Below are 67,672 nucleotides of genomic sequence, written 5' to 3'. Positions count from 1 at the left end.
AGAGAGACAGAGACAGAGAGACAGAGACAGAGAAACAGAGAGAGAGAGACAGAACAGAATCCACCACCTCTTTTAAGGGCACATCCCCCATGAGGCCAACTTCTTTGTGCTGGGCCTGACTTCCTGTAGTTTTTATTACCTCCTTTTGATGCTGTCTGATGGGGGCCAAGTTTCTAACACATAGTTCTTGGGAAAATTTTAAATCCAAAGTATTAACACAAGGTGAGTACACTGCTTAGCAGACTACACTGAAGATATTCCCCAAAGCCCAGACTTTTCTATGTCTGAGATTTCAATTGAATAGAAGTCCTCAAGATCCCAGAGGTGGCTGTGAAAAGAGAAGAAAAGAAGAGAAAGGAAAATTCTTTATTGGCATGATTAATAATTGAAAAAGCACTTGAAATTAAAAGAAATAAAAGGAGATCAAATAAATGAATAGAAGCTGATATTTGGTCCTTTTCATTCCTCATACAGAAATTTCTTTAAAAAGACAGAATCATACTGTATTTCTATCACCATATATATTGATTTCAGGGACCTGAAATATAGCATTTTCAGATTTTTGGTTATATGAGAAGCAAATATCATCCTGAGGAGGAAAATGCTGAACTTCACATAAGCTGCATGTCGTTAATAGCATCTGATGGTTATATAGACAGGTTAGTTTGTAGTGTTGCATCCACGAGCTATGCAGTGGGTTTGGAATCTCAGCATTGCATTTGTCACTGTCTGGATGAATTTGGGTGGGTTGCTTTATCTCAGTAATGTACGTGGCATCGTTGCAGCCTCTTTTCATGACTGATGGGCCCTAAGCTGGCAAAATAAAAGCCAAGTACATGAGTTTGACACCATAAAATAGTGAGCATGTGGATGTGCACTGTGTGTAGGTCTTACTGCACTGTAAGAGTATTAGTTAAGATCTATGGAAAAAGTGACTAGGAAATCAAACGTGGGTACATGCCAGGTTGTTACAAAAAATGGGAGATAATCAGAAACCAGAGAAGTAGCCCAAGAATAGTCTCCTCATCCCAGGAGCAGAATCCCTGGCTACTGGAAGATTTGACTGGTGGGTCTTTCCCTCTAACATCTTTAACCACCTTTAAAGCTCATGGAGAAGATCTATAGTAGTCAGCTTCACATTACTATAGTAACATAGCCTGAAGTCATTAACATGTAATGAAAAGACTATTTATTTTGTTTCATAGTTCTAGTGTTTCAGTTCAACATGGGGCCTCTGGCAAATATAGAACAACATGGTGGCAAGATTTGGGAAGTTAACTGCATACATCTTGATTCAAGAAGAAAAGAGAGGCTGGGAGGAAAGTAGGGCCCCATAATTCCTTTTAAGGGCATAGCTCCAGTGACCTAAAGACCTCCTACTAAGCCCTACCTCCTAAGAAAGCCACCACCTCGCAATAGTGTTACATTAGGGACAGTGGACCTTTGGGGTACATGCCACTCCTCCAAACCATACCAGGTTATTGTTCCACCACCTGCAACACTGCCCATGCCTCAGGGGTTTTCTGAGAACCAAATAAGTTTGACTCTTAAGTTTTTCAGAGATGTGAGTAGGGTTATCCTGGAGGAAACATAAATTGTGTTACTTGAAATAGATTTTTCAAAAGTCATTTTTTGTTTCAGGCACTCTTTCTCAAGTCAGATCAAGGCAGTACATTGCTTTAAAAATATCATGGGCTTTGGAGTTAAAAAAACTCTCTAACTGGAATCATGATTCTGCTACCCCTGATTTTGCCTGATGTGAGGTACTTATTTAGCTCCTATGAGATTCCTTTTCTCATCTTCCTGTAAAACTGAGATAATTTTCTCTAAATAATGCTGCAGAGTAGTAACAATTACCAGCTAAATATGAATAATGCCATTGCGCCTTTCTGTTGGCAAACATGGGTCAATGTGACCTTCACAGACTCTTGGGAGGGTAGTGAGACATCTACCATTTCAAACAGCTATATAATTTGTACCGTCCTGAAAGCCAGCTCATGGAAAGATGGTACAAAAGAAGAGAGGGAGTATTCAGTGTCCTGTGTTTGGAGTCAGCATCTGAGAGGCCTCTGAGAGCTCTGGGGACTGTTTCATCCTGGGGTTTTCAAACACAACTTCAAAGAACTTGGGGAATGGAAGTTGGACAAAGAGCTGGGGCCTCATCTCCTCTTCAGTGTCAATCACAGTAGCCACATTTTTTTTCTGTGTTGTTGATTGGGTTTCCACATTGAGATTTCATTTAAAGAAGGGTCTCTGTGAACACTTTTAGTTTACAAAGAACAAAATAGGGCCATCTATCCCCAAATTGTATGTTCGTAAACCTCTACAGATAAGGAAAAATAGAGAGGGGAATTAAAAACGCAAAAAAACAAATTTGACTCCTGCATTCATTAGTTCACAGATATAGTAGCTAATTGCCCCACCTGCCCATGCCTGCCTGATTAAAAAAATTAATATTTTAGTTCTGAACTTACCCTAGCAATGTAAGCTATTTAATACTGTCTTCATTACATGATCATTTCTTCAGGTTTACTATGCACAAGTCGCTATCCAAGCCTAGACATACCATGAAGATATAAAACACTGTACACTCAATATTCGTAAAATTTAGATTGATAAAGGGCTCAGTTTATAAAAAGACAGTATATAATGCCAAATAAGTATGGCTACCTTACAAGGGGAAACTATTTTTTATTTTTTTTTATTTTTTGCGGAACTGGGGATTGAACTCAGGTCCTTGCGCTTGCCAGGGAAGCGCTTATTCCACTGAGCCATCTCCCCAGCCCTTAAAGGGTTTTTTTTTATTTTTTTTATTTTTTGCGGAAAGGGGGAAACTATTTAAAAGTTCCTAGGGAAGTTTTGTGCAACTGATGGAATTTTACCTGGTCTTCAAGAATGAATAATATTGTAATAGGGGACAAAGAGATGTGGAATCTCCTCAGTAAACTGATAGACTGAGGAAATCCAAGTCTCCTACACAAAGAAAAATAGCAAAATCAGTTTGTCCAGAGCCAATCATTTACAAAAAAAGTTGATAGAGTTTTGAATCACTAACGATTGACTAGCATATTGGGTGATGGGAAAGGTCATTCTTTACATTGTGAAAGATGGGTGGGTGTCCAGTAGCCAATGCTACAGTTTACCCTTGTGGAATAAGGGCCATCATTCTCTGTTGTCCTGCTTGTGATCTCAATCATATCTTCCCCTACCATATCAAAATTACAGATAACTAATTTCTAAAGCCTATTCCTTGCCACAAATATCTACCCAATTCCCAATGAATTGCGAAGTAAACAAACAGGAGGTAGGATATAACAGAAAGTGTTTGAGCAGGAGGATGATATATTTGGAAGTCTGATGTAATGGTGGGTGTATTAGAACTGGGAAAAAGTCCATAGCCAAGTCCAGGAAGGGAATCTGTTGCAATCCAATTAAAAGTTTTATGGACAGTGCTTGCATTACTGCATGACATGTATTCAATACATATTTCCTAACATAATTTTATGACAACCCTATGAGGTTGATATTACTATCTCAATTTTATAAACTAAATGAAACTAAAATAAAATAAGACTTAAATTTCCAAGGATCGATTCACTAACAAGTAAAAGCTAGGGTATGAATCTAATGTTTGTAATTTTAAAGCCCATTTTGTCTTTATTTTTTTACTTTTAAGTCAAAAATTAATGGTTGAGTTAATAATTATCTTTAGTTCAAAACACATTGTCCTCTTTAATCTGTGCAAAAACCCCTTTCTTATTCTTTTTATTTATTTTTATTCTTTAAAAAATACCAGGCTGGGATATAGCTCAGTGGCATAAGTGCCTGACTGGCAAGCATCAGGCACAGAGTGCAATACCTGGAACAAACAAACAAACAAACAACAAATGCCCACCTGTAACCCTGACTTCTTCAGAGCTATACCCGGAGGACTGAAAGTTTAAGGCAATTGGGGGCTCCTGAGTGAGACCCAGCTTCAAAATAAAGTGAAACAGAATAACAGCAACAACAGGAAGGGGAGCAGCTCCTCATCTTCTGGGTTCAGTCTCCAGGGCCAGAAGGAACATCTAGATGCCAAACAGGTTTAGTGTGTTTGATGTACAGTTGGGTCTTTTTGCATGTATTTTTGAAAAATTGGCATTATTACTTTATGTGCTTGTATTTTTAATTTATTGAGAAGATACTAGATTCTTTTTTCCACTAAGGACCACTGTATATTTTATTTTATTTTTATTAATTTTATTGAGAAACAAATAGCAATGAGACAGTTTCAAAACCAATTAGTAGGACAGTTTCAATAATTAATACATTGCATATTTTTGTCTTTGTAGTGGTTATTCATAGTACAAGATGCAGACATGATATCCTGTCTAAACACTATTAGTACAAACCTTTCTTCTCATTGAATTAAGAGAAAGTAGCTGTATATCTATCCTAACCATTTTGCATATACACATACAAAATGGTCCTTCATTTATATCTCCTTTTTTTGTTCAGTTTTGTCAGAGATGGGTATTCCATTGCCATTTAAATATTGTAGGTTCATGAATTCAGCAAAAATAATCCATATAGTCCAGTAGTCCATAATAGTAGTGGGTTGTCTGTTGGACTGGCAATGTCAGAATTTGTTGACTTGAGACCTTTACAGCTCAGCATATTAATATGGCTTTACTGTTTATACCTCATTTTTATATTTTTTTGCTGGATAGTTAAGACCAAGATCAAGCAAGACCTATATAACAAGAAATGTAACTTTTGTATCTGACAAGGTCAGTCAAATTCCCTTAGGATTTATCCTGAAACCCTGTACCGCAGCTTGTAGATTCTTTGTCAGTGTCAGCCATGTGGATGAGTCACGACCACTATTTGACCAATTTGCTCTCTGTGAAAGCCTGAGAGAATATTTTCTCTCCATGTGACTCTCCTTAAGCACACTGTATATCATCAATCACTTTCCTCTGCTGCCCCACAATCTCCTTGATCAGAAAATTTGGGGCATCACTGAGTTATAGGATATTACAGTACAGGTTTTTTATGTCCTGAGTCCTCACTGACCTTAAAGCCCTAGGGCTAAGATGTTGGCTGTCCTTGTAGCCTTTCTTTTTCTCTAATTTTTGGTGTGCAAACTTAAGTTGTTAACCCTTCAGAAGAGAAGCTTAATGATGTTATTACCCTATAATAATATAGGCAGTTGAGCTTAACCTCACTATCTGTATATTTCAAAGGTGTATCCACATTTTTATGGATGCTTCTAATTCATTGCTTCTAACTCCAACTTCTGCCCTTTCAATTACATACAATTAATTTTCTAAAGCAAGGATCAGACTTGGAGAGACATTGTTCATAAATATTAATTAATCAATTAGCATAGTAAAAGAAATTCAGTCAACAAGACATTTGTTGAGCACTTACTCTTATTACTAGACACTGTGATCAATGTTGGAAATAATGAAATAAATAGAGTTCAAAACCTAACCTTAAGCTGGGGAGATAGCTCAGTGGCATAAGTGCTTGTCTGGCAAGAACAGGGTCCTGAGTTCAATCCCTGGTACTGCAAAACAAAAAAGCCCATAAGATAAAAACCTAACCTTAAGAGATTCCAGGTTCCATAGAGGACCTAATCATGCAAATAAGTAATTACGCCTCAGTGATTTCTGTGCAGTCATGAATTTGAGCTCAAGAAAGCATAAGAGCACACGGTATGGGTTGACTTTTTCTGCTGGAGGTGCTGAGTAAAATTAGTGAAACATGGAACAAATGATGCACCATTTTGGGTTTCATAGAATGAATCGTATTAGTATTGTGATGGGTTGGTGGGAAAAGGACATTCCAGGAGACAGTACTTTTCCAAGACTTGTTGTGCTGCTTGGCCTCTCTCAATGACAACAGAGAGAACTCATGCGAAAAGCTATGTCCATGCATAGTTTCATGTAACAATAGCAGTTCCTGTCTTATACCCTCCTTCTTTTGGGGCCATAGCTGATCACCTAAGGGTTTAGTACATATTACCTCACCCAAAGGTAACCTTGGTCAATGGCCCAGCAACCTATACCCATGTGAAACATATGAGGTTAAACACAGGGTTAAACACTTGAGTTGGGCCAATCTCTTGTTCCTTGGAGAGCTATGGATAAGACCCACATAATGGGTCAGTAACAGAAAGAAGAAAGTGGGGCAGGTGGGGATACATGCTGGGGAGTCATTTGCACTGTGATGGACATACACAGAGAGTGAATAGAGCTTCATTCACAGTGAGCCAACGAATCCTCTTCTGGCCACCTGGGTGACACTTTCCTGTCCTTAGCTCTAGTCCTGTGAGCTGGACTTTCCTTCCCACCTTAAGGTGTGTGAAGTTTTTTAGAATCTTGACAAGCAATATCTCTTTATAGTGAACTCCTCTAATCCTCCACAGCTTATTGCCTGATGATGTTTGAATAAGTCCAGACCTGAGAGCCTGTGGTCTGTTTACAGAGCTGTAATCATTTGTTGGGGCTGGGGAAATGGCTCAGTGGAATAAGTGCTTCCCTGGCAAGCCCAATGGTCTGAGTTCAATCCCCGGTTTCTCCAAAACAAAACAAAACAAAAACATGTAATTCATTTGTTATTGACAAGTGTGAAACGTGTGGACAGGATGGAGGGAAAAATTTGAAGAACAAACCAGCAAGAGCTGGTGATTGATGAGGATATGAGACAAAGAAATAATGAATTTGAAGTTCCCAGTTTGAAAGTAGTGGAACAATGGTGGAAGCTGTGATAGAATGCTGCAGAAGGGAAGGAAAGGATAGAAGAACTCAGTTTCAGATACCCGAACGACTTCAGGATATGTGAATGGCAAATGGCGTATAGGAGGAAGGTGAGCTCAAGTGCCTGAAATAACATGAGAAAGAAAGACAAGAATTATTGGTGAAGTGGAGCCACAAATGAAATTATCAATGGTCAAAGATGGGTGCCTGTTACTCTTCTCTCCTTGCTAGGGCAAAATGAAGGAAGGAAAGGTTTATTTAGCTCACAGTTACTGGAGGTTTCAGTCAATACGCAGCTGGCTCCAAAGCAGAGTGGTACCTGGCAGAGGGCAGCAGTTCTTGGCAGCAAAAAAAAGCAAAACAGCAAGAGCAAATGGGAGGAGTAGCAGCAACAATGGCAACAGAGAGGAAGACTGCCTCCCTTATGTTGTGTTCAGGCTGTAAGTCCCAGGCTGGCTGTAGCACTCATACCCATAATCCCAGTAGATCATGAGTCAATCACAAACTCTAGAAGTCTGCTCCATGACTTACATGAGGCTTTGAGGGGACAACTAGACACAAACTATAACAATGGGGATTATGAAAAAATTTTACTCCTTTTTTTTTTTTTGGTGGTGCTAGGGCTGACAACTAAGGCCTTGTGCATGCTGGATGAGCTCTCTACTACTGTTCTACACCCCACCATGAAAACAATGTTAAAGACTGTTATGGCTTGTGTGTAGATGCCCCCCACCCCAAGCCTCATGTAGTCATAGCTGAGGCTCCTTCAGAGGTGGCTGGATCTAGAGTGTGTGTGCTGAGATTGAGTCATGTTGCAATTCTAGGCTCAAGGACACTAAGATGAAAGGTTTGAGCTACCTGCCCTAAGTAAGTAGTTGGATCAGATACAAGCAATGGAAAGACACTGTGAAGATTCCTTATTGCTTTGCTATCTTCTTCCATGAACTGCTTTTCCTCCACTATGACTGTCTGTTATGCCACCCTGCCTTGGAGCCAGCTGATTATAGACTGACACCTCTACTGACTAGGAGCCAAATATGGCTTTACCCCTTTAACTTTGGATGTTGGGGATTTTGTCTCAGCGGTGAGAGAAAAGTAACTTAGACAAAAACGGTATTAGCCATAGTCTAAAATAGAGCCAAGGCACTAAGGACACGAAGGCAAGATGCACAGGGAGCAGCCCTACAAATCCTTCCACCGTGGAGAAGTCTTCCGCACCCTTAAGATGCCCATGCAGATCTGTCGTTGATAACACACATGCTATCATCATAGATGGTAAAACCCCAGTCCACAAGAATCTGCTCTGTTGAGGGTTTCTTTATTTGATACGTAATAAAATGCCATATGTGCTTACCAAATATATTTTGATTAATAGATCGAGGAAGGTTTCTGTGCTAAAGTTATCTTAATAGACTGCTAAAATTAGAAGGTGCTAATCTTAGCATCTGTGGCAATGTGGAGAAGTGTTTGAAGTATCAGTGTTTGGAAATGACATGCAATGGAGCCTGTGAGCCACACATCCTTCAAGTAGTCACGGCTAATTTGGACATGGAATTTTGAGGGAATTTAAATTTGGGGATTTCCCGTGTGCAGCATCATTTTGCAGTCATGCACTTAGCTAAAAATTCTCCTTTTCTAGGAATGCTCAGGCTAGTGATGCGTTGTTAGTTTGGAAAGAGAATAAAGGACAAATGTTGCCATCCTTTCTTGAAGCAGACTTAACCAACTAATTAAATCCACTTTGCTTTCTGGGCTTATGGTGACTTTGTGTAATTCAGCCTGGAATCTTGTCACATCCAGATCTGTCGTTGTCCAGGTTACCATGGCAGCTAAATTTTTTCCTCTTTGTGAAATTATCCCCAGCCCTTGGCTTCAGTAAATCACATAAGCCTGTGTATTATTAGCTTAATGAAGGGACCCTTTCTGCAGGCGTCTTCCAGTGCTGTCAGGTAGCTGTCCAACTAGCATGTTGTTGCTGTGTTTAGTGTCTTATTTTCAGCATCCATCTGGAACTCCCTTACAAAGCTGGGAGATCACATGCCAGGGAACATCTTGCTGTCTCCCAAGAAAATGCATCTCCTTCTTCCTCGAATGTGACCTGTGACATCATGCTGCCCTCACCAGCCCATCTCAAGCCCCTCTCTACGAAAAGTGGCTTTGTTGCCATCTAAGCGTGCATGGTTATTGTCTGTACAATGATTCATTTTCCATGTCTGTAGCTATAGTGCTACATACACTGGGACCAGTTTCAAACTCTAATGATTAACACATGTTTATTCATTCCAAATGGAGCAGCGGTTGCAGTCCTTGCTGCACACATGTTATTGGGGTGGTTTGTTGTCGTTGTTATGTTTCCTCTCTAGATTGGTTCTGCCCATGAAACAGAAGAAGCTACTAGTGATTAACCACTGAAAGCTTTGTCTTTGCCTGCGAGGCACCGCTCTGCACTGTCCACTTACCAGTGAAGTGTGGCCCAAGACCACTCTCTGGATGCCAGGCAATTGCTGCTAGAATTTCCTCTTTGTGCCCTGTATTAAACTCCCTTCTGGATATGTGTTCCCACCACACAGTGATAGTCAGCGAATGGCAGATTTACTCTTAGAAACTCGAGGCAATAATGCAAGCCAGGAAAATACTGATGAGGAGGAGATGATCTCTGACAGAATCTCAAATATGTCAGGTAAACATTTAATTACACAAAAGCAGGTAGCCACAAAGAGGAAATTTGGGAATATATTTTTTGCTAAATGAGGTTAAACATGGGGTTGTCACCATCAGGAATTGCGGCTGCTGTTCACACTTGCTGGGTGTGCCCGGAATGGCCTGGTCAGGTTCTAGGGCAGAGATGAAAGCCACTTACCTGTCACCTTCAGAATGACCTCTAAGCCCTCAATGCAGTGACCCAGGGAGAGGGCTACATTAAGCAATGCGCAAAAAACCCACAGATGTTGGAGCACATTGTGATTTACAGAGGGACTCCTTTTGGTTAAATGATTTTTTCTCCCCTCTAAAACCCACCCTGAGGAGAAATTTCTGAGCTAAGTTGAGACATCTACAAAAGCATGGAGGGTTAAAGAGCCACTGTGAAATTTATTTCATCTCTGAATTTATAGCTTTGTTAAACAAAATGGTATAAGAACCATAAAACAAAAGAGGCTAAAAATAAAAAGGGAAAAAGGCATAACAAACAAGCAATTCCAGCCAGCTCTTTTCCCCTGCTCAGGATGAAATGAACGGAAGTAAGCAGGACACAAGATAACTGATTGTATTTTCTCAGCCAGAACAGTCTACAAATGATCATAGATAAGGAACATGTGGACATCCTAACCCCATCCTCGGACCTAAGCGCTCCTCTCCTGTCATTCACCTCTTCCCAACCTGTAGGACTTGCTCCGAGGGAGACCAGTGTTAAGTCTTACAGGAGAGGTTACCAGTGGTTGTAATTTTTTATTCACAGGGCAGTATCTAACTCACTAAGAATGCAGAGCGAATGCCAAGCCATAATCACTTAAATGCTTTATTTATTCCCTTTCTCATGTTCCATTTTTGAATGAAGACTCATAGTCTCCCTCATTTTTACCCTGAATCGTGGCTCCAGGTGGTGCTGGCCCCAGGCTCACACTCAGATGTGAGCAAGATTTCTGCTAGGGTGGATTCTTCTTCTCCATACTCTCCTGATGGTCTATAAATAGCATCACTTGTGAGGATTGTTGAAATAATTTGTTGCTATAATTATAGTGACATTTCTAGCATGTTATAATCATATAAAATGGCAAAAATAGAAGGATGCTATTTTGGATTTTTTTTTTTCCAAATCAGTTTGTATTTCAGAAAAGAGTAGGAATGCCACTTGTTTAGAGAAAGATCCATGCTATAATAGCAGAGGATAACGACCTGTGAAAAGCCAGAGTACCACCTTAGGAAGAAAATCAACTGGATACTTTGAAATTGAAATGGCTTTAGAAATAAGAAGAAAAGAAAAAAAGTCCCAGAAGTGCAATTCCATACATGCAAGAGAAGTGAAGACATGTGATGATATTATTCCAACTGAGGGTCGCAGCCAAACCAAAGTCATCCTAATTTTTCATAGACTTTTACATTTTTGATGACAGCATCTTAGCTGAGGAGTCACACATGTCTGAAAAATATCTGGGATGGTTGTATATGAGGATCTTTGAAGAAGAGAGTGTATTCTGAGTTGACAAAGTAGTCCCACTGCTTCCAAGCATGCAGCTAATGCTAACAAAATCAAGATCTAGGATAAAATAGTGTTAGCTGGTATACAATTGCCCAGTCTGGGGACTCTGTCAGAGCCATAGAGACTTTGAGAACACTTCTCAGGATTCTAAAAGGGTGTCCTGTGTCTCTATAAGCTATGTTAATTGATAGAATTGAAAGTGTCAAAGTTTATCTTGGGTGCAGGCTTTCTTTGCAGTGCTTGGTTCTCGTGCTGATCTTCTGATTGGCTAACGCCCCTGGACAGTGAAAGGGTGATGATACCTTATAATTTTTTTCACACTCTGATCAGAGTTAAACTTTTGTACTTCTTTGTGTGCTCTTTCCTTCACATAGACCATACTTCAAAAGGGCTAAGATCTTATCTGGGTTGGAAACCGCCCCATTCCTATCTCCGGCCAAGAGATTTTTAAGTAGGAAGTTGGTAGATGGTAGTGAACAGAACTCAGATGACTGAGTGATGGGACAGGGGGACTTGAGATCAATTCTGGCTTTGCAGTCTGTAAGTTTTATGAGCTTGGGCAAGCGTTCCACTTCTTGGAGCCTCCTGTTCTTTATTTACAAAATGGTTGGTTTGTCCTGAAGCCACCCAAGGGCCCCAGCCCTAAATTCCACCAAAGAACAGAAAGCAGATGCCCCAGGCTCTCCTTCCACCTTGCTCCTGAGGCCACCTGCTCAGCCCCACCTCTGTCTGCCTCTGCAGCACAGCTGGCCCTGGACACCACCCTTTCAGCCCAAGGCAGGCTCGACAGTCTAACTGGAAGGAGCGCCTCACTCCTTCATTGCACTGCACCCCACTGGACTCAAGGACTGAAGAGTGAAATTTGCCATGGCTGCTCCGTGACTGTGGACTCGGAAACCAAGGGGTGGGTGGTTGCCTTCTGTGCAGTGTGGAGAGCTGGACAAGAGACAGTCACTCTGTGTGTGTGTGTGTGTGTGTGTGTGTGTGTGTGTATGCGTGCACTGTTTATCTACAGAGATCAGGCATAGCAAACAGAGAATCCGGGCAATTCCCAGTCCTCACTGAGGGTTTCCTGATCTTGAGTTCTGTCAGGTGGCATGTATACTGACCTTAGGTTTCTTTGTTCCTCTTTTTTTAAAATAGATTTTCATGGCTCTATTGCTTATATCCAGATCCCCAGTTACTATGCACGTACATTCTTCTCAATAATTGAATATAGTTGGATTGATTTTTCAGGTGAAGTCTGTGAGAATGTTCAAGTCCTTGTCCACTGAAGCCAGGCTCAGGAGTTGTTGGGAGCATCTATCAGCACCTGTGAGATATGGCTTCTCCCTGGACAAAATGGGAGAAGGTCATCAGGCCAATCTTCTGTGCTTCTATGCAGCAGAAGCCCCATGGGACTGAGGATGAAGAGCCTTTGACCTAGGACAAGTAAATAGTCTACTCCTGAGACTCACTCCTGCACAGATGGGCCCCACCTGTTGCTTTTGGCCTGGGTAGCTGGCCCCTGCACATCTGCTGTTGTGCACAGTCCTTTCTACAAACCTCCCAGATGTCCCAGACCCTGACAGAAGTCGCCACCTTAATGAGTATTTTCTAAACCCCTGTCTATACTTGGGCTCCTCGGAGCTGCCCTATCTTCTTGTCACGCACATCCTGACTTCATATTTCCTTTCCTGATCTTATTGAGAAATGAGAAATTGGGTTACAAGTTACCTAATTCCATTAGCTTCATTATTCCTCAGAAATCGGAGTCCTGGAGAGGTAGTGCTATATAATGGAAGGAGCCAGGAGACGTGGAGGCCAAGGGTGACCATGCCATTTTGGATACATCTCCTTTCTTCCTTGTTTGTAGAATTAGAAATGCATCATAGGGGTTTTTTGGGTACTCTTACTTTCATGGAAGGGAATCCACAATTTCTAGGATCTCCGTTGTCTTGGCAGGAAGGAGTAGGGTCATATTTATTTGTGGAGCTTTTTTTTTTTTTTTTCCTATGGATCCTCAGTCTTACTCCAAGTAGCTTAAAGTTTTCACTAAATGCACCTTAAGCACAAGCTTCTGATAGATGTAGGAGGGCAGGAATGGGAGGAATGCTACCCACTGCCCTGGAAGGATGTGGCAGCCCTGGCTCTTTCACTCCAGGCTGGCACCATCCCTGTGTGCTTCTTTCATGTCTGTTCCTTTGGCAGGACTGTCAGTACTGGTCAATTTTTACATTAACTTTGTTAGGTTTTCTATGTTCCTCCTCCCTCAGGATGCTTTTGTCTCACAGACGGGCAGCCTTTTCTTTCTGCCTGCTCTGCAACTATCATCTAATCTTATGAGGAATTAGAATCCTTGAATTGTGTTTTTATTTTAATCAATGTTCTCCTTTTGCTCCATCAGGAGCCCCCACCTCATCCCGGGCAGGATGTCTCTTGAGCAATAGGCAGTGAGGCAAGACTGAGTGGCTGGACCTGGAATGCCAAGGACATGTGAGTATAATCCAGGGTTTGCTGACTAATCAATGTTGCCATGTTTGCAGATGGAATCTGGGCCTCGCTCTGCAAGGCAAGTGCTCTACCACTGCACTACACCCTTAGTCTGACATTGCTCTATTAGTGTAAACCCATGGATCCATTTTGAGCAGAACCCTTCTCTCCAGAAGACACATAGATAGTTTATTATGCAGCCTATTGGGCTCCTCGATGTGGCTGCTCTGCAAGGCCAGTGAGCAGAGGAAAGGGGATGCCTACCCCCTAGCCCAACCTTCTGAATCCCTTCATCAATTACATGTACATTGGGACCAACCGTGAATGATAATGGTGCTTCTGAAATTTAAACAAATGCTGAATACAGATTTAGGGGACTTTATTATTCCTCTTGGCTGATGACTACTGCATGTCCTTGTCAATCACCTATGAGGCTCAACTCCTCCTCCCTGGAAGTTGAAATCATACCAAAAGGAAGACTGAAAATAAAATAATTCACTGAGTAGAAAGAAGAGACTTCTTAGGACTATCAGTCATGCAGAAAGAAAATTAAAGATAATATAGGTTCATGCAATGTTATGATAATAAGAATCTTGATAATGGCCAGGAAGAGGCAATATTATTGCCTTCTTGCAAACAAGCCAAAAAAAAATAGTTCATCAAGTTTCCGTTCTATTCATAATGGAGTATTTTATGACTTAAGAAGTCCACTGAAATGCAAGACTAGGATTTTGGATAAAGAAGCCAATTTCTGTTAAATCTTTAAACTGATTTGTCATACTTTCTTTTGAATTTCCAAACTAATTTTTCTGGATCTAGGGCCTCTACTAATTTGCCAATTTTTTTTGTAATATAAGAACCATGACACACTCAAAATGACCATGTCATGTGCACAGGGTGATTTTGGCCAGCTCTTTCCTTCATCATTTTTACTATAGTTTTGGGGGACAGATTTTTGTATTCTAGGCTGTTATGGAATTTTTTTTGTCTTTAGCATCTTTGGAAATGCCTGAGGTTTGCAGGAAGAAAAGGGAAATCTGAACTCCTGAATACCAAATTTAGCTTCTATTGTAAAGTCAGAGTGGCCTGAGTGTGGCACCAGGGTAGGGACTTGCCTGGTGGGCAGTGCAAGGGGCCCTGGGTGCCACCCCTAAGACAGTAACAAACTAACAAACAAACAAAAAAAGCACAACTTACTGTGCTGAAAGAATGCTCTTTGGAACGACATTGCAAACAGTCAAAGGCCATGCTCAAGGTCTTCTGGTACTGAGGACAAGGGCTCCTGGGTGGCTCTCCTCTGACCCCAAATGAGTAACCATTTCATTTATGGGATTCAGTTTAAGGAACATGTTTTAGAAGATAACCAAAGTGAAAAGAAAAGCCTAAATATTTGCCTCTTAATTTAACTGGCTTTCATTCTCTCTCTCTCTCTCTCTCTCTCTCTCTCTCTCTCTCTCTCTCTCTCTCTCTCTCTCTCTCTCTCTCTGTTAAATAACATGCATCACATATGTTGTCATTTATAATCTCAGTTATTATTAGCAATTCTGGTGATTTTCACTGAAGGTTCTTATTAATTATTATAAGTGGTACACTTCTACCTACATAACATAGCACCAAATATAAACAAGAATTTCTGAAAGGAGAGAAACTAAGAATTGGTGTTTCATAGTATCTACATCTTAGATATTAAAATCTTCCCATACTTTTCTTCTTTACACAAAAGGTGCTAAACAAGTACATTTCAATGTCCTCATATTTCTTGCTTTGATGTTTATAAAACCTGTGTTATCTAAATTTTTAGGTTTATATAGTTAAAGTTAAAAATATATACTTTTATGGATGTCAGCTAGTTAATATAAGTTCACACAATCATTCGAACTGCTTGCCTGCACACTGGGCAGGGCTTATTTCTTCTCCTCAGCTTCTTTGCGCATGTGAAACATGCCATAAGATGTCCTGTTTTGCCATGAAAAATGCAACCATTTTTAGGTCTACCTTAGCAAATCGCACAAGGTTCAGTGGCATGGAAGGGAAAACTGGATTCCACGCTTTCTTCGTCTTGTGTTTCTTCCTTTTCAAATTCTTTAACTTCTTGATTGCTACTAATAATGCTATGGAAAGTAGATGGCTGTGAGTTGTCTACAATCTTTTAACCTCACCTTCTTGTGACTGGGTTGCTTGTGTGACTTTATCATTATTTTCTTTAACAAATGACTCTCTGGAATCATTTGCCAAAGCCTTTCTACCACCAGGTACATCCAAGCCCTCATCTGCTTGTTGGGTTTTTTAATTTGGGTCTTTCAGAGATCCCCCCCTTATCCTTCCCTTTGTCTTCAGGAAGCCAGTTGTCATGAAGGGCCCAACACCTGCTGCGGTATGATGGAAGGGGAGGATTCACTTTATGCATGAAGCACACTTCCAACAGTCAGCTAAGGAAATCTCAGGATCTTCTTCAAATGAATCTGTATCACTTTCACCTGTCTAAAACACAGTAACTCAATATACCTCATCATCTTCATCTGAGAGTCCTTATCCTTCTATACTAAGACTATAATCCTCTGAGTCGAGAGACTCAACTTCAAATTCTACACTGAACTGATCAGAAACTGAATCCTGATTTAACCAATTACCTGAATGTTCACTTACACCATCATCCACATCCGGATTTGATAGAGTCTCTGTCGAGTTCCTGCTATTACTTTTTCACAACATATCTCCCTTAGTACACATAGAGCCAAGCTTCCATCAAAAGAAAGAGAAATACTATCTGATTTGTGATGTTTTCTTTGTTGTTCATAGACTATTCATCTGAGCTTTCTTCTGTCTCACTAATTGCTCTTCTTCTAGATGAAGTAGATGGTCTAGAATTCAAATCTGAAGATAAGGATTCTCTGCTTGTAGGTTTTGCTCGGGGGCTTCGCATTTGCTGCCATCTTCAAGGAGACATGTGATTTCGCTCACAGATGTGCCAGAGTCTGATGGTTCCTGCTGATTGATTACTATTGAGTTTCTGTAGGTCATGGTATATATTTTCCTGTGCTCTTTCACAGAGAAGCTTGGCACTCCAAACAAATCTAGAAGTTCATTCGGACAATACACAATATGTTGTTGTTTCTCATTCTACAATCTTTTAGCCATAATATACTGTCCAAGATAGAAGATGACTTCTATCATAGTATAAGTGTCTTTTTTGGGCACCAACAGACTTTAATAACTTCAAAAACAATGGCTTTGGTCTAACCAAGATCTCTTATTCTGAAGCAGGAATCTGTGAGGTGCTTACGGCACCATCAGTAGACACAGATATGTTGTACATTGGCCTGGATCAAGATAGAAAACTTTCTATACGCCAGTGACCACAGCGGTCTGTCCCCAATGGCCAGTGGACACAGCTGCTCCTCACCGCATGGGCTTTTTCACCCCAGGAGTGGGGCCTGAGGTCCCCCCAGATTGCCCCAGTTCACGTCACCCAATGCATGGAAGCCTGACACCCTTGGCCTCGGTGACTACCATGGGGCGCACAAGGAAGGTGGCTCCCAGTAGCTGGAGCGGCTGGACCTCCGCCAGGAAGGGGGTGGGGGTCAGGACTACCCTGCAGACTAGACTTCTTGTCCCCTCTTCCAGTCACGGCCACGCAGGGCTTTACACAACCAAGCCCTGTGACGTGTGCACCCATCCCTTATGGAGAGTGGGCCGGCCTGCTGCTGGCTGGCTGGCTTGCTTTCCTTCTTCTTCTTTTTTTTTTTTTTCTTTCTTTCTTTCTTTCTTTCTTTCTTTCTTTCTTTCTTTCTTTCTTTCTTCTTTCTTTCTTTTTCTACTTTCTTTCTTTAGATAGGATCTCACTGGAACTATCTATCAGGCTGACCTTGAACTTTCTAATTAGCCCAGATTGACTTAAACTTCCTTAGAACCTGGCTCAGCCTCCCATGTGCTAAGTTGATAGGACTTCATTACCATGCCTCGTGGGGAAAGATGATTAGACTTGAAGTGATCCGTGGTCTCCGGGTAGGTACTTGGTCTTCATGGCCCTTTGTAGGAAGCATATCTAAGAAACAGCAATATTAGCCCGGTAGGAGGACGCATTTTCCAGCTTGGATAGTGGTCACCCAGGAGACATCTCTGTGGGCCCAAGTAGAAAGAAGGTGCTTTCAATTCCAAAGACCTTCAGGTCTGAGACAGCCACTATCAGCTTGACCCAAAGTGTCACCGGCAGCAAAACTGGTCAGTCGAGTTTGGGAGCAGCTGTGTGACCTCACAGAATCATGGACCTTTGAAGTGAACTGAAAGCAAGCAAAGCTGGAGGGTTCATTCAGCTTGTCCCTCACTTTCACTAGAGTTGGGCAGAGGAAGCATCTACGTGGTCAGACAGCACAGTCAGATAACCCCACCACCTGTCCCCATTAGCATGCAGCTTGCCACCACTGCTGCCACTGCTGAGTCAACTTTGATACCCTGGACAGACAGGAGCTTCTTCAGGAGTAGCCAGTACAGTCCCTGCACTGCATACCAGCTCTTGAGGAGATGCTAACATGACTGTGTCTCCAAAATGCCTACTCTACTTCTGGGAAGGAAGGGAGAGAAATTCTTGAGGCAGTAGGTGGGACAGACGGCAGGTAAAGGAGTACATGAATCAGAAAGGCTACAGAACATAGGAGGGCTGTCCCCAGTGGGTCAGTGTGCAGGAGTGCTAGCCGGGAGCAGACAGGAGGAGCAGTGTGGGTCAGTAATCTTTCTGGGGTCCCATGAGTCCTCCTGTATGTGGCTCCACTCCCTGGTCTGAGCCAATCCTCAGAGCTTCCACCAGGCTATGTGCCACTTACTTGGGCTTGGCCGTGACCTGGCCCAGGCAGGGTAATTGGGAGAGAGGAGAGGGAGGGTGCAGAACCAGGCAACAGGGCTACTGTTTGCTTTCTTTTGCTGGAGGGGCACAGAGCCAACTGGTAACTCTTAACTTCCAGACTTTCATTGTTTGAGAGCTGCTTTACTGCTGCAAAAACCAATGTGTGTTTTCAGCTTTTGCAGCATAAACAGCTGCAAAAACTTAAAAAGGGCATGAGACCAGGGAACAGTAACACTGCCTGTGTTGTATGTGTGTGCATGCCTTTCCTCACACATGTGTGTAAGGGTTGTATATTAAGCACCCTTGCGGTCACTGCTTTTCAGTCTTGCTTGTTGTCTTCCCAACTAGACCTGTGGAAGTACATGGGCAAGACATGAAAAAGAGAGGCCCAGGGATCATTGGTCCTGCCTCCTCTTACTCTCTTCCAAGGATGACAGCAGAGGAGAGAGGAGTCTCTGTAGCAAAAAGTCTGAGGACAGCGGCCCTGTGGTAGGTGCGGGTCAACCAGGAGTCTGGTATGATTTCAGTCTCAGGGATTGAGGAAATTTAGTAAGGAACCAAAATGCTGAACTTCTCTTCTGGCATGTTAAATAATGATAATATATGCCTTAAAAACTCATTATAACTATTAGCATGAATAACTAGTGATTTAGAATTTGAGTTAAATAGTCAGGCTGCTACATTTGTGCTCTTTGGATGTTTGAATATAATTATTTGAGGATTAAACTGAGAGACATCGATCAGTCCCAGAAATAAATACCAGGCTTGCTTGCAAAGCCCAAATTGGAATGGAGAAATGAGAATTTGTAGAGAGAATGTCTGTGGTATGAATGAATGAATAAGAAGTAGATATTGCACACCTTAATTACAAGAGATTTCAGGGAAAGAACTGATGAAGGATTTTAAGAAAAAGATGGATAGATTAATAGATAATTTTAGGAAATAGTTTTGCTTTTTTATGGTCTCTAAGGTAGGAGAAGGGATTTATTAAAGGGGTAAAAATAATTATATTATTAGTAATCTTGATTTAGTTTGCAATTGATAATAAGGCATCTTTCTTGGAGTTCAAGAAATATCTAGGACTCACGTAAACATCATTTCAAAGAGCAGTCACATATTAAACTAAGACAAAAGCACTGCTGCATCCTTATTTCCTAATAGGCATATCTTCAGTGGCTCATATGTAGGAATTTATATTTGGAATTTATAATAAAATCTAAAGGAATTGGTAGTTATTTGCTTCTTCACAAAGATACTTTGTATTTGACAGTGTTCAATAAGCCTCAGAATTACTTGATGGCATGTATCTTTATAAAGAAAATGTCTTTCATTCTTCTTTTACCGTATAAATGTGTCTCCATTGATTTAAATTAGATTTAAAATTAGCCTTACAGTGTATTTTAATGTACTTTTGTTAAGGATGCCATTGACTTATGAGTTCAGAATCCTTCAACAGTTCTGTTGAGATAATAGTGAAATATCAAGGAAAGTGAGCAAAATGGTCAACTCAAAGAAAAGTATCTGAAGGGCTCACCAAAATAAAATTGCCCAAAGCAACTCTGGAATGCCCTGTGGAAGTGAGCACAGGAGGCACTTTCAAAGGGCCTTCTGCCTTTGGACTCACGACCACCTGAGAAGGGTGAGATTCTGATGTCTGGGAACGTTAGGAAGTTTCTGGGTTCATTCATCCCTCAGAGATTGAAAAGACACAGAAAACTCAAACTATGAAGCCATTTGTTAGTATAAAAAAAGAGTGTGATCCATACATCCTTGTGATGTCCCTGAATGAGCTTCTCGGTGTCTGGGCGTGTGGTAACCTCGTGGAGTGATACATCACACAAATTAGACAAAGGCTCTGGCCAAGCGCAGGTACAAAGAACATCACAATTCCTCTTCCTGTGCACACTGAACTCAGCTCATCACTACCTGACTGGAATTACAGAGAGGAAGCTCAACACTTACCCCCAATATGATTATAAGCCAGTGGCACAAAAGCCCTTTGTAAGGGATGAGTCTTGGGACGAAGTCAGCCAGGTGGGGGAGGCGGCTCCTCCTGTTTGCTGGTGTTTTCTGCGTAGCAGGCTGTCATGGGGACTTGGGCATGGCAGCCACAGCACATTTGGAAATCACATTTTCCACTGGGCAGGGAGATACAATTAGGAAGATGAATGCGTGAAAGCAGCACCTGAGGCTGCTGGCGTGGGAAGGCGAAATCCTGCTCAGGATTTCAAGAGCATTCCAGCGTGATTGTTTAGACAAAGTGAAGCATGTCTTTTGACATGCTGTCACTTCATCCCCAGCTCTTGTCAGGAATCCACCCCGTGGACTTCCACTCCCTCCTGCACTCATGCCCAGCTCTGTATCTTGCACAGACTATTTGCCCACCCTGACTTGCCTCTGAACAGGGCCTAATCTTCAACAGCCATTCACTGTATGCAGATGCTAAAGAGACACTCAGAATGTAGAGATTGAAGAGCTCTAAGACCCAAGAACTATCCTCAAGGAGTTTAAAAACCTCCTTAAAATGATTTGTTTGGTTTTCTTTCGAAGCAGAGTCTCACTCTCAGTTTGGGCTGCCCTTGCACTCACTATGTGGCCCAGGCTGGCCTTGAGCTTATGGTGATCATCCTTCCGCAGTCTCCTGCGTGCTGAGGTCACATACCACCATACCTGGACCTTAAAATAATTTTTAAAAACCGTAATAGAACCCTAAAGTCAGAATCAATGAATCAACAAATGTGTGGCTGTGACACAGGAGTTTGGACAGAAGAGAACACCCGTAACCTTCAGGGAGGTGAGCTTCAGCAGGGCCTGAAGGAAAATCAGGGCCCACGGAGGTGGGGAGGTTGAGATGGGTTCATGGACGGGCATTTCCAAAGGAGCCTGCAGGGGCAAAGCTCAGGCACATAGAACCCAGGAACAGGGGTAGGAAAAGGGGGCAGTGATGGACAGATTCTGTTGGGGTATTTTGGCTTTTTTAAATTTCTCAGTACTGGAAATCAAACTCGACCATGTGCTTGCCAGGCGTGCACTTGAACCATTGAGCTATATCCCTGGCTCTTAAGATTTATTTATTTGTTTATTTATTTATTTACTTATTTACCAGGAATTGATTCCAGGATGTTGTGCTTGCCAGGCAGGCACTTGTGTCACTGAGCTATATCCTTAAAGGACAGATTCTGATGGCCAGGGCAAAGTGCTGAGAAAAGCTCTCCTATGGTCAGATTTTGCTAGTTTCCTTGGGCAGCTCTTGCAAAGGGGGCTGCTAGAATGTAGAGATGCTTTGGGGATAACTCACGGGGCCCAGTGCAGAGTGGAAAGTGGGAGCCTATTTTAAAATTCAAGAAAACAAATTCCACTAAGCTGTTATCTTTTTTCTCTGTGGTTCATCTCCATGTATCATGAGTTTGTTGTGACTGTTCCTGTTGTTGTTTCTTTGCTGCTATTTAGGATCAATTTTCTTGAACAAGGGGTGCTAGTAAGGAAAGTACTAGTTCACAACTCACAGAAAGTCTCCCTCCTGCCAGCAACCAGGCCAAGGTATATGTTCCAGCCAAACCAGGCTTCCTGGTGTGTGTGTGTGTGTGTGTGTGTGTGTGTGTGTGTGTGTGTCCCTTTCAGCTGTAGATGATTGACAATGTATGACAACTGCATGTGCTAGGCTCTTGGCTTGGGATGCATCTTCAGGATATTTCCCCAGAGGAGATTCAAAGAGGGTATATGTGATCTTTAAGCAAGAAGGATCCAGAGAAGGACCCCAGACCAGAATGAGCTTGCCTGATACTTGATTTTTTTGTTTGTTTGGTTTTTAGACAGAATCTTGCTGTGCAGCTCAGGCTGGCCTGAATCTCACTTTGTAGTCCAGGCTGGTCTCAAACTCGCAATAATCTCCCTGCCTCAGCCTTCTGAGTACTGGAATTATAGGCATGCATCATCACACCTGGCATGACACTTGATGTGTTAGTGTAAGAGAAGGCGACTCCCAGCAGAGAGGAGGTGACAGCTGCCTAAGACAGGAACAGATGGTAGGAGAGGAGGCCAACATATTACCAGGTAGGGTCTGAAGAGTTTCCTGAAGCAGACACAAGACCTAACCTACATCCTTGCAGAATATGTTTGCAGATTTGGTGATTCCTGTCAAGGAAAAATAATTTTCAGTATGTGTCATTAAAAGGCATGTTGGGATTGATTAGGCAGAAATTTAAACTACACAAAGAAATACAATGTGGCCCTCAAGAGCAGAGAAGCACATTGTTTCCCAGAATTTTATTTATTTATACTTCACTTGAGGTGGGGCACTGCAGAACAAGTGGCCCACTCCCCAGGAGAAAAGAGAACCATATTGTAGATATGTGCATCAGTTTTAAAAATTAAGATGGATAATTGAAGCATTCTTTGAGTTCAGTCTGTTCCTTTGTCTTGGGATCAGGTTCCTGCTGTTTACTTTCACTGTAGAGCCAATTTATTGACTGATACTATTCCTGGGAAATTTTTGGTGTCATGAGTGTGGAGGGAAAGGAGCCTAAAGTATTGAAAAGAATGCTGACAAGAATCACTTTGGATAATTTTGATTGGGTCCCAGATTTTACATTCTTCTTAAAAGTAAATTTTTTTAGTTATGATTGACCTTGGCTTTTTTTTTTTTACCTATTTTATTTTTCTATCCTACATCATCTCTTCCTTATCAATTTCTTATTCATAAGGGGTAGAGAAGGGTGGATGGGCTACATTCCTATAGTTGCTCCCAGCTGAGGAGTGGTTTGATCTTGCCTGTCTAGGCATCAAAAGCCGCATCCTGCTAATCTAAAGGAAGATGGGTTTTCATGTTTGATGCACCACTGTGTTTTGATAATCTGGAAAAGAAGAGGACATTAATGAGCCACTGAAGCTTTATTTTTTACCATGTTGAAAAAGGAGGGACCATAAATTAAAAGTAGAATATTGATGAATAGTGGTTCCAAAAATGGTAGAAGTTAATAACATCTGGTAGAAACCATTTATCATCAATATTAACTTCTATTTATTTTGAGGTATTTGCCTAGCTACAATAGGTGGAATTTAACAGAATGCAGACACTTATCTGTTTGATAAAGAATCTATTTTTTAAAAACTTCAATTATAATAACAGGAAAGGAATATATTAAATAAAGATGCCCATGCTGTGTGACCACTGGGCCACTGAAGTTTTTACTACAGGGTTCTGTTTTGTAGACTTGAGGACTTTTTGCAATGAGTGGCTCCGGATAATATAAACGTACAAAGTCTGGAGTAGATAACAAAAAGTTTATACCACAAAAGTAACAAGTAGTAGAATATTTATATTATACTCGAAAACACACTAAGATAACATAATGGGAATATATTAAGAGAGTCTGAGGGACACATTTTTGTCCCTATGAGATTAACCCTTATGAGTGTAAGTGAAAATCTTGTAAGTACAATAGGTGTTGGTACAATGCTTGGATTCCCTTTTCATATCTAGTCTAGCTTTTTCTTTACTGTCATTATTATTCTTTTTTGGTTATACTTTTTTATTGGGTATTTAAGACCAAATCAAAGACCTGTGTTAATCAAATTAATCCATGTGTATATATTTGTCAAAGTTAGTTAGGGCTCCCTAGGGGTTACTTTGGAACCATGTACAGAGCCTCCTAGCACCCTTAGTTTCTTTTTCTACTAATTTGTCATGTTGGGACGTGATCTTCCTGGACCATTTAGCTTAGAAGCATGGGGACATTTCTCACTAGCAATCTTCCTTTTAGTAAAGTGCAGAGTGGTTGTCCTATGAGGTCAAGAGTTGTAGGATCTTGGTTGGCTCTGACGAGCACATGGTGAAAATATTGGCTATCATTTTAGCCTAGTTGCCCTACTTTGGCTTTGGTTTCCACGCTTTGGATGTCGACTACTTGGAAGGTCAGTTACACCAGTGTTAAAGTGGTAGCAGTATGTTTAATCTCAACTATCGTAGTTTCACCTGGATATTAGGCTTTTGGGAATGTGCAGTATGACCAGAGAATAGCTACTTCTTTAATTAATCATGCTCAACATAAATGTTAGTGTTGTCAGATAGTCCTTTAGAGATGGCCTACCAATTAAAAGCATTACTGGTCCTTCTTGCCTTGGACAAAAAATTGGATGGGAAAGGCCAAACACAATGCAAAATCTTTATTTTAAAAATGAGGGGCAGAGGTCCCCAATATAGTTCAGTAGTACAGTGCTTGCCTAGTAAGCACAAGGTCCTGAGTTCGATTTTGCCCCATCTCCCAAAAAATGAGTGGTAAAAGGGTATGAGAAGGCCAAAGAAAAGAAAGGATAAAAGGAAAAAATTAAAAGTGCCATTTGGGTCCACAAGACACAGAGTGGAGTCAAGATAGCGGCTCTTTGCGTCATCTGGTTTGCTTTGTGCCATCTGTGCCTCTAGGGGACCTGGGAGAAGGTCTACAGGCTGTGTTCTGAGAGTCACTGCCGCCCTAGGACCTTGTAACTGACCAGTCCCTCCCATTCCTCCAGCCAGCTTTGCCTCCCTGCCTCATATATCATTAGGCATCAGTGGGGCTATAATTTAAGAAAATAGTTGTTCATTTAGTCAGATATAAATTGATTATTATTTTACAGCAAGCCAGCATTTCACTAAACTTTAAAGCTGGAAACTGTTTCCTAAGTCATCAAAAACCTAAAAATAAAAACCACAAGAAATTATGTTGATAAAACACAAGAAAGCGTTGTTTTTTAAGATAGGTTTTGTAAGTTTAACCAAGAGCGTTTACTATCTTAAGAAAATCCTTAGATATAGAAAACTCTTCGTAATTATAGCTAACTTAATTATATATAATAATAATTTTTAGTAATATTTGTTGGAGTGTGACCCAGTAAGACTATGGGGAAACCTGGAGAGGCCACCCAGCAGTGGGGAAAACTGAAGCAAATTGCCTCAGGCAGCTGCTTCCTTCAGCACAGAGCAGAGTTCTTTCTGGAAGCTTCTCAGGTCCAAGGGTCTCCACTTAGGGGAAAAATTTTTAAATATTATTTTAATATGGGATTACATTAGAAATTAAACTCAGTAAACTTTTAAAAATCAGTCTTAAATCTTTATATACACTATTTATGAAAACATATTTGATAGACTAAGATACATAAACTTTTTTTTAAGATACATAAACTTTTCATAAATTTTAAGAAGCTAAGAACATTTGAATTTATTTCTAGCGAGTGATTGCTCAGATGCTGTCGTAAACATTTATAAGTATAAATCCATTTGTGCACACTTACTTACTCATTTTACAACTACTTTAGATTATTTATGAGAACCACAGCATGGCTCGGTTAACATTTGAACATCTTTAACCAAAGAGTAACTCTTAGACTACAGTACATGAAAAACAATGGTCACGATTTTTAAAAACAATTTTTAATTCTTGGTTCTCTTCCTCTTTGCAAAAGATTGATCTCCCTATTTCCTTTGTCTATTTATTTTGGTCTTTATTTATTTTTTGAATTTTCTGCATAAGAGAAACCATGAAATATTTCAGCTTGTGTGTCACTTCACATTATAGTCTCAATATGCATCCTTTTTGTCCCCACATAGCTCAAGGTTATCCTTGTTTATGACAGAATAGTATACCACTATATATAAATGCCACATTTTCCGTATCCACTCACCTGCTGATGGACCTCCAAGATTTAGCTAACATGAATTTTGCTACCATAAGTGTGGCTATGCGTGTGTCACTGTGATGTGATGCTTCTAACTCTATTGGCAGGGTATTTACAAGGGGAATGTCTGGGTCAAATGCATTTCTTTCTCTCTCTCTTTTTTTTTTTTTGCATTTCTAATTTTAGTGTTTTGAGTAATTACTGCACTAATTCCTATGATTTGATCATTATGTATCACAAACATGAACTAATAAAACATTGAAAAAACATCAGGATACGTATTGATTGGCTAACAATTTGGACAAAAATATGTTGCCAACAAGAAAGATATCTTTACTTCTATCTTACCAACCAATTTAAGTTAGCTCACTATTAGATATTTGGTCTAATATGAAAGTTAAGACACAAGAACATAAATAGTAGACTAAATCATATGACCTTTATGTTATCAAATTTTATGATTCTTATGTGAAAGATTTTTGTAAGCCTTGAGCTCAACAAGTTTTACCCTCTAATTTCTTGAATGAGCTGGTAACCCTTGACTATCTGTATGGTCATTTTTTTGATGGCCCTAACAGGAGCAGAAGTCTGTAAGGGTAAAAATAAGAATTAAAAATGAAATTTTATGACCTCCAAAAATGTTTTGGAATTTATAGCTGCAGATATTTTAACCAATTATTAAAAACAGATCAACCAGCAGATGAATGGACAAGAAAACATATAGAACACATACAACAATTGCATGAAGTCAACATATTTTCAGAGGTATTTGCAATTCTAAGTTATTATAATCTTTTCTTTCCTAGCTTTATAGTTATACGTCCAAATTCTCCCTGGGTGTAATAATTAGAGCCTTTAATAAAGTAGAACACAACCATATTTTCTTCAGTTCTGCAAGTACTCTGCATGCTTTTTTCCCCTCAGTTTACGTGATGAACTTAGAACCACAAAGGTCACAATGGGGAAAGAGAAAAAGGGCTGTAGCTTGTTAGGTGGGATGTTTGCTCATTTTCTCTTTTTATTATGAAACTAACTTAGAGGCCTTCTCTTCTTACTTTTTAACCCACATTTAGGGAAATATAGAGAAAAATTAAAAAGAAAATTTTTTTGAGACAGTGTCTTCACTGTCTTCAATGCATTCTGGCCTTGAACTGTCTTATGTAGCCATGCTGGCCCCAAACTCCAGGCAGTCCGCCTGGCTCAGCCTCCCAAGTGCTGGGATCACAAGCATGTACTACCAGGTCCAGCTTTCCTTCTATTTTAAATTTGTCCCAACTTTTGTTTATACTGGGCTTGAGCATTAATGGAGAGGGGAACGTGTACTCCCATAACACCGTATCCCCGGCTCTAAGTCTTCTCAAAATAGATGCGTATCAGGACGTTTGAGAACAGTCAGTTGGTGCTGCTCTTTTTAGGTCAGCAGGGCTAGATTCATTTGGCAGCAAGGAACAGAGAGGTTGAAAAGATAGAATGGGGAAGCGTCCCTGGGAGGCCATAGTGCAGAAGCAGCAGCCGAGCCATGTTCCGAACCTTCTCCGGGCCCTCTGGAGCTCCTAGCATTTCTGGCTCTGGTGCTGTGGGCTTTGGACTGACTTCTGCAGGCTCTCAAGAGCTCGTCTTCCACAGGGTCTGGTTCTGGTTGGCCCACTCCTCTTGGCACATGGGCACAGCAGATCGTACGAGTGCCACAGAACTTGGGACCATTGTGCAAGGGCATAAAAATCTGAATTTACAAGAGCCAGCCAAATAGCTCAGCAGATTAAAGTGCCTGCAAGCAGGCCCAGGGGCCTGGGGTTGGCTCCTGCCCCCTCCTCCACCCCCCCCCCGGGGGGGGGGCTGAGATGGTGATTGAGACTGGGCGTGGTGGCGCGCGCCTATAATCCCGGCACTTGGGAGGCTGTAAACAGGAGAATCAGTACGAGTCCGATCTAGTAGTGACACCCTGAATACCCTGTAGACCCTTCCATAAAAAAATACAGAAAAAAAAAAAAAAGTCTGAACGTATAAGATTTCTCTCCATTTCTTTCATTTGTCTTAGAAAACAAGCTGGAATATTGTGATAAAATTTAAAGTTTGGAGGCCAAATCTCCCAATTATCTATTTTATTCTGAATCCAAGTTTAGTTGCAACACATTTTTTCCCCTTTTAAATCTTACAGATCAAAACACTCTTGATTTCATAAAATACAACCTAAAAGTCGTATTTCAGAGGTAAATACTGAATTACCCAGCACATGCCTTCACATGATTTCCAGTTTTAACTTTTGAAAAGAGATACAGAAAGGAAGAAATGAAAGATGGCTGGGGATGGGAGTGTCCTATTTAGGTCCCCGGGGTTGTGGCTCCTGAGCAGTTTTCCCAGGATTCATGTTGCATAAGCACATGGCCCTCTTTTCCATCATGATTAGTCTAGATGTCTGTGTCAGTCAGATAGAACTTGTCCCCAAGATCGAGTAACCTTGTTCAGTCCAACTTGTGTCATGGCCAGGACCAGCATCCTTGTTTCTGGCACACAGCTACCCAAACCTCTGTCAGTAGGTCAGAGAGGCAGAAAAAACATTGGACATGATTCTTGGGCCTTCCTGAAAGAAAATCATTCCCAAGATCTTTATACCTAAGGATCTGTAACATAGGCAAGGAACTCAGGAGGTTTCTTTCATCGCCAGACTGAGTTTATACCCTTTGATTTTCAGAGTAAAGAGGATGGGTGGGGGCACTAAAAGACAATACAAATACAATACTCCTAAATAGGATACTCCCATCCCCAGCAACCTTTTTATCTCTTCCTCTCTTTATCTCTTTTAAAAAATTAAAACTGGCAATCATGATGAAGGTGTGTGCTACATTTTACTGGCCTGTGAGTAATTCAGTATTTACCTCTGAGGATCTCTTTTAACTAAAGTGTTTGTGATCCAAACATGAGCATGATTTAAGGAAATCTCTTATTGGGTATCACCCTGCTATGGCTTGCATCTCGATGTGCCCCCAAAGCCTCGTGGGGTTGTAGGGCTTTTTCAGAGGTGGCTGGGCCTAGAGTGGGTGATTACTGAACCAGTCCACTGAGTGGTACACCCCCAATCCCTGTAGTCTGGATAAGATAAAAGGGGAAGGCAGATGCTGTCAAGGTCTTCGGTTGCTTTTGCTGTCTTTCTCCACCAGGAACAATTGCACCTCTGCTCTGCCACCCTGCCTTGGAATCAGCAGATCGTGGAGTGAAACCTCTACAAACTGAGCTAAATAAACCTTTGCTCCCTCAGTGAGGGCTGGGTATTTTGCCTGAACAATGAGAGAAAAGTAACTAAGATGCACCGCAAAGGCTGGTCCGCTCCATGCTGTCTCAGGACTAGGTTTCCCAGGATACCTCATAAGAAACTTTGATTGAGACCCTTGGTAGGTCTATTATGTTTTTTCCCAGTGAGCAAATTTTAGCTCCATTTGACCCCAAAATGAAGTATGTTGACCCAAGAAATTCTTAACTTGGCCACTACACATCATAAAATTACCTCTCAAAACCTTTTTCCTTTTATGATTAGGGGGAATTAATGCCCCTTGTCTTCAGGGCTTTTGTATATAAGTGTGTTTATTTTTCTTGGGACTTGGGAGCCTCTCACTGCTGAAAAGGAAAAAAAAAGAAAACTCTAAGACTGCAAGGATTTGCAGAAAGGGAAAAGGAAAAGGAAAAAAAAAAAAAGAAATCATGTAGACTTCAGAGGTCAAGAGGTTGGGGGAAGAAGAAAAAATGGAAAGTCTTCGGCTAGAAAGTCATGATTCTGATGCCCTGTGTACCTCCTCCCACTGGCTTGGCATGAGAAGATTTCACCAGAAAGGATCTGAGGAGCTTCTTAGAGCTGAGACAAGAACCTAACCTGCTCCCCCTGCAGAACAAGCTTCCAGGTTTTCTGACTTCTGTTATAAAAAAAGAATTTTCAGGCTGCATGACTTATTAGACAGAAATTTAAAAGTACACACTCAAAGAAATAGAGTGTAGGCTCTTGAGAGAGAGAGGTAAGTTATTTCCTGGAACTGGGGCATTTATGTTTCTCAAAGAAAAGGGAGGGGGTCACCCCCAGAAAGCTACTGGCCCCTTTACAGCTATGAACCCAGGTTTGATTTTTTTTAATTAACATGGATAATTTAAGCATTCTCTGAATTTTCTCATTCTTTATGTTAAGCCAATTTTTGGGCTTGTGGTATTTGTTGTTGTTGTTTTAATTGTGATCTTAAGGAATTTGAGTATGATGGATCTGGAAGGAAAGGAGTCTACATTAGCCAAGGGAAGGCCAGTGTGGGTGGTTCCTGGTCATGTTGTCACACAAAGCTTTTATCCCACATTTTGGTTTCCTCAATTAGCCTCTGAATTTTTTTTTTTTTTTTTGCCCCCATCATCCTTCTTGGAAATAGTGTTAGCAGATGACTGACTTTCTTAACCTACTTCTGCCTATATAACATAAGTGGCTCAAAGCCCTTTGCATATTTTGAATAATTTCAGTCCTTTTACATCTAAACTAGCATCATTTCTGATTGAACAGCCCCATGAAAGAAAAAGGTAGTGGCTTTCATACTAATCTGTCTATTTTATCCTCTTAACTAGACAGAAGTTGGGCTGGTGAGATAGCTCAGTGCCTGCTTAGGCAAGCTTAAGCAAATGCAGGGACAGCACTTTGATCCCTGGTACTACATGTTGCACCAGCCCTGCCCCCAGGGTGAGCTGAGCGGGAAAAAAAAAAAAAAAAAAAAAAAGACAGAAGTTGCCACCATTGTTGTCTAGACACAACTTCTGGTTTACACACTACTACTTTGGAATTAGGTGACTGCAAGATCATGATATGAATATTCTAGAGTTATTTTGTCCTGACCAAATAATTTAACTTAATCACTTCAGAGGTTTAACAAGAGGTTAGCCAGCCATACCCTTGGTCTGTATTTTACTTTGGTAAAGTAAGAGAGTAGAACTGAGCAATTGTCATGTTTTCCATTCCAACAAGTCATTTTGTTAATGAACTGCCTAGTTCTGTCTTTATTGCTTCTCTTTCTTGGCGTTTCAACATTCTGACAGGATTTTCTTGGCCAAATTCAACACTTTTCGATATATTTTTAAATTATATGTCTGTCTATCTGTCTGTTCTGTCTGTCTGCCTGCCTACCTATATTGCTGGCAATGAAAGTTTAAAAAAGTAACAGCACCACTACAAATAATTTGCATATTACAAAGATTATTCTTCAGATTTTATATTTCTGTGGTTGTCCAACCTTTACCACTCTCTAATTTTAGAACATTTTTGACTTGCTTAAACCCCTCTATCCACAAGCAGTCAGCCCACATTGCTCTTTTTCTTCAACTCTTGGCCAGCATTCATCTAATTTCGGTTTCTTTAGATTGACCTATTTTGGCCATTTCGTATAAATGGAATTATACAATATGTATCTTTTGTGACTGACTTCTTTCATTTAGTATAAAGCACAGGAGAAACAGTTTTGCAAATAGTTTTAATGCTATATAAAACCAGTTACCACTCTTCCAGTTTTGAATACAATTTCTCCATCATGTCCAGAGCCTCTGCTGACAGCAGACTTACTGATTTTCTATCATCCACCCTGACTACTTTTAAAATCAATGCTGCACATTTTAGATTATTGCTTATATCAGCATTTCGCTTACGGTACCAATTTCCACATCATTATTTATTACCAAAATAATATTCTATCAAAACAAACTGAAATAAGAATCGTTTAGTTTTGTTCATGAATATACAGCACTGATGTGAGCAGATTAGACATGTTTCTGGTGTAAAGTGAATATCAAATAGTTCTGCTGACTTTTCATGGCATTCGTACTCTAGAGGCTTGTCTGGCACCGGCTCCTGGGACAACAGGCCTTCATGTGGTGCCTACCCCTCCAGCAGATCAGCCTGGCTCTTTCACAGGGTGGCTGGGCAGAGGTCCAGGAGAGGTCTCTTGAAGTCTTGGGCTCAGAGCTGGCATATCCAATGATATTTGGCCTTATTCTATTTGCCAAAACTAAATGAGAGGCCAGCCTAGAATCAATGGGTGGGGAAACAGATATTGTTCTTGACAGGAGGAGCTATAAATTTGCATGAAAAAGGAGGCCATTAGCTTAGGCCATCACTGCAACCAATTACAGCTGCTATTTAAATTACTGACACCAAATAACCATGGCCAATTCAATAAGACTGTTGGAGCTCTGTAATGTCCATGAAATTCAATGCAGCAATTTTTATTAAACACCTACTGTTTGCTAAGCACTGTGTGTGGTCCTGAGGAGATGGAGATGAAGACATAGAATCTTCCTGAAGGAGTTTGTACTCTAATAGCCATGGAAACCAACAAGTACCACCCAATATTATAAATTCAACTGTGTGTCCTAGACAAAAAATGAACTGCTAAATTCCACTCAAGCCTTCATAGAAAAGATGGTATCCAAGTTGGGGAATGGGAGGCGGACTGCAAGGGAAGAAGGGTGGGTCAAAAGAGAAGGGAGAAAGGACAAAGGTATAGAAGCATCAATGTCTACCATGTGAATAGGATTCCAAGTACCTCAGAATCCTGCAAGCATCAATATTAGCAGCAGGAGACAGTAAGTGATAAAGTTGGAGGAAGGTAATGTGGTTTATTAGGGTTAAAGCTGAAGGTAAGCAATGTGATATATAAGATTCTTCAGAAAGACAGAACTGACATTTATAGCTTATTGGCTATCAAGTTATCTGTCTAAGTTTTTATAAGGAATTGTCTTACATGCTTCCAGAAGCTGAGAAGTGCCACAATTTTACATCTGCAATTTGGAGACCAAGGGGATATGGTGGTTTAAATCTAAAGCCTGAGAATCAGGAGAGTGAATCACGTAAGTACCAACCTATGTGCAGGAGAGGACAGAGCTCTGGCTCCCAGTGTGGTGGGGTGTGGGAAGTGGAGCAGAATTTTCCATTACCCAGCCTTTTATTCCTAATCAAAACTTCAACAAAGTGAAGAGGGCAACCTTTTTTACTCAGTTTACCAATATAATCTTAATTTCAGACACATCCATCCATACACAGCCAAAGTAATGTTTGAGCAAGATGCGCTCTTGCTGGCCTGGTGAATTTAACCCATAACGTTAACCATTACATGAGGCAATGATGGTTCCATGGAAGGATAGCGCTACCTGATGCTGGAACTCATTAGCTATTCTGGGAGAACTTGGATGAATTACCAGTCTACGGCAATTTTGATGACAGACTAGAAGGAAAAAAAAGCATAGACATGGAAACCGGCCTCACATCCTGTGGAATAGATCAGTAGTCCATTAAAGGAGGATAATGATGGCCTATACCAAAACAGTGGTAATAGAAAGAAGGAAGAAGACAAGTTTTAAGGAGCAGGATTTGGTGATATATTATGAAAGGCAATGAAAAAAGGGGAAAATTAAGAATGAGACCCAGATCTCATGTCTATTGTTTTCATACCCTGAGTTATCTTCAAACCTGTTGTGATATTCTACATACCCTTTTCTCAGTAGAATGCATTTATTAATCTAAAATCTCAGTCCTATCAATTAATAGCCTAGGGATGTTGTTCCACGATTAAAGTTTTTAGTTTTTTATTCTGAGATAATTGTAGGTTCACTGGCAGTTGTTAGTAATAATACAGAGAGATTCTGTGTAGCTTTCATTCAGTTTCCCCTCAGGTCAATATTCTGTATACCTATGCTAAAATATCACAACTGAAAGAATGTCATCGACCCACTCCACCAATCTTACTTAAATTTCACCAGCTTTACATGCACCTATCTGTCTGTGTTTATGTAGTTCTATGAAATGTCATCCTGTTTGTAGATTTGTGTGACTGCCACAAGGACACCTTGGGTTCCCCTCTGCAGGCTCAGCCACTTGCCTCCTTCTTTTGCTTCACAGGTCCTAGCAACTAATAAAATGATTTTTTCTTTCAGTGCTTGGGATGGTACCCAGGGCTATGTGCAAAATAGATAAATGCTTTATCACTGGGCTCCACCCTACTCCCCAAGGTTTTGATAAAATGTTCTTCATTTCTACAATTTGATTATGTTAGGAATATCTTATAAATGGAGGCATGGATCAGGGAACCTTTTGATAGCAGCTTTTTCCATTTTAAATAGTTTCCTTGAGATCCATCAGAGCTGTTATATGTATTACTGATGTCCTTTCTATTACTGGGTAGTAACCTAGAGTAAATGTAGTTAGGACACAGTTTAATTATTCTCTCACTGAAGGACTTCTGAGTTGTTTTCAGGTTTCAGCCATTAGAAATAAATATATAAGAGCTGGGGAGATGGCTCAGTAGAATAAGCACTTCCCTGGCAAGTGCAACAGCCTGAGTTCAATCCCTGGTTCTGAAAAAAAAAAAAAAAAAGATACAGCAACACTTGTGTACAGGTTTTTGTGTGAACATAAGCTTTAGTTTCTCTGGAGCAAAGGTGTAAGAATATCATTGGCTCTTCTGATTAGCATGTGTTTGGTTCTCTAAGAACAAAACCATTATTTTTTTTCCAGAATGGCTATACCATTTTTTCATATTTCTACCAGCAATGTAGGAAAATTCCAGCATCTCAGTATCCTTTCCAGTATTTTATAATTAGATAGCTATATGTCTATAGCTATATGATTTTTCAGCCATTCTAACAGATATAGTGATATCTAATGTGATTTTAATTTGCTCTTCTTTAATGGCTAAAGATTTTGAATATCTTTTCATGAGCTTATTTGCCATCTATTTATCCTCTTTAGTGAAATACTTGATTGTCTTTTGCCTATTTTTTTAGTTTCATTGCTATTTTCTGGCATTCTATTTTACTCTTACCTATGTAGTAGTCTAAATCTTATCCTGTGTTTTAACTAAACAGATTTTTTTTCTATGGAAGAGAGTGAAAAGTCACATTGAGCTTCCACTGCATTTTATTTAATAGATTACTCAGACCATGCACAATAAATGATTTTTAATGGAAGTAAAGGGAACTGGTCCTGCCTGCTGGTTTTGCTCCTCCAAACCATTGGTTGTTGCTAGTTTCTCACAGTACCCATAAGGGCTGAAGAATATTTGCTTAATTAGGTATGCTATGATTTGGGCTTAAGCAAGAAAGTTTGGCTTTAGGTCCAACTATAGCTTGGCATTTATGCATCTCTAAAGTCAGGCAAGGGCCACGATAATTAGTTAGGCAGTTGTCTGTGTTTGACTTATAACTGGAAAAATCTCCCACTCAGAAAAGAGCAACTTCTGATTCTCTTCTCCTTCTCTAGTGTTTTAATTAAAGGTATCCTAGCTTCTCTATTTGTGTTTTTATCCAATGAATTCCAGAAATAGACATCAATTTTGTTTTTCTTTGGCAAATCATAGCTGCTCAATCAGTACATGTATAATTGCTAAACAACAATGCAATCAAATCTTGATGTTTATATGGGGAATTAGACATTGCCCCAAAGCCTCACGAACTTACAGGTGGGGCTTTAGGAAGGTGCCTGGATCATGGGAGTGGGATACTCAGGAGTGAATTAGCCCAGGGGCAAGCTTATAGACGAATGCAATTTGGGAGGTAAGCCTGTCTGGAGAGGGTGGGCCCCTGGGAGCCTGGCCTGGCAGGCATATCTCCCTCCTCCTCCCTCCATCCCTCTCTCTGCTTCTCTGCTGACTTTAGAGACAGCTGACTATGGGCTGAACCTTTTACAAATTGTGAAATAAAAGCAACCCCTTCTCCTTTAATTTGCAGGTACCAGGCACGGTGTCTCAGCAAGAAGAAAGTAACGCAGGTGCAGAGTCAGTCAATGTAGAGAACGTGAAGGCTCGTGCTGGACGTGTGAGTGGACACTGCTTTGTTTTCTTCATACTAACTTAAAGTAATATTCATTTGTACAACCTTTCTCCCCAGCATAGGATATTACCAAAAGAATTGCATACGACTGTGTGACCTATTGTTTTGAAACAAAAACAATCAAATAAATATGCACCAGGAAGTTAGTAACAATTCCTGTGGAAGAATAAGCACATAGTTTTAAACTCTATTAGAAAAAATACCCTGCAGAGCAATACATTAACTGGGTTGCAATAAATATCAAATTCAGAAATCAACTTATGTCAAGAACAAATGATTGAAGAGGACTGACATGATCTAAAATATAGACTAGTATAGAGAATGCTCCAAGAAGGGAACCAAAGCAATAAATAAATAATCATTTATATTGTTTCTCCTCTTTTAAGTTAATGATTCATGGATGAAAGGGGAACCAGGGTTAAGTAATTCAAGTACCCAGCATCAATCAGAGACTGTGTTCTAGTTTGTGAGGTACAAACTGGTTTAGAGGGCTCTAAGGACTTCTCTGGGCTGTTTTTCCTAGGTAAAGCATTCTACTTATGGAAACTCAAGATTATTTGGTCCATTTTGGCATTTATTCACTTGAGAAACCATCCTGAACTGGATCTGCCCCAGGAGCAGGTTGGTATCCTAACACCAGTGTCATTGAAGTTAGCTGATGAGTGCTGTGTGGGATGGATAGATATAGCAGGCCTTCCTGGTGGCATGATGAAGACTCCTCTCAGATTGAGAGGGAAGGTCAGAGCTGCGGATCTCAGCATTTGTCTTCTCTTCAGATGTACTCAGTGAATGCCTTCCAAGATTTAGCACTTTGCCACGTACTGCAATACAGAAATGAGAAATCCTTCCTCTCAAACAGTTCAAAATCTCACATGGTTGGCCGGGAAGATGGCTCAGTGAAATAAGCGCTTCCCTGGCAAGTGCAAGGGCCTGAGTTCAATTCCTGGTTCCACCAAAAACAAAAACAAAACAAAACAAAACAAAAAAAAAACAAACCATAAGCTCAAAATCTCACATGGAAGAAAGACAAATGATCATCAAATACAGTGAACATAAATAAGTATTATGGTGGGAGCAAGTTCACAGTATTACTCAAGAGTGAAAGAGGTCAGATTCATCTCTGTGGTGGTGGTGATGGGTTGGAGGAGTAAAAGAAGAGGTTCCTACTGAGGTAAACACTGAAAATGCACCCTGTGGGTGATACGGAAACTTAGTTAGCAGACAGCGGAATGAGGAGCAGACTCTGTCAAGCAGGTGAAGGCGTGAATGTGAAAGTGGCACTCTGCAAAGCTGCCTGTAGTTTGCTGTGTGAAGTCTAAGAGGAAGCAGGAGAAGGGGCTTGCATGGGTGGCTACACCCTAGTGGAGATGGTCCTGGGAAGATTTCACACAGGGCAGGGACAAGCTGACACAGGCAGAATGAGGACAGAAGTTCTGCTGCATGCTGTGTTAGTCACTTTCTCTTCATTGGACAAGCGATCCAACACTCACGACTTAAAAGAGGGAGGAGTATTTTGGCTTCTGGTTTCTGTCCATGGTCAGCAGGCCCCAAGGCAGAAATAGGATGGCAGAGGGACAGAGAGGAAAAGATGCTCAATCCATGGTGTCAAGTAAGCAGAGAGAGGGAGGAGCTGGAGCCAACACACCTTGCCACGTTCTGCCCCTAGTGATCTGCCCCTTCCTTTCAGGCCCCACTTCCTGGCATGAAAATTTGGGGGAACATTTTAGATCTAAACCACAACATTTGCTGGGACTATTTATCCCAACAAAGTCAGTGGTTGCTGTGTTTTTACTCTTAAGCCTAGCCTGTTCTTTTATATGGTATCAGGTATTTTCAAGGCACATTACTACACACAGACTCATGGTCCACACCCAGGGCACAGCTGCTCCATGGAAAATTCGTGGAGAACCTGGGTGCCCGTGTCTCACTCTCCTCATTCCTGTCCTCATCCTTGTGTCTTATTTCTCCACTAGAGGAGGGGCAGAGTTGAGAATGGAAAGTAATGAGCTTTCAGTTATAACTTATGTGTGAAGGCTGCAGAATCCGGGAAGCTCTATCTGGAAATGATGAAGTGTCATTAGCCACTCTGTTGTTTTCCAATATTTGAAAGGATTTACATGTAAAAGAAGGGATTTGAGTCTTCTACATAGTTGTAAAATACAGATGGGTGAAGCTATAGGAAACATTGACTTGTTTCACAGCAAAAATCATTGTGCCTCTCCTTTGGTGAATGACTTGCCAATATCCTTGGGTTATAGGGGATCCCTAATCTTTCTGACAGTCCTGTAAATCTGTGTTTTTACCCTCATTGTTTGAATGAGGGTCCTCAGATGCACGCAGGCCTCAGACCTAGCTGTCCAACTCCATTGCATTGAAGGCCTTTTAGGAAGAAATATTCTGGGCTGTGCTATCTCCTCTTACAGGGAGCTATAGGAGGAGAAATGGAGCAGGAGCTGAGCTGACCATTCCTTTTCCATTCTCCACTGCCATGGAACTCACACATCATTCTGGGTGCTGGACTGTATGCATTTCAAGGCTGTCTTTTAAGCATAGTCTCAAAGGTCTATGTCAACTTGCAAATGAGCAAGAAACTTACAATATATAGTACGTGTATTAGTTCCCAATTGCTGCTGTAAGAGATTGCCATAACTCCAATGACTTGAAGTGGCACAATCTTTTTTTTTTTTTTTTTTTTTTTTTTTTTTTTTTTCTTTTTGACATTTCTGGAAGCCAAACTCCCACTTTCACTGGGCTAAATTCAGTTGTCAGCAGAGCTGAAGGCTCTCGGGGAAGACTCTGTGTCCTCCCATTTCCCTGTAGTCCTTGGCTCGCAACCCCATCTTCCACCTTCAGGTGCACATCCAATCTTCGCTTTTCCATCATCACAGTGTCTTTTCTTCTCTGTACTGTGGCTGCTCTCTCCTCCCTTTTAGAAGGACACTAGTGATTGCGGCGAGACCACCAGCACAATATAGCACCATTTCCTGATCTCAAAATGTTTAACTTGCTCACATCTGCAAAGACCTTTTTATTATGTAAGGTAACAATTATAGTTCCAAAAATCAGGGCACAGATATCGATGGAGAACTTCAGATGAGCCTCTTACTGCAAGAAAAAGCTAAAGCTTAGATATCTCTAGAATGTGGAGTCTTCCTGGAATTTGGAAATTTAAGGAAGGAATTCTAGTCTGTACATATCCTTCAAATGCTCGGAGCAGAGCCCATTAGAGCTGTTCTCTAGTATGTGCATCACTTATAGAACAAAGAACAGTTTCACAGGGGGAACCAAAAAGGGCGCTTTAACATATCTATTCTCACAAAGGATGGTAGCATTCTAAGACCCAGATAAATAAAATATGTGCCAGGTATCAAAGTCTCAGGAGGCAGATGCCGAAGTCAGAGAATAATCAAGAAAAGCTAATCACAAACCAGACAAAGACCGAGTAGTACTATTGTTCTGCATTGTCCCTCCCTGTCAAGCTGTAGGACTGAGGGCACCTGAGGATGGAGGGAGATAGCGATTGAGAATTTAATACCAGTGTGGTATACGGGACTTGCTACAGATCTGATCCAACTGGCAGAAAGTAGGGTGCCTCAGCATCCGACACTGAATAACGGAACATTACTTATGCTATGCTGAGGCCTGGTTGCCCAATTCTATTTTTCTCTTAATTTAATTAATGAATGAATTAATTTCTAACTTAAAAACAGTGAAAATAATTAAAAAATTAAAAAATGACATAGAATTTCAAAAAACAATATGCTATGAATTCAACAATGGCTGCTTCATTGCGTATTGCTATCTCCCAAGTAGTTGTTCAGGTTATCAGACAAAAGCATGTAAGCATGCAAAGGAGGAGGAGAATCTATACACACAAGACAGAGAAGATAATTGTACTACTAAATTTCTATTGATTTATTGAAAGGAACAATTAATGCTGAATTTTTTTGACCAATTTTTTATGCCCAATTCTATTTCAAGCAGGGCACTATTCAAGCTTTGAAGTCACTGAGTGGGAGTCACTCCAAGGGGCATTCACGCAAGAAGAATCTGTTGAGTCTAAGTAGGTATATATTGCCACATTAGGTACTAAGTGAGATACAAAAATAAGGAGAACACACAACTCAGCCCCTGAAGGACTTTATGCAAGAAGCTCCACACAGGAATCCAGATAATAGCGGCTCACAACAGAGCTTGGCTTTGGGTCCTGAGATTCCAGTCCTGCTTTTAGTTTATACACCGACATGGACAAAGTCATTCATAAATAATAGCGATCTGTTGCTTGATTATTATCATGCATTATCTGCTATAGAGAAGATTGAAAAAATAAAAATAGTTTGATTACAAGAGCAACACAAAGGAAACATTTATCTTCTTCTGTATGCTGCACCCTGACTAAACACAGGCTTGTGTGAATGCACCGTGCAGGGTTCCTGTCTTCAGGACCCTGAAGGGCACTCTGTGCTGAGGAAATCCAGATGGAAAACTCAAAAACATAAACTGCTCCATAGAATTAAAAGCTGTGCTTCCTGCTGGCCAGCGTGCCACGGCTTGAGCTGCTTCTCTCCACTCGTGCCTTCCGCCTTCTCTTCCTGCCTTCGCTGAGCAGCTGCAGACTGGCAACCTGGGGCGAAACAAACCTCCCTTCTTTCATGTTGCTGCATGGAGAGAGTATTCATCCCAGAGAGGAGAGAGTGACTAAGGTAGATAGTAATGGCAAACTGCAGTCCCTAGGAGTTCAGGAGTTCTGTGCTTACTGAGTTGAGAAATACATTCCTTAGGATGGAGAGCAGAGAGAGGTTGGGGAACAGAAAAGGGGAAAATGGGGAGAAAGAGGGAGCCCAAATGTTTTCTGTTCTCTTTAGCAATAAGGAGAGGTAATGGCCTCTGACAAGGCCCATCTGTAGACATCCCTGCTCACACTGAAGGTCAAGTTCAAAGGCAGAAGCCCCGGCTAGGACCCTATGTGCGCCCAGAGCAATGGGAAGGCCAAGAGCAGTTGGGGCTTCTTCCAGCATCTCAGGGAGAGCAGCCCTCTGTCTCAGGGGTGCAGGGCTGCCCTAGTGGGACCCTTGAGGACAGAAGTTTGCCCTTAGCCAGAGCCCCAGGAGTCTGATGTGTGCCCCAAAACCAACCATGCCCACAAAAGCACCAATCTCCATGAGGTCTAGGAGCCCAAGAGAGGAAGCAGACCCCACTCTCTGGCCCTCTGTCTCCAAGACAGTGGAACCCAGAAATGGAGTGGCGGTCTGCACTTTCATGCCCAGACCAGACCCTTGGACATGCAGCAGTCCTTCAGTCCTATAAGAACTGTCCATGCCTGCTGCCAGACCTGCAGTCTGACCCAGGCTGGACCAGGACAAGGTCTCCTCAGAGTATTTGCTGGTCCTCCTGCCCTTCCTGGAGCTGCACCAGGCCTGCTGCCTCCCCAGTACCATTCCCTGCAATGAAGAGCCCACTCTGCCCTCTCCCTGGGCCATGACTCAGTAAGAAGCCTGGCTTTTGCCTTATGGAGCCAGATATGCTAGCTAGTTAGTTCAATAGTCATCCTCCACTGAGGCACTAAGGATATTTGTTATCATGATAATAAAAAGCAGTTTTGATTTAAAAAAGAAAGGAAAAATTAATTCTTTATTTCTCCAAGTTATGAAAAAAGTACATATAAAGTCTGTGAGGGCAGGTACCTTGTCCAGTTTCTACCCTAGCTCCCATAACTGTGCCAGACAGGTATCAGATGCTCCACAAACATTTGGTAAATATTGAAACCAGGCATGGTGATGCACAGTTGTCATCTCAGCACTTGGGAGGCTGAGGCAGGAGGTTCCAGAGTTTGAGGTCGGTCTAGGCTAGGTAGTGAGTTCATGGCCCACATGGATTACTACATAGCGAGACCCCTTTTCAAAAGACAAAGTAAAGAAGTTGAATATGTGTTGTAATATAAATTCCAGCTAGCAGAGCCTCTGACCTATGCTTGTTCACATTAAGTTCTGCTTAAAGGTGAGTATCAACTACCACTGAAATGGGAATGAGCTTTTGTCTCCCTTGTATTGTGAGAAACACTAGGGGAAGTGGAAAGTCCTACGGGTTTTCAGGTGGGGAAGAAGTGAGTTCAGCTGGGGAGCTTTATGGAGAATAAAAAGGGCTTCAGAGGGAAGAAAACACTTGAGATATGAGTACAGTTCATTTGACATGTGAGGAAGTTTGGCATATAGAAGGATATATTGAGAGAGAAGAATTGCAGGAATAAAGTCGCAGAGACACCCCCCCCCCAAAAAAAAAGTTGAAGGTAAGCTGTGAAGGGAGCTTTTTATGCTTAACATTGGTGAGCGAGGCCACTGAATTGTCTTAAGTCTCCTAAATTTGTAAATACTTGAAAATGCATCCCTGTTCTTTTTTGAATACAAAGAAATATGATGGAAAAGTACAATGATTTTATTTTGAGCTTAAGAACTATGCAAGTATAGAAATAAATACTGGGTTATTAAATTCTATAGCTAAAATAAACTCTACCCTGTTGTATATGGATGTGTAATAAGGACACAAAGTTATCCAAAGCTGAAATAGAAAGAATATTTGTCATCTTTAATAACAACTGAAAATATGATAAAGAATAATAAAGCCAACATTATTCACATTCATCTAATTTTACTAACAAGTTATTTTATGCCTGAGCCACACGTCATTAGTAATCATGAACTTTCAAAATAGTTCATAAGATGACTCAACCATGCAGTGTGGACTTTCATTTGCCAAGTGCCTACACTGTTTGAAAGGTTTTAAGAAGGATTGAGTAGTGGTTGGTAGGACACTTGGAGAAATTTTACCGGGGAGAAGAGAGTTGGACTAAGGCTTACAGTACTCACAAAGCAAGAAGAGGGTGTCAGCAGTAGTGGCAAAGGCAGAGACTGATCAGATGGTTTAGCTCCTCGCCTGAGTCAGAGGTCTGATCCTGGCAAGCAGTGGGAGGCAAGGCTGACTGGGGCCCGGGGCAGGCAGGTGGAGGAGGCTTTCACAGGCCTCTTGTCTGTCCCACACATTATGCCATCACACATCATGAAGTGAGAGAGTAACTATGAAAAGAGGACATTGCAGCAGCCAAGCATTGAGAATCATTCATATAGACCAAAAATGAAAGAAAACTGCAAAATGGTAAGTAGGGTCAGAGCTATGTGTGGGATGAAGTCTGGAGCAGGTAGCAGGCAATAACAGCGGAAGATTAGTTCCTCCAAACCAAGAGATACAAAGAATCCCAGATGAAATGGGGGTCAGACCAGCCATTCTGGAAGTCCTCATTCCTGAGTGTCATTAGTTGTGCTATTGTAGCTGCCTCAAGGTCCTGAATTGATTAAAAACATTTCATGGACATTTTAGACTTTGGGGAAGGCCAGATGTCTCATGGGCCAGGCCTGGTGACTAAGGTGAATCACTGTACACCGTTGTTTTATGAGCTCGCCTTTCTGTTGGATGGCACTGGCAGCAGCCTTCACTGTTTTTGGATTGTACCTTATAAACGTGCTCACAGAAGGAGCTTCACAAAAGCTTCAGAAAGTGGCAAGAATATTGGGATAAAGGTGCTCAAAGTGAAGAGGAGTGTTTTGAGAAGAATCAATGGTAGTGTATCTTTTATTGTAACAAATTTACTAATTGAAATATTCACCATATATTTTGATCACTTCCTGTACAAACCAAAATGTAGAATTACAGCTCAAAGTAAAGGCATAAAAAAGCCAAGGAGAATGGTAATCAAGATGATAGAAATCCAAATCCAAATATATGTTTCATCTTTGCTAATGTAATGAATTAAACTCATACACTAAAAAGAGAGATTATTTGATTGGATAAGTAAAAAAATCTAGATACATGTTGGGTTAAATGAGGCAATTTGAACACAAAGCAATTAAAGATGAATAGCTGTCAAAAGATACATTATGAAAATATTTACCCAAAGAGATTTCATGTGGTAAAGTTAATCAGAGAAATTACAGTTTAAGACAGAAACAATAGAAGTAAAAACATGATGCTGCACAATATTTTAAAAAGCAAAGGATTAAGAACAATGTGCACCTATAAGTACCTAACAAAAGAGCCTTGAAAGAGAAAAAATCAAAGACTGATGGAAATAGTTGTTCCCTTTGGAATTCAGGAAGAGCAGCCTATGGTGGGATATGGAGAAACTGAAGCCAATTCATGTCCTTGAGCAAGACAGGGCTGTACTGACCACAGAGCTGGGGACAGCAATCTGATGATCAGGCAGCACTGAGGGAGCACAGGGCACAGTGGTTCCCATTTATGAGACCAGTGTTATAATCCAGGGAAAAGATGATGGCACCTGGATCCATCATGACCAAGGAATCAAAAAGCCATGGCAGCTCAGGTATCTTGGACAAGACAGGAGAAAAATCCAAATTCTGGGGAAACTGAAGATGGGTGGGTACCTGTGGGCCAGAGAAGCTAGGAAATCTGAAGAGGAAGCTGAGTTAGAGGAAGTAGATATCTTGATGTTTTGATTTTACATTTTGGGACACATTCATGAGATTACTGTGCTGCTACTTCTGTGATGGGAATTCCAGAAATTGTATCTGTTTTTTGCTTTGCCATGTTCTGTCTCTAGGTTGTTCTCCAGTGCTTTAGAAAGACACTCATATGCACCCTTGCTTAAAGATTGGTTCAAAGACTGATTGAGGAAGAAAGAGAGGAATTTCCACAGCCATGGGATTTACCCAGAGCATTCTAGCATCTGTGAGGGTGAAGTTAGGAGGAAAGCTCAAGAACTTTCTTATTTATCTCGCTGGAGAAAGATGATTCTCTAGCCTTTGGTTTATTGTCACTTCACTTCCTCATGTAATGTCATGACATTAAAATTTTATCTTGAATATTTTTATTTTTATTTTTATTTTTGCGGACCCAGGGACTAAACTCAGGCTCTTGAGCTTGCTAGAGAAGCGCTTATTCTACTGAGCCATCTCCCCAGTCCCTTGAATAGTTTTCTTATGACTCTTTACCATGTTTTTGCTTACATGTGCATTCTAGAAGTGATAGTTTAGATGAACGAAGACTATTATTCTCCTAAAAATCCAGTCATGATATTAGGGTTGTATTCTTCTATGTGGACTACTATCAATCTGAGAGATGTGTGGGCTCACCCCAGATGGGTGTTTTGACAAGGATCAAAAGTGGGGAGAGGCAGCTCCTACAACCACCACAGTGACATACTGCATTAGATCAGAGAAGGTTGCAAAACAGACAAAGGAAGTCAGGTAGGGCAAAGAATGTTCTGGAAAAGTATCGACAGTAACAGAATGAGAGATGCTGTTAGGAAAAAGATAAGCCCTTAAAAGCCAGGAAAAGACAAGTCAGAGACTGCATGAAGGCATCCACTGCTCAAAGGAAAAAGGAGGAGGAAGGGGACCTAAAAGGCTGGAAAAATATTTGGTTTAAAAAACTTGTAGTGTCTGGAGTAAGTGGAATTGACAATTAATCCCTCTAAGCTTCCTCCCAGGAGAAACTAACTGGCTGAGGGAAGGGCAGATCTGTGAAGGATCAAGAAGAAAGAAGCAGCCAGATCCTAAGGCAGTTAGAAGCTGATTCATCATCAGAATGAGTCCGAAAGAAGTCGGTGACTGCCCACAGGCGCGCATCAGTCGTGGGAACGTTCAGCACGAGAACTCAGGCTGTGACTCACACACGTTTTAGTTGTGATTCAGATTCCACAGTCAAGAATTGAGGGAGGGAGCAAGCATGAGACATGGAGCAGTTTCTAATTTATTTGGAGGGTCGGATGAGGGTTGTGTTGGCAGCCGGGTGGATAAGCAGGCCAAAGAGAAGAGCTGTTAGTGCGTCTGAGCAACAGAGACAAGAGCTAGCACAGTTGGATGGACAGAAGGAAGCCTTTGCTGGAGGTTACTGAATGGACGTGGGAAAGAAACTGGGAGCATGCATATCAAGGGAGAGCTGGAACAGCTCTTCGTTCTGGAATCATTCTGAAAGAAGGAGGGAAGCATATCGACAGATAGATTGCATAACTTCCCACCAGTGCACGTGCACTTAGGGAACATTTTGTTATTTTCTCAGATTCTCATGGTTCAGATGTGATGCCCAAAAGGGAAGTGGTGCCTCGTGACCCAGATGGCAGGGAAAGCTGCGTTCACTTGTGTTTAATAGAGTCAGAGAGAACAGGCAGATGAGATGGATCTAGAGACAGGAGGAAGAGTAGATGGCAGCTTTCTGAGGCACGACCACCTCAGGGTTGTTATATTCTGAAAAGTATATATCTACTAATGATTATAAAGAGGTATTAGTGCATGCATAACTTCTAGGTATCGAAACAAAAATTAGGGAAGTTTAAATCATGTTTTGTCAACTGCTAAATAACAAAAATGCACTTCAGTGACTCAGAAGGTGATGGTGCACCTGTAGTCCCAGTTTCCAGGAGGCCATGCAAGTCACAGACCATCCACCTCAGGAGCTAACTCCAATCCTCCAAGCACAGAAGATGTAGATCTCCACAGTCTAGGAAGGATTTGGGAGAAGCCAGGTAACAAATCCTGGAGTATTCCTCCAGGCACCTAACAGGAAAAGATGGGAAGAAGATCAGCATTGCACTTACAGTCTTTCTTAAAGCCCAAGGGACAGGACAAATCACCAACTGTGTATGTACAGAAGTGACTGAATTGGGATTCAAGAAGCAGACAAGGGTCAACCTGTCAGACAGAAGCTGAGGGCACCCTGGAGAAATACCTGTACATATGGAAAAATAGAGTATCAGCAAACTGTAATATCAAAGAACATGTCTTGGAACAGAATCATAAAGAATGAAGGATATGTGGTATTAAGGGATGATAGAAAATATGCTGTACATTTGAGGACTTGTTGTTGAGCATTTGAGAGCCCAAAGCCCTAAGAATCTTTGGAAACAGAGTAAGGCACATGTTATAGTTTGTGTCTAGCTGTCCCCCCAAAATTTCATGTAAGTTATGAGGCAGACACTGCTGGAGGAACAACGAGTGGCTTGTGGGGCAGGGCCAGAGGACCAGGGCGGGGCCCAAGGGGTTGGGCCAGAGAGGCTGAACTGTTAAACTGGCTAGCCTGTGCTTTCTGAGAGAAGGTGGAGAGGGTCATCCTGGACACGGCAGCGCCCCAGCCTTTCCTCCAGTATCTTGAAACCTCCAGTCACTGTGAGCTAAATAAACCTTTCTTTCCGTCATTTTGAGTGTCGGGTATTTGTCCCAGCAATGAGAGAAGAGTAACTAATACAGCATACCTTTAATTTATGACAAGTGCACCTCAGTAAGCTCAACTCAGATTCTAATGGAAGCACTAGAAGCTTTTCTTTACTATGAATAGAGTTTGAGGACAGAGTTTTAAAATCATTCCTGGGTCAGGATTGAGTGCCAGATCAATTTCTTACATTAAACAAAGGGTCTTAAATTAACACAGGATGGAGGTAAACCCTTTATTTCGAAAAGGAGGTATTTGGCATCCTAATGGCTAGGGATAGAAGAGAAGAGTTGATTTTAGGGACAAATGGAGTTTTACATTATCTGTTACCCTGGTAGGAGGAAAAAATGTGATGGATTCTATTTATAGTAAATCAGCACCTTGGAGATGCTTGTAAAAAGAGGAGATGAAGTGAATCTCATGGAAAAGCTAGAAGAAAATAACAATGTAAATGTCACACAGGTAGTCAATATGCCCTTCCTTGGGAAAGCTGTTTGTTTTCTACTTTATGGTTAGTGAAACTTCTTGACCTTTTTTGTTTAGAGTCCAAACTTTGAAACTTTGTTGCTGGTACACACACCCACACATACACATGAACACACATGCACTCACAGCAGTGATGCTACAGAATAGAGTAAGTAGTTGCCTTTATCAGACTTTTCAGTGCTGAATGCTGCATTTAATTTTTAATAACCATTAAATAGTGACCCACAGAATGAGGTCAATTTTGTTTAAGCTCAAAGGCAAGTGAAAATGAGAACAATGTAAGATTCTAAAAATAAGGCGGTGGCAATAAAGAATATGAGCTGTAGAAAGCAATTCAGGGAGCAGCAGTGGTGGCTTTCACAATGACACACGGGAGACCCCCAACTACACAATATGAGAAAGCAGGCGAGCAGATGGCCTAGTCAGCCAAGCAGTGACGGTGGGGTGGAACTGAGCTCCTGAGTAAGTACTTTCAATAATTAACAAATATCTTTTGTCCACATGGAAATCACTTCCTTATGATATCCCTTTTGAAGCGAACATAATACTTGCTATGAAGAAGCATTTGTTCCGATAAGGGAGAGGTGACACAAAATAGAAATCGGTACAGATTCATGTTGTGAGCTGAGGCCTGAAAGGCTTACACACTGAGTCTGAGCACCAGGAAAGCATTTGGCACAAAAAGCCGTCTCTCTTCTAACCTCCCACATTATTTGATATGGGCTACTATTTAAGCTTGTTCCTAAGAGAAAAAAAAAGGGATGAATGGATAGAATATTTGGCATAGCAATTGGGTGAATGGAAAATTTGCTAAATTATAAGGGTCCAAAGCTTTTGCAACCCATAGCTAAATCAAATGGCAAAAGATCCCTTGGGGAAAGACAAAGAATACATCAAAAGTCAGCATAAGATACTGAGGTTAGATGGGAAAAGAGATATAGCCATTCTGGTTATGCACCCCTAGATAACTCAGAAGAGTAAGAGAAGAGGACAGAGGGTTCTGGAACATAGATACCCTATGTTCCAGAGGGTATGTGAGTCTAGGTGTCTAACAAACTCAACAAGATCCAGTATGTAAAACTCTTAGAAGAAGAAAAGTTGGAAGAGGAAATGCTATAGGAGAACAACCCATTGGATTGCTAAGGAGGTTAGCCATAATTAGGAAGGGGCATTCATGGCCCAAAGCTATAGATACCAGCATATTCAGAGCTTTGGGTCCAGTTAGCATCCAGGAAATAGAATCCCACTCTCCCAGCTGTGCAGGCTCTCCAGACTCCACGTCTGCAATAGTGCTGGAGAGCATATCTCCATCCACAATCAACTTTGGCTTATTCCATTTACACCACATGGAGAAATAAAATGTATTTCTAATTGGCTTTCTAATAAGTACTAATTAGTTTAGGCCTTTGTGATCCATAAAGAGATAAAGAGTGAGCTTACGTCTTTCCATCAAAGTGCTAAAGCTGCAGCTGGCAAAGCATCATGCTGCTTTCCCTGCCTATCTTTAGGAAGAAATCGAAATTACCTCAATGAAAAATCTCATTTAGATTTTGCTAATATGTATTAAAATCTAAGAGGTAAAATGGTGCAAGCAACTGTGACAGGGTTCCCAGGAGTGGGCTGAGGGAGACCAGCTTGGGGCCCCTCTAGATCAATAGCTGCACTTCTAGGGAGTAGCACTTGGAGGAATGTCTTGTGGTGATGATTGAAAGCACCAGCCATTTTTTTGCTTCTCTCCTTGTGAGGGCCCTGAGTGATACCTAATAGTTGAGGAGAATATTGCTTGGACCTAGACTGTCTTCTGAAGACCCGTGTGCTAAAGACTCAGTGCCCAGCTCAGAGCTATGAGGAGCTGGAAACTCTGAGAGGAGTGACCTAGTGGGCGGTTTTCTAGTCACTGAACATGTACCCTCAAAGGGGGTGTTAGGGCTCTAGCTGCTTTCTCTTCTTGTTTTCATTTCTTGGCCACAACAAGAGTGGCTTTGCCCTCCCATGAGCTCCTGCTGTGCTCTGTGGCTTTGCCAAAGGCAACTGAGCCAAGAGACCAGGGACTGAAATGTCTGATGTCATGAGCCCAAATAAATTTTTCCTCCTTATAAATTATCTCAATTATTTGTATGGTACTGGAAAGCTAACAGTATTATCAACATCATGTGACTATTATGAACAAATGAGTTTCAGTTAAATTGGAGAAAATGTGTCTTTACATAGACATAGGATCCAAAAGGGTGCCCTAGTTGAAATGTGCAAATAGTAAGCAGGCAGCAGGGCCCACTGTGCTGTGCTTGCATTAAGCCTTAACTCAGCTTTGTCAGCAATAGAGAAATCAGTCCCATAATCTCAAGTACCTTCACCATTAAAACAACACAGAGACATTTTCACAGTTTTCAGTGCATGAAAACTCCCTGGGAAGACGCTGAGACAGATTGCTCTTGCTTTTGCTTTACCTGGGTCTTAGGAAATGTTCCATGTTATCCCCACAACAGTTTCCAAAGCAGCACTTCCTCAAGGCTATTCTAGGGCTGCTCTGCTTCCCATTTCCTGTCCAAGGTCAGGAAGTGTTCTTAAAGAAATAGCAGCAGTCCTGACACAGCATGTTATGATTCAAAGCAACAAGTGTTTAGAAAGTGTTCACTATGTAGAAATAAAACACAGCACAGAATTGTTATTCATAAGCAAACTTCCCGAAGAAGATATACATAGGATATATATATATATATATATATATATAATGGCTTTAGGCCAGATATGCTAAAGTAAAGGGGCTTTTTAAGTTAAAGGATGGTATAATATGCCAATCAGTGGCTAAAGGTAGATATAGAACTCAGGGGTGGCAAAGATGTGATCAAAATGAAAGTCATACAGATATTGTGAAATATTTTTATGCGAAATTAACATAAATAGTGTGAAAAACTGGCCTTTATATTGAGAAATGAAAAGGTCAATCTAGAAATCTAAAAGAAAAAAATAACTACATGCATCGACTTCATTTGGGGCTGGTAGTGTGAGGGGGCTGAGAAAAGAAAATATTTTGATAGCAAAATTTAAGAGCCAAGCAGGAGAGTGGGGAGGTGGAGTCCTGCACAGGTTCAGCAGGAAATTATTTCAGCCTCGACCAGAGACGCAGTGGAAGTGAGAAAGAAAACTCTCAATTTGTCCAATTTCTTCACAGGAAGTGGAGTGAGGGTCCCCGGGGGAATGAGTGAGGCCAGAGAAGGAAATGGAAGAATAATGGATGACTGCCTAGCGCTTGAGTTCGAGAAGCGCGGAGGTGTTATTGACAGTCAGGAAGGGAAAGAAGGTGTCCTAAAAAGGAAACAAACAGGGTTCAGTTTTAGGTTGGTTATTTGATGTATGAGGCGAGACATTTAAAAAGTCAAGACTTGGGGGAGGATGTGTCTAGGAAAGAAAAGGCCAAGGAGAGAGCTACCCTCAGGGATGACTCCATTCACTCCACAAGTGCATAAAAAATGTCTACAGGGACGAGTTTAGCAGGAGGCAAAACCTAGAGAACAGAAACACAGTCAGGTGAGAGTCATTTGATGGAAGCCTCGTCCGGATCCTGCACCTCTGCCTCTGTGTGCCTTTCTGTGCATTCAGCTGGCTCATGAAACTTGTCAAATCTGCTTTGGACAGATTGGAAGAATAAATCTTTGGTGATTAAAGCAAGAAAGTATGAGGAAGCCATAGAAGAGCTGGCGGATAAAGCAAAGGGTAAATGTTGTAGCTTTCATTTATCAGTGGGAGTGAAACTTTATTAAAAACCAGAAGAAAGACAGAAGATTTTTGACAGGACACTCATAGGCTTGGTTTTGGAAGACAGAAAGGACAGAAAGGGCCAGTCAAATAGCTCAGCAGGGGCCTGGGGAGATAGCTCAGTAGAATAAGCGCTTCTCTGCAAGCACAAGGGTCTGAGTTCAATCCCCAGTTCAGCAAACAAACAAACAAATAGTAGTTCAGTGGATTATAGTGCCTGTAAGCAGGCGCAGGTGCCAGGGGTTGATTCCTGAGCCTGCCTTGGCCTGCTGTGCTGGCCCTGCCCCCGGGGTGCACTGAAATGGCAATAGAGACTAGGCATGATGGTGCACTCCTGTAATCCCAGCACTTGGGAGGCTGTAATTCTTCTGTTTACTAGTCTGATCTAGTAGTGAGACCTTGAAGTACAGAGAAAGTGGCAAAAACAGGCAAGGATGGGAGATATTAAATAGACAAACGTGCAAGAGGGGCTAGAGGGAGGTGTTGGGGATAGAGGCAAATGTCTGGCAAGACACCCAAAGGGAGAGAACCACCTGTCCTTCACCCCAAGGAACAAAAGCAATCTCTAGCACATCCACAGCAGCACAGGAAAAATCCACGGAACCAGCACACAAAGAATCCACAAAAGAAGGGAAGTTGCTGACTCTGATTTGTTCACGTGGGTGAGAGAATAAGTGGACGTTTGATAAATGGGGAGCTCAATAATTTAGAGATGAGTATGAGCTATTGCTGAAACAGTGTTACTGGGATTTGGAACGAGAGCTTGGGGAATATGAAGTCTCAATAGATTTTCTGATCCATAGAGAGTAAGGTTGAAGACTGCCAAACCTGCTCACCTCTACCACACTACCTTCTCACCCTCACACTGTGTGGAAAAGCAGGAGGAGCTGCTGACTTGCAGGCAGTGATTGCTTTTGCTTGTGTTTTTCATCGTTTTGTTTTGTTTTTGAGACAGGGTCTCTATGTAGTTCAGCATGGCCTTGAACGCACAACTATCTGAGTGCTGGGATCACAGGTATGCACTATCACATCCAGTCCTGTTTTTCTTTCTCTGTTTTCTTTTAAGGGGTGAATTCTTGAATAGCATTCATCTTCTACTTTCATATTTTATATTATTTAACATTTCAATTCCTTTTATAATAAAACACACTTTATTTTTAAGTCAGATAACTTTGGAGAAAGCCAGAGAACTTTGAAAAGTAAGCCAAAGGATAAGCCTCCCTGAATTTCTAAGTATTTAAGCAGTTAATCCTTTAAAAAATTTTTTTAATGTAGTTCCACATGATGTGTGGCCAGGAAGTAAGAACTTGGAGACATCATGATTTCAAAATATTAACAACTATGGCCATTTACTTAGGATGACCTCCTGCCCCCACCGTAGATGCCATAAGTCAGAGGTAAAGACAAATATTCCATAGGGACTTGTTGGGTAGAGCAGATTGTGAACTCAGCCGAAATATATAAGTCTACATTCTATCCAGAGAGAAGATCTAGAGATTATTAGACAATCTCAAGGTAGCTCTTCGTTTTGAGTGGGAATGAACCATTCTTTGAGGCCCATCTCTGTGACAAAATCCTATTTAGGAAGGTTTTTGCATGTGGCCTCTTACAGCACACATACCTTCTAGTTTTCTGAGCCAGACTTAATTTCCAACGTATTATCAAGACACCCCACAAACCATCGGAATGTTCCAACAAGTTCAGCATTTTTGACTTGTGAACTTATGACTCACATTGCTCTGGGAATCTGGAAGCAACACCCAAGTTCTCTGTGGATTGTGTGTTTGAAATTTAGACTGGAGAATGTGGCAGCTGGATTTGCACATATGTCTATCAGAGCTCGGCCTTAGCCTGACTCCCCTACTGGCTTCCTCTGGAAATGGCGGAGCTGGACAGGGCCCCATGCAATTGATGTGAGCGCTGCAGATGGAGATGTAAGACACCCCTCTGTTGGTGGGGTGCAAGGAGGCTGCCTCTTGAGGCTGTGAGTGTTATGCTTTTGAGGAGATACAGAACTCAGAGGAATTGGCTTCTAAAGCCTGAAGTGAGGACTTGCCTTCTTTTACCATCCACATTTCAAATTGGACCCAGGGTTCTTTGGTGTCAGCCACCTCTTTTATTTTGCATATGACTCACTGGGTTCCTTGCTGCTTAAGCTGAGTTGGGGTACTGTTCCCCCCAGGGAGACACTCGGAAGGGATACTGATTTGCCACACAACTCATGACACTATTGAGAGAGAGGGAGGGGAGGCAGCCCTGGTCTTGCAGCAAAGTTACATTTCTATATATGTGTTTTCTTTCGTGTGTGTGTGTGTGTGTGTGTGTGTGTGTGTGTGTGTGTGTATGTGTGTGTGTGTTCCTGCTCATTTCCATAAGTAAAATGTTCTTTCTCAGCTGTATGGTTGCTTTCCCTGATTAATTCCTACCCTAGCCTCTCTGGAATGGTGTTTCTTCTTTTGCTTAAAACAGCAGGCATCTGCTTTTTGAGTTGAGTTAATGGGGGATGGAAGGGAGTGAGCCAAGTCTCCGTGGGCTTTCTGAGAATCCCCACAACTCCCTTACAAATAGCTCGCATATTCAGCTGACTTCTTTTGATTTTGTGTATGTGTTACCACGGTAGAATATTTTCTGTGCCACTCATAATCTCATGACACAGCCCACACTGGGTTGGATTTTCAGTAATACCTTCCAAGAAATTAAGGACCCAAGCGTCCAGTTATCCCAACATCAGAAGCTGGCTGGTTTTTTGCCATCAGCTACGAGAACAAAGCCTTCCTTACATCTGCCTTCCTTGCCTTACAAGGCAAGATCCCAATCGTACTGCAAGCTTTATTATCTGCTAGTCTTCCTCCAAAGCCTTACATACAATAGACTGCATCTATTTAAATATCCAGATCCCTCTGGAAACATAGTCCTCCTATGATACACACAAAAAGGGTTTTCAGGCGGCAAATCTGCAGGTAGTAATTTTAATAGCCACTAATGTGAATTAATAATTCTAATAACCTCATTTTGGATGTGTTATCGGGACACTGGAGAGGGTTGCCATGGCTGCTGTATTTTATTGCTCACAGCTGTGCAAACTCATTTTGGCCGGCGCAATTCTCTTGTCTAACCTCTCCTTTTATCGGTTTGTACAATCTCTCCTGTATGGATTTAACCAAACAACAACAATGGAAAGTTCAGGAAAAGTTGTGTTCTTAAGATGATGAGTAAGTGACGTTGTTAAATGACAATCACAGAGCCCAGGACATTAGAATAGGATTGTGCAGTTGCATCTTCATGAAATTAAATCATTACTTTGACATATTTATCAATATCAATGTCTAAAGTATGATTTGTCAGTAATTCCGAAGCACCTTCTTTCAGTGTTTTGGGGAATGAATAATGCTCCTTAATAAACTACTGTAGTGGCTGTTGTCCCTACAAGATTCCAAAAAGTGCTTTACTTTGTCTTCTTGGGCCTGTAACTGGCCACAGTGCAGTGATGTTCAGCTCAGGGTGTCTCTTGCACCTCCCCTCACTGTCGTAGTGTTTTCTAGCATTCCTTATTTAACCCTCACCACAGCACCCTGTTGGCAATGTTGGCGGTTGGAGAACTAAGGTCTGTATTCTGCGGCTGACGATAGGAGAAGCTTGTGACTAGGTCCCTGTCTTATGAGAGCCCCAGTTGCTCTTAAGCGATGAACCCTCACCAAGAGGTCAGCTCTGGAGGGTGCCATACTACAAGGAAGTCCAAGGCACATTTGGGGGCTCTGGGCAATAGGGTGATCTGAACTAGTCTTTGAATGAACACGTCACAGCCCAGGCTTCTGATACCTTGTAGGTTTGATGTTATGGCCTAGACAAGCCAAACTCTGCTGTGGCTTGAGTCCCCAAGCATAATATCCATGAGATAATAAAGTGGGTGATTGTTGCCTTACCTCTCAGTGTTGGGATGGTTTGTTTTGTAATTTTTTTTCTCATTGTTTGTTTCTGACCCATGTCCTGTCCATTGTATTTTACATTTTGAATGCAAAACTTTTGTAGCATTTCTGATTTCCCCTGACCCATCCATTCTTTGGGCTGGCGGGGGTGGGGGGGAGGTTCTCCATTTTGGCTTGGCTTTTCCGTCTTCTCTCCAGGATGTATTTTTCCTTCCAAGTCCTTTTCCACAGCAGTATCCATTCTTCCGGCTTGCTGCCAGTTCTTTTTTCTCCTCTCAAAGTCATTTCAGTCATTGTTCTTCATGTCTCGGTAGTAACAGATAACTGGAATACTAAGAAAATTTTGATGTTAACCAGTTTGGCCAATGTCACCCAGGAAATAGAGTTCTGGGATTCAAAACAAGATCTATCTGGCCCCAAATGTCAATATATTTTAACCATGAAATTATAAGCACCATAAGAAAAGTCCTTAAACAATACTTACCTGGCCTGGGAAATCAGTGTTATGAAAACATAAGAGACAAGCATTTTCCTTTCTGTTCATGGTCATCAGTGTGGACTCATCTGAGGCCTGCCAATCCTAAATAGAGAAAAGCTGTAGAAACCATGCGGTGATCTTTAATTAAGTATATTTTTTAAAACCACCCCTGTGTTCCTACCAAATTGTCATGTATCTGGTTTGAAAAGTAGCCAACTCATTGACTTTAACTGTCATCTGAACCCATATGGCAATCTGGAACTCAATATGAAACCTCAAGTTCTGTTCATCTCTGGTTGCTCCATTTGAAGCCAATCATGGGGCTTACTCAACAGTTCTGCTTCTCTGTTGCCATTTAAATGCTGGCTTTGGGATCATTGTTTTTAAAAAGTTCTAAATTTTTACAAAATTTATAAACTTTCCCAAGCTTCAGTCCTTTTGATACAGGGAAGTAAAACTCCTGACCTGACCTAAACGAGTTCATATTCTCTAAAATCAAAGAATAAATTTTAGGAACAAACTGAGGTTGAAAGCAGAATATTTATAGGGAAAGAAAGCTTCTGTCTCAGAGAGGACAGAAGGGGGGCCCAAGTGGGTTGCCCAGGAAGCTGTCTCTTTCAGTTCATTTTTATAGAGCAAAACCATGCTAAGGTAAAGAGGAAGGGGTCTCCCTTAGGTGGATGTGGGGTAGGACAAAACTATGGTCAACCAATGGGATAGCAAGCACCATTGCTCAGGTAAAGTTGATTATGCCCAGGACCAAATGGGGAAGTGAGTCATGGAGTAAGCGGGCATGATTACAGGACAGGGTTTTTTCCTCTTGGGGGTTGGAATACGGGACAGGGTCTCTTTGTTGGGGGTTGGGCTAGTGACTCACTTGGGTCTTTCCAGGTGATTGATACCTATTTAGAATATCAATCCCAGGTACTACCCTTTTAGCATTTGTTTGGCCTTTAGGTCTCTAGGTCTGGTTCACAACAGGAGCATCCACCCTTCCCATAGTTGTCTTTGTCTTCTGTGTTATCTCCTTTGAGGGCCTGGCCCTGTCTGACTGCCTATGTTTCTATCTAATTTGGCTACCTGTAGTACTTTGGTCTCAGCACACACACAAATATTGCAGATCTGAAGTCTGACCATCTTACTAGCCTGTCACAGCAAAGTCTTTTCATGGTGCGATCCACTCATGAGTCGCTATCCAGTAATTTCAAACTTTGTCCTCCCACTCTCCCTTCCATTTGGGTGAAGCAAACAAAAAGGAAAGCTGATGTTGTATTCACTTAGAAGCACGTAGGACTTAGGAAAATGCTAGAGGAAATGGGGATCATTTAACAAAACCTTTGAGCCTCATTGGAACTGAACTGCAGGCAACATACATCTGCACTCTGTAAACTCCTATAGACAGGAATGAGATTTTACATAAACTCCATTTTCCGGGAACAAATTGACTAAATTTGTGCAGCTTTCTTTATAATGAGAGGTCTCAATGCAAGGTCACAGGTGATGGAACTGCTTAAAGTAATTAGTCACTAAATGCATCAAAAGCCTTTGGGAATAAGGGACTTTCCCTGCAAAGGAGCCTTATTTATTAATTGTTAATTATAATTTCTCTTATCAGCTTCTCTGTGGATTTGGTGTCTACAAAGAAAGACTGAGGGGGGAAAATTACAACAGAGTCAGAAAAGCAGACAGCCCCCTGGTTAGTGGCACCCTTCCAGCAGCTGCACTCCAGAGTATCATCAGATGGGTAACAAAGCAAGTGTGTTTTGTCCACTGCTTTGGTATAACTTCTCGAGCATGGGACACCCAGGTGAATGGCAGTGTCCTTCTGGGCTGCCATTCACACTGGCCCTAGGGAAATGGCAAATGACAGCTTGGCTTTACCTGATAGCTAAGTCTGAGGAAGAAGCTTCTTCGGAGCTCTACATTCCACATCGGCCTTGTAGCCTTCAGTTGATTTGAGAACTTGGTCCTGGGTGGGGTAAGGGTGGACCATGGGTCACATTGGCTTCTCTTCAAGTTGTGGGCCCTAGGATAGCATACCATTGAAATGTGACCTGCTGGTAGGAACCTGCAGAACGATCCATGTTGCCTGAGTGAATGTGACAAATTGGCTTCTTTAGCAGAGCAAGGTGCTATGCCTAAGCACGTCTTCACTGACCATTCATGGTTGTTATGGCACATAGTTTTCACACAACAAGAAAAGATATCTTTCTCTAAAGAAAGTTTGACTGTGACATGAAATGTTGCCAGTTTAATTTTTCCTATAGAAATGTCTTCTTCATGGAATTTGTGGTATAATTCTTTGCAGGTTATAAAAGGACATAATGATTTCTGACAAATATAAATACACATATCTCCCTACCAGCAGTAAGTAGATTAGATGATATTTCAGATCTAGACAACCCTAATTAAATTACTTCTAACAATACTGGCCTCTGTGGATTGATCCCTCTTTGACCTTCATAGCCCATCAGAATAAATGAAAGGTGAGCGTTCTAATATTTTTTCACATTAGAGTTCTCACAAGTATCTTTATAAGTATGCTACTATACACACACTTCAAACCTGCACATTTTTGCATGTTACTTTTTAAAGGACTGTCATGGTATAAATTAGCATTATATTAAAGAAATATATTAAATGATTGCAAGGAAAATTATGTTAAATTAAATTATATTTTAAAGTTTTCACATTTGGGCTGGAAATAACTTGACAGTCAAAGTGCCTACCTGGCAAGCATGAGGCCCCAGGTTTGATCCCTAGTACCACGAGACTCTGTAGCAATAAATAAATAAATAAATAAATGATTAAAAAAATAAAGCTTTCATCTTTATTTTATAAGAAAAGATTACTGTTAAATATCCTCTCTTAAGAATATAAACACACTCTGATGAGTTCATCTTTTAGCAGTACACGATGAAAATACTGTGCAGCGTAACCAACAATGGACACTTTATTTTATTTGTGTGTGTGTGTGTGTGTGTGTGTGTGTGTGTGTGTGGCCTGCTCTGCCACCCTGGGGGCAAGGCTGGTGCGGCATGTGGTGCCGGGATTTGAACCACAGTCCCTTCCTGCTTGCCTAACCTTGCCTAAGCTGGCGACTTAGACCGCTGAGCTATCTTTCCAACCCAGACATTTTCTTTAAATGGACAAAATGGTGCAAGTTTTCCTTACAATACCAGGCACTACAAACTATTGTTCCAGGGAAAGAAATCATTTGTCCTTCATGAGGTGTCTTTCTGGTAAATATTCTAAGGAAACATTTTTTGGCATTTGTGAAAATACAATGTTTATGCTACACGTTTTTTTAAAAAGGTTGGATATATTATGCTGCTTGTTTAAAAATGATACTTCACCACATAAGAGCAGATGTGCTTTTCTCCTAAAGAAGTTTAAAATTAAAAAGTTATAAGATGCACAGACTGCTAAAATTATCAGTTTTTCTTCTTTTTCTCTTTCTCTGACCTTTTTCTTTGCCTTGTACATGACAGCTTAGGGTCTTCTTAAAGTAGCCACATTTCCTTAAGCATGTATGAACACTTACCTATAAATCCTGCAGGGATTCTTACGAGCTCCTGCTTACTCCCACCGTAAAATATTACCTTGCTGTTCTCATCTGGTAGAAGTGCCATGTATCATAAGCAAACACAGTGGGTCAGTACCACATCTTGTGCATAATAAATATTTGAATTAACTTAGAATCTTGCATTAACCAATGGGATTGGCGATTTGGTACTTTTAAAATTATAATAGATCAAAACAATAGAAAAAATCATGTGGTGGCCTGGTGATATTTTTATTTAGGTGCCTGTTTAATTGGGCTCTTTTTGGTGCTTCTCATCTTGACCATCCACTTGAGGGTATCTGCTATCCACAAGCATTTTGCTAGGTTTTGCTTCACCATTTGGTATGGGATATCCTATAGCCTTAGATCTCTAAAGGGTATATTCCCTAATCCTCTCTTTTCCTACTAGCTTAGAAGGATCTTTACCAGACATGCACACCCCCTCACACACCCATATGATTTTGAAAGACTGTTTTCAACTTCAATTCCCAAATCAAGGAATCCTATGAAGAATAATGATTGACTGGAAATGAAAGGTATCTTTTACTTTTGCATTTTTTTTGTACATGGAATTCTTACATCATATTAATTTTAAAGGAATATCAAATTGCTCAAAACAAAGTAACATCCCTCATAGCAAAGAAACATCTCTGTCCCTTTGGCTCCTTGCAAAGCCTTGAAGTCTCAGAAATCCTATAATTCCTTGCACTACAGGAGTGATTTCTGGTGGAAAGGACTGAGTACTCAACACAGCCAAGGAAACTGGCACCAGAGAAGTTCAATAACAATTGTTCTAATGTGTGCAATGTTGACGTCAATATACTTTAAGGTACCTTTTTAAAATAGCTTTGTGCTCATCTTTGAATAACAGTGAGTTTAATAACAGAAGTAATTGCTCTTTCTTATTCTAATTAAAATCTTGACAAACTAGCAAATTTTCCACCCTTTCCTTCTCTCAAAATGTTGTTTTCAGGGTTACTCTGGACTATGCCTAGAAGAAACAAAACCAAAGCAAAAAACTCAATTAATTGCTTTTTGCATTGTACATTTTCCCCAAAATCTCATCCCTGGGATCACTTTAAAACTCCTCATCCCTGAACAAAAATATATCCTGTAACTCTTTAATTTTCATCCTTTTTGATCTTCGTATATCCTGTGTAGTTAGCAAAATCCTTTTTGTTTTTCCTCTTCCTATCCAGGGAACTTGGGTTGTCTCCCGCAACCTTCTTTCTTTCTTCTTTTGAAAAGAAATTGAAAACATCTTTGCTTGCTGCCTGGAGAGGTTCATCCATTTAACATAAAGCTACAGAAGAATTCTCAGAGCAGAGAGCATAAAACATTCCCTGTGATGTCCAGTGAGTGGCTTCCAGGGGTGGCAAGCTCAGCAAAGGACAGCTCATCCTTCCTACTACCCACACCCGAGTCCAGTGTCTGAATGTGGACTGAGCTCATGTCCAGCACATTTTTCCCTGCTCCGATATTTGCTGCTGCTCATTCTCTGGTCTTGTCTCTTCCCTGTTCACTTCAATAATCGATAGTAGCAGCAGCAGCAGCACCAGCCTAATTACCCACATGGCCTGGCTGAGCTCAGATCTGGCTAGGAGGGATGCAACACCTTCCTTGGGAGCTTGTTGACTTCTTAACAGTAACAGATACACACTGTCTCATGAGTGGAATTTGTTGAGCATAGGCTCCTGGGAGCTTATCAAATCAGCTCTGGTCCTGCCTCAGTGATGAGTCCCCTGTCCTTCTCTTCTTCCCTTCATGCTTCTGACATGACAAGGGTTGGTTTCCTTAAAATGTACCTCTGGGATGTTCACACCATATGGCAGTTAGGAGAATGTCACCCTATGCTCTGGGGTATTTTTTTTTCCTATAGCGTACACAAATTGTAAATTATTGTCCATAAAACGATGGTAAAGAGAGACAAGGGCAAGGAAAGGATCGGCTGTAAAGCTTCCATTAGCAAATGAGATTGGCTTTCCTATTCATGTGAAAAGTTCAAGGAGGCAATCTTGTTAAACAGCCATTTTGCATAAAGAAATAATGTGCCATAATGGACCTTTCCAAATAACTTTGATGTTTTCCAGAACAATTTATTAATATCGTACTTTGGAGGAATAAGGGATGAAATCTAAGTAGAGAATAAAATCGGTGGTGATTGGGCAGTTGGTCATGGCTCAGCAGATCTCATAGCTGCCTGAAACACATTTCCAGCCTCTGCTAGAAATACTTTCCTGTTCTCTTTCCCTCCACCTTCCTCCTGTGCCCTTTACCTTGGGATTGTCAGGCTGGAGAAACACAGTCCTGGTGTTCCATTTTCTGTATGACACAAGTGCATCAATAAGCACAGTGTACTTAGTTTGGCTTCTTTCTTTATTCTATCCCTTGCCTCATCCATTCTCCTTAAACCTGAAACCATGCAGGGGTGGTGCGAAGGGAAAAGGAAGATAAGGGATATCCCAGGTTTTCATGTTGGTAAATTTACCCTGTGGAATAGAGAACATGAGCAAGACCCCATTATTTGCTTTTGTGGCTGGATTTGTGCCTGCCTGCATACGCCTATGTGTTGGGAACAATGAACTGTAAATTGCCAATGGACAGAGTTGTCCTAGGCTCTCCTTGCCCTGCCTGCCTTGTGGGCTGTTTCTGGAATGCAGAAATCAGCTTTCTCTCTTGTCGGCCAGATTAGCACCTAGGTGTGGGGATGGATCTCCACTGATTTCTTTTATGATGTCAAGCTTGCCCATTCTACCTCAGCCTCTATGCTATTCCAGGAATCACCCCACTCCCTCCTGTACACTGGCTAATAAACAGTGGCTGGCTTGGAGTGTCTTTGTCTCTGCCCATCCTGAGGCACTGACCCCCCAGCTACCCATCATGCATTACTAACCTTGTCTGTTTCTTCTTTCGTCCTTTCACGGTACCCCTCTTATGGCAGTTGGGGATCCTGGCCAAGTCCCAGATACCTATGTGCTGAGTTCACACAAACCATTGTAATGGAATTTGCACAACAGTGCACATTGCAACTCTACCTTTCTCCAGTCCTGCTCTTCCGGGAAGTGTCCATGAAGGAAGATGGCACTCAGGTGCTTTCAGTCTCCTTGTGTCTGGGAACACTCTTAGAGATGATTACTATCAGCATATTAATTAATGTCACCACATTCATTTAAGTGTGTTCTTCATCGTGTTAGCTTTGTAGGTTGTCAGAGGAGTCCCTTGCCAAACAAATCTGGGAAGCTTAACTATGCAGCTTTTAATATACTTCCTTGTATCATGAATCTTCTTGAGCATTATGTAGTTTGTTGTATTTGCCAAACTTACTTTCCATTTGCCGAGCAGTATCTTTTATCAAACATACCTTGTGCAGTAAAATGTATAGAACTGTTGAATGAAGAATTATAGAGGAAGAAGAATTGATTTTGCTTTACCTCAAATAGGTTATGAAAAAAAATAGGTTATGAAATGTAAGGTGACTTGAAAGCCATAGAATAGGGTAAAGATGGGGTAGCAAACTCTCTTGATTCTCAAGATTCTCTCCTAGTAGCTCTTGTCTAGCTGCTGTGCCAGAGATGTCCATACAGAAAGGACAGCTTCTCCCCCACAGACAGCATGGGGCTGAGGATACCAAGCAAACAGCTCTCAGAAGTCAACATCCCATGGAAGGCTGAGGCAGGAGGATCACAAATTCAAGTCCAGTCTGAGTAATTTAGCAAGACCTTTCTCAAAACAAAATTCCAAAAAAGGCTGGGGTTTAGCATTCTCTGGGTTCACTTCCCAGAGAAACAAAAGACTGGATTTTACCAGCAGTCCTCTGGGATCCTGGGCCCACACCCTGTTTGTACCTATAACAGACTAGATAGGCCCTGCCTAACTCCTGAACCACAGAAACTGCAAAAGAATAAGAATTTTAAGCCACTATATTTTGAGAGAAATTTATTATAAAAGCACAGACAACCAATACAGACTTTTGGTCTGTACTCAACAGTGTGAACCAGTGTCCCTGTAGGATTAGTTTAGAAAATCATAATTAAGGATACAAGTCCTACACACAGTTTGAAGAAGACAAACATTACTAATCTCTGGATGAGACCATATTCCAGTGATAAGGAAAAGAATGTGCCAGGGCTTATAATAAATGTCAATCACTGCGGAGAATTTTTCCTGAGAATTTATTAAATGCATGGTACTATGGAAAGTAGAAAAATGAATAATTTCTCCAGACCTCAAGGAACTTTATTCCTTGGTGAGAAGGTAAATAAATAATGGAGCATCTACTTTCAAAAGTAGAAGCAAATAAAGATATAAATTGTTGTATACGCTATACTTCCGCATGAGCACATGGGAGATATTAGTTCCAACAGAGTGAAAGGAGAAAATTAAGAAAGTTAGCTTGGAGAAAATGTCAACTGAATTGTCTGCAAGGAATGGAAAATAAAATGACAATATTTAACAGATAGAGTAAACAGAGACATTCTAGGAGAGGAGCATGTAAAGAAATTCAGATGGAAGAGTTTATGGGGTGAACTCATGGTGTGTTCCGTCAGGACTTGTAGGGCATAAAATAGGTTACCTCTAAAAAGGAACTGAATCCACAACTGAATATTCAAATGATTTTTTGTTTGTACTGGGCATATTTTTTAATGAGTCATATCAAGTGTATTACATTTAGTCTCCCAGATTAAAAAATACAGAATTTCAGTTTTTTATCCTCTGTATTTTAGCTATAAGTCCAGCACTGGGAATTAACATCTCTTTGAGGATAAACCTTGCCACCTTTTTATAAATGACCTTAAAAAGTCTACTGAGTAAAAGCTCTTGGTTTAAGATAACATAAGAGGGCTGGTGAGATGGCTCAGTGGTCTAAAGCACCTACTTGAAACAAGCTTGGCAAAGCACAGGGACCACAGTTCAATCCCCCAGCACCACATGCCAGCTAGCCCTGCCCCCTGGTGGGCTGAGCTGACCACACACACACACACACACACACACACACACACACACACACACACAAGTATGAGGCATATAAAGGAACAGGAAAGTATAGCCATACATGGGGGGAAAATTCACTAAATAGAAGCTGTCTCTAAGGAAGCCCACATGATCTGCACTGGACACAGACTATAAATCAGTTATTACAAATATGTACCAAGCACTAAAAGAAACCATGTCTAATTCTAAAGAATTAAAGTGTGAAAGTGAGATAAGAATGGAGTCTCAAGGACAAAAAGAAATAAAAGCACATGCAAATATTTTAATTAGTAATGGCCTAAACACTCTAAATTTGGTGAAAATCATTACTGTACACAGCCAAGAAGCTCAACAAATTCCAAGCAGTTTAAACTGAGAAATCTAAAACTAGACACACCAGAAAAAAAAGTTTCAAAAGACCAAAACAGACTCTTGAAAGTTGCAAAAGTAATTCATCACATGTAACAACCTTCAATGGTATTAACACTTATTAAAAATCATAAATGTCATGTTACCTTCCAAAGCTATCTCATAGATGTTAGATCTACTATTTCTCACAATCATATACTGTACACAGGAGATAGATAGATAGATATTAATCAAGAACATAAGCTACTGCAACAAATATATTTTTAAAAGTTAGTGCTTGGTTCTCTCAATAGTTTCAGCTAAAAGTTGCAGGTCAGCAGATGGTTCTTTTCAGAGTCACTTGGGAATCCAGTCTGATTAGCAGCTCTACCTACTTTAATATATAATTTTGAGAATACTCCAGTCTTTTGCATTGCAACCTAAAAGTAAAGAGTCTTGAACAAGTAAATAGAGTTGCAAACATCATTTACGTTTGGATTCTGTCAGCAAGTACTTAATCTCATAAACTCATGAACCTCAAGGGAAGTTTGGAATTGTAACATTTGTAAAGAAAAGAATGAATTTTGGTGAAGAGATAGCAGTCTCTGCCACAGCAAATATTTTTTTAAGTTGTAATTTGAAAGATGAGAAAAAACAAGTCTCAAAAAAATTATCATTTTCAGAGGCAACAGGACAATATATTTACAATGTACTGGGAAGGAAAACAAGCTGTAAACCAAAAATTCTATATGTGGCAGAATTATCTTTCAACAATAAAAAAAAAAGATTTTGATCCATTGTGAAAAAAAAAGATAACATAAGACTGAAATCATCCAACAAAATGTCATCAAATCCTTAACCACCTTTAGATAAAATTCCACATTGTCCCTTGGAAACTTCTTGTAATATGTGACATCTTTACCAGGCATGCTACCTACTGCCTTTGCCTTGATTTTGTGTTAGTGATTTTAGGTTAATTACCCACTTTTATACTGTGATGGTACTTAAGCCTTTTCTGAAAAGTTCTGAGTTTCTTTGAACTTTCTTCAGAAATCCCTTCTCTAAGTCATTAATAACTGTCACATTCTTCTCTGGACCTCATCCAAATTTTTCATATCTTTAGTAGTAAAGACCTCATCTCCACAGAGCATATTAATAAAGGGCCTAACCTATGACAGGTAGGGTTAAAGAATGGACTTGATTTTCATGTTTAAATTCCTTGCGTGTGGCATCATGTGATTTTTACCTCCTGACATTAACTACCATATTCTCCTGGCCTGCATTTTCCCTGTCTGTCAGCACTTCCAAAGCTACGGTGAAGTCTTGGTTCTAGGAACAGCTTTTCAGGGTGTTCTCTTCCCTTCAACAGCTTCTCTTCAGGGTGCTAGAATCCGGGAGTTACTATCCTCCACTGGGGATATATTGGAACAAATATCCAATGTTATTAGAACATTGATGTTGGGACATCAAGAAAACACAGCAGGTTTAAGTCTTCCTTCTATTGATCCAGTAGGATGAATTTACCTGAGTGTCTCCACTGATCTTATCTTGAATAGTTTGCTTCCCACCAGAGAAGGTTAGGTGCTTCCTAGTTCTATTTTGCTTCCACTATTGAGCAAACAAAGGTTTAGATATGGTAGTATTACCTAAGTAATTTGTAAATCTAATCTAAACTAAGCAAATATTTTGGACCTGCCTCTTCCACCAGACACTTTGCCTCCAAATTCTCCTAAAAGGTAATGAAATGACTAGTGTGACAATGCAGTGTCATGGTGGTGTAGTTGCTAAAATGAAACCACACCCAATGTGTTAGAATTATAGGATATGACTGAGAGAACTGGTGAAGGGTTTTTCTTTTTGTTTGTTTGTTTGTTTTTATTGTGGCAGAAGCAGGGATTGAACTCAGGCCCTTGAGTTTGCCAGGGAAGCGCTTATTCTACTGAGCCATCTCCCTGGCCCCGGAAGTTTTCATTTTTGTTTTGCGTGTGTGTGTGTGTGTGTGTGTGTGTGTGTGTGTGTGTGGCAACTGGTCACCAAGTACCTAGACAGCATGTTACCCAGCTAGTATCACAAAAGAAAGCAGCTAACAGAAGGGCTGCCTTTCCCTCATTGGACAACCCAGCCAGTCTCTCTGAAGACCGGAGGGGAACAGCGAGGTCCTCTTAATATACCTCATCATTCTTGGTATTCCATGGAGAGCCCTGTGCATCTACTTTCCCTTAAACCAGGAGACCTTCCTTTGTCTGCAGCTGGTGAGGTGTTTGACAGTAAATGACTATATATATTTTTCATTCCTAGGTTTATTTTTTGGTGGAAGGTTTTATTTTTTTAGAATTCACTTTAATCTCCACTTTTAACATAAATTTTTTTTTCAGCCAAACTAAACAACCAAGACTACACAACTAGTTAATTGCTAAGCAGGGCCTAGATTATGCATGCTTTAATTCCAGGGGTTCTTTCTATTAAACCATGAGGTTGATCGGGAAAATTAATGGAAAACTCTGGTGCCTGGGAATCACATTATTGTATGATTATATTGTTTTGTCATTATGAAATTATGGGCATCATTGAGTGGTAGGAATCAGAAATTGCACAAAGCCAGTTAGCAAATTATATTCTAAGTATTCCCTTTGGAATCAATTAAAGAACATCTTTAACAAATTAATCCTTTTGTTTCATCATTAGAAAGGAATACATAAACAGGATATTTAAGCAATGAAATATTTTTCTTTCAAATTAATTATAGCAAATTAGGGAGGGAATCTATAATAAATTACGAAGTTTGATATCTTACGAACTTATTAAAGTGGAAGCTTTACTCATTGCCTTCAAATTATTCATTTTCATGGTCCAAAATGAAAATTTAATAGTTTTATTGGCATATGATAATTTTTAAATTGCAAGGATCTAGCCATCTTACTAGTTCTGTATTTATATAAGTGGAAATTATCTATAGAATTTTAGGAGCAATATAAAATAATGAATAATATTCACATCCTGTTGGTTACATAGTTTTCCAGTTTTTATGGATAATAGAGGTAAAAGTTTGTTCTCAAGTAAGCCCCTACATATCTAAAAATTTCCATGTATGAAACCAACATTTTAAAATCACATTTACTTGATTTTGTGAAATTTCACTCTTTATTCATTTTTCTTCTTTTCCTTATTCTTTCCCTTGAAACAAA

General features: G+C 40.8%; 1 long non-coding RNA gene and 1 pseudogene across 1 annotated transcript; one reads left to right on the top strand and one right to left on the bottom strand.

Moving 5' to 3' along the window:
* Window positions 1-12,183: 12,183 nt before the first annotated feature.
* LOC111812813 lies at window positions 12,184-36,350 on the top strand. The gene is made up of 5 exons (XR_002818208.1): window positions 12,184-12,372; window positions 13,328-13,416; window positions 32,669-32,764; window positions 35,639-35,725; window positions 36,264-36,350. It is a non-coding gene; the product is annotated as an uncharacterized LOC111812813 (long non-coding RNA).
* Window positions 15,260-16,717, bottom strand: LOC101593127 (annotated as a pseudogene).
* Window positions 36,351-67,672: the final 31,322 nt, after the last annotated feature.

The sequence above is a fragment of the Octodon degus genome, unplaced genomic scaffold (genome assembly GCF_000260255.1).
Source record: "Octodon degus isolate 3935 unplaced genomic scaffold, OctDeg1.0 scaffold00144, whole genome shotgun sequence".
In the NCBI taxonomy this organism is placed as follows: domain Eukaryota; kingdom Metazoa; phylum Chordata; class Mammalia; order Rodentia; family Octodontidae; genus Octodon; species Octodon degus.
Note: the sequence above shows the minus strand (reverse complement) of the source record. Positions and strands in the feature narration are given on the sequence as shown.